The sequence below is a fragment of the Nicotiana tabacum genome, chromosome 14, assembly GCF_000715075.1.
Source record: "Nicotiana tabacum cultivar K326 chromosome 14, ASM71507v2, whole genome shotgun sequence".
Taxonomy (NCBI): Eukaryota; Viridiplantae; Streptophyta; class Magnoliopsida; order Solanales; family Solanaceae; genus Nicotiana; species Nicotiana tabacum.
Genome location: NC_134093.1, coordinates 60,494,962 through 60,567,050, shown reverse-complemented (window position 1 = coordinate 60,567,050; position 72,089 = coordinate 60,494,962). Strand labels below are relative to the sequence as shown.

General features: G+C 38.9%; 1 protein-coding gene and 1 long non-coding RNA gene across 3 annotated transcripts; one reads left to right on the top strand and one right to left on the bottom strand.

Annotated features, from left to right (window-relative positions):
• Nucleotides 1-23,833: 23,833 nt before the first annotated feature.
• Nucleotides 23,834-40,652, bottom strand: LOC107819768 (uncharacterized). Its single transcript, XM_075230142.1, has 2 exons — nucleotides 40,035-40,652; nucleotides 23,834-24,949 (listed from the first exon to the last, which is right to left on the bottom strand). Exons 1-2 carry the CDS (start codon nucleotides 40,650-40,652, stop codon nucleotides 23,834-23,836), a joined length of 1,734 nt encoding a protein of 577 aa, XP_075086243.1.
• Nucleotides 40,653-44,659: 4,007 nt separating this feature from the next.
• Nucleotides 44,660-52,765, top strand: LOC107779455 (uncharacterized). 2 transcript variants are annotated; one of them, XR_012698676.1, is made up of 4 exons: nucleotides 44,682-45,107; nucleotides 49,580-50,518; nucleotides 51,200-51,715; nucleotides 52,205-52,765. It is a non-coding gene; the product is annotated as an uncharacterized LOC107779455 (long non-coding RNA). The 2 variants fall into 2 exon arrangements; XR_001646617.2 differs by having other exon boundaries at nucleotides 44,660-45,107; nucleotides 49,580-51,715.
• Nucleotides 52,766-72,089: the final 19,324 nt, after the last annotated feature.

Genomic DNA, 72,089 nt, shown 5'->3' with positions numbered 1-72,089 from the left:
AATCATTGTGAAGATCGGGATTGAGGAACAATTAATTGAAGTTTGGTGAAAAATTTGACATTAATGGATGGAAAGTGTCTTTTGACCACGACACACCAAGAAGGCAGACATGTTCATCAATGTTGTGATCACGAAAGGATACTATGTTTGGCATTCTCGAGGCTGGAAAACCCTTTTTGTGCTATCCAAACACTTTATACGCTTCGTTATCCCTTTAGAGCATGTATTATTTTCTTTGACCACCCTCTTTTGGAATCAAGTTTAGAGTCAAAAGTTAAAAAAATGAAAAGAAAAGTCCATGCTCCCAGAGTACAAACTGGGGCAGCTCTTAGAAAGTTTAAGTGAAAAAAAAAAGAACAGTCAAAGGTCCATGCCCCCAGAAAATAAAGGCTAGGGCAGCTTGTTTTGAAAAGAAAAAAAAGACAAAAGAAAAGAAAAGAAAAAAAAGAAAAAGAAAAAGGAGCAACAAAAAACAAAATAAATTTTAGGTTTGAACTACGTTCGACCTGATTCCTTAAAAAAGGATACGTAGGCAGCCTTACACAGTTCGGTCCAACCAAATAAGAAGAAGAAAAAGAAAAAGAAAATCCCAGTATCTGAAACTGGGGCAAATATTTTATTTCACTTTTGAAAGATTCGATTCTAAGAGTTGTAAGTCTACAACCCCTCATTTTGAGTATTTTGAGCTTTCATGCCGTCCTTTCTTTCTAACCATACCCAAAAGCCTTCCAAACAAGACCTCCTGATTAGTTTTGAGAATGCCACAGAAAATCCGCAATAAGCAATGGTTGTCATATGAGGGACATGGTCATGGGTTCTCACTCAAGGAATCAAGAAAAGAAAAAAAAGAAAAAAAGAAAAGAAAAATGAGAGAGTCCTACTAGTGAAAACCCTCACGGGCACTGTAAGACGACGGTAAGTAGAGATGAAGAAATGAGAGAGACTTGTTGGTGAAAATCCCTCGGGGCACCACTAGTCAAAAGTGAGTCGTGAGGCTGATGCAAAGAATTGGCACAAACAAGCCCGATTTTAAAGGTCATAGGAATAATAAAAGGAAAGATTAGATCGGTTTGATAGATCGAGTCCAAAATGCATGTCATGATCCTTAAGGTTAGTTATTGAAAAAAAAACTTTTCCTTCTATCCTTCCCGACGGGGGCATTTCTTGTTAATATTGTTTCTTTGCATCATTGTGTCCTTCACTCTGGGTCAGTCCTTGTCAAAACAAGCAAGAAAAATTTTTAAAATCTGCTACCAGCTTTTCAGTTGCACAAAGTAAATTTGGCCAGCACACTCAGTTATTACAGTCAACATGCCTTGAAGATTCATGAAAATGCTTCCTCTCCAAAAGACTCTTGTCAACCTACTTGGCTAAAGCTAGTAAAGACAACCTCAAGGTTAATCAAAGAGTCTCTGTAGTACTGAACAAGGAGTATGAAGTGTGCACGTCATGCAAAAGACACTTACCAGTTGTGATTCTATTTGACAAACAAATTGCTCAAAAAGCAAGAAGCCATTCAAGATATCAGAAAAGGTCACCTAAGCAAAGATCTCCAGTTGGGTCAAGGTTGATTGAGCCACAAAACACCAATGGTATTGGGAGCGAAACAATTAGGGTTGATACAGAAAGTAAAAGTCCCTTGAAAGCCACAAAAAGTCTTCCAGTAGTGCAACCAACTACCAATGCAGTCGGTCTTCCAAAGGCTGCATGGTCACAAAGCCAAGCTGCCCAAGACTCAAGGTCACAAACCGACCATCACTTTTAAAACTGATAAAATTTCTTTGTTTGAAACAGGAACACAACAATGCAAGGAAAGTGGTTCAACAAAAAAAAAGGAGGGGGGGGGGAGGAAAAAAGAAAGTAAAATAGGATGAAAAATTAAAAAAATGAAAAAAAAAGAAAAAAAAGAGAAAAAGAAGAGAAGAGCCGACAAAGGGAAGTTTCTCAAATCTTTGCCTTTATTTGTCTTGCTAGCGTGCATAAAATCTTGCCATTTCTCTTCAAATATTTCCTCCTAGGGTAATATATTCTAGTCTAATGGATTTCCTCCCAATAAAAAAATCTTAGTCTGATAAATCATTCTCCTAAGATAACAAAAAAAAAAGAAAAAAAGAAAAAAAAAGAACCTAGTCTGATGAACTTTCTCCTAGGATCGAAATCTTAGTCTGATGAATCTTTCCCCTAAGATAACAAAAAAAAAACCTAGTCTGATGAATCTTTCTCCTAGGATAGAAGTCTTAGTCTGATGAATTTTTCTCCTAAGATAAGAAAACCTAGTCTGATGAATTTTCTCCTAGGATAGAAATCTTAGTCTGATGAATCTTTCTCCTAAGTTATTAAATTAGAAAAACAAAAAAAAAATGAAAATGATTTTTCTCAACAAAAATCCTTCTTGGTTCGTTTTGGACATAGGGTCTCCATTCCCTAAGTCGCCTTTCCAACATAGGGTCCTCACTCCCTAGTTGATTTTATTTTTAGACATAGGGTCTCCATTCCCTAGTCGTGTTTCCAACATAGGGTCTCCACTCCCTAGTTATTTTTATTTTAGACATAGGGTCTCCACTCCCTAGTCGCTTTTCCAACATAGGGTCTCTACTCCCTAGTTGATTGATATTTTTAGACACATGGTTTCGATTCTCTAGTTGATTTAATCTTAAATGTAGGGTACACCACTCCCTGATATCTGTGCCAATATAGGGTATACCATTCCATGGCCGTATTTTCCCAACATAAGGTACACTAATCCTTAGTTGAGACATCTTTTGACAATAAAGAAACACCATCAAAAAAACAAACATCATCATGATCTTTTCAGGGCACACTAATCGCGACCTTTTATTCCTTTCAATAATCAAGTAGTATAGAATTTTGTTACCAATAACTCACGAAATTTTCCTAGTGAAGGGCAGAAAATTTCGTTCGTTTGTTTCTCTTGGTGCCTGAGCAGGTTATACCTCGAGGCACAGGGTTCGAGAAGACCAAAAAAGAAGTCTCAATCCAAAATAAAGAAAAGAAAAGGAAAAGAGGTGAATCTGAAATGCCGAAGCGGAGAAAAGATGTGGACTGCTGAAGACATGATTGAATTTACGAGCTATGCATGTCCCGCCTTGATTCGAAAAGCTGAAGAAGAATGAACTAGCACCTGCAGCTAGCAAGCATCAAGTTTCGGATCAGAGCCTACATGGAGAACCAGCCAAGACTCGCAATCAAGCTTCAGACGACTTATAGATAAGAAATCTAGTAACTCGTAGCTGATAGGCTTAGTTAGTCTTTTTCATTTTTGATTTTTGGTGTAATAAGGAGCTCAACAAGCAGCCACAATAGCAACAACAGTAAAATCACAGCTTTCCGGTAGTCCCAGCTACCAAAACTTTCAGAACTACACTAACCTGATTCCTTTATAGCCAAGGATATGTAGGCAACCTCCAAAGCAAGGTTCAGTCAAACTTTTTCAAAATGCTTCCCATGGAGTATCAAACAGGCAAACATTGTTCATGATTTCTCACTTTATCTTTTCCCGAAAACTCTTCATGTTTCCGACCATAGAGGGGCAACTGTGAGCACCTAATTTTTGCCCCACAAGGAAATTACTCCAAAAAATAAGTCCAAAAAATAATTTTTTATTGTTTTGATGAATTTTAGAGTTATTTATTTATTTGTTTTGCACTTATTCGCATTATTATGCATGTTAGAAATATCATAAATTAAGAAAATCATAAAAATGTTCAAATCTTAATTTTATATCTTTTTAGATTTTTAAACTGCATTTTTAGGATTTAATTACATTGTAAAATGCATCATTTAAATAACTAAATGATGCATTTTAGTTAAAAAAAAATGAAAAAAAAAGAAAAAAAGAGAAAAAGAAGAGAAGAGCCGACAAAGGGAAGTTTCTCAAATCTTTGCCTTTATTTGTCTTGCTAGTGTGCATAAAATCTTGCCATTTCTCTTCAAATATTTCCTCCTAGGGTAATATATTCTAGTCTAATGGATTTTCCTCCCAATAAAAAAATCTTAGTCTGATAAATCATTCTCCTAAGATAACAAAAAAAAAAAGAAAAAAAGAAAAAAAAAGACCTAGTCTGATGAACTTTCTCCTAGGATCGAAATCTTAGTCTGATGAATCTTTCCCCTAAGATAACAAAAAAAAAGACCTAGTCTGATGAATCTTTCTCCTAGGATAGAAGTCTTAGTCTGATGAATTTTTCTCCTAAGATAAGAAAACCTAGTCTGATGAATTTTCTCCTAGGATAGAAATCTTAGTCTGATGAATCTTTCTCCTAAGTTATTAAATTAGAAAACCAAAAAAAAAAATGATAATGATTTTTCTCAACAAAAAAAAAACAAAAAACAAAAACAAAAATCCTTCTTGGTTCGTTTTGGACATAGGGTCTCCATTCCCTAAGTCGCCTTTCCAACATAGGGTCCTCACTCCCTAGTTGATTTTATTTTTAGACATAGGGTCTCCATTCCATAGTCGCGTTTCCAACATAGGGTCTCCACTCCCTAGTTATTTTTATTTTAGACATAGGGTCTCCACTCCCTAGTCGCTTTTCCAACATAGGGTCTCTACTCCCTAGTTGATTGTTATTTTTAGACACATGGTTTCAATTCCCTAGTTGATTTAATCTTAAATGTAGGGTACACCACTCCCTGATATCTTTGCCAATATAGGGTATACCATTCCATGGCCGTATTTTCCCAACATAAGGTACACTAATCCTTAGTTGAGACATCTTTTGACAATAAAGAAATACCATAAAAAAAAACATCATCATGATCTTTTCAGGGTACACCAATCGCGACCTTTTATTCCTTTCAATAATCAAGTAGTATAGAATTTTGTTACCAATAACTCACGAAATTTTCCTACTGAAGGGCAGAAAATTTCGTTCGTTTGTTTCTCTTGGTGCCTGAGCAGGTTATACCTCGAGGCACAGGGTTCGAGATGACCAAAAAAGAAGTCTCAATCCAAAATAAAGAAAAGAAAAGGAAAAGAGGTGAATCTAAAATGCAGAAGCGGAGAAAAGATGTGGACTGCTGAAGACATGATTGAATTTACGAGCTATGCATGTCCCGCCTTGATTCGAAAAGCTGAAGAAGAATGAACTAGCACCTGCAGCTAGCAAGCATCAAGTTTCGGATCAGAGCCTACATGAAGAACCAGCCAAGACTCGCAATCAAGCTTCAGACGACTTATAGATAAGAAATCTAGTAACTCGTAACTGATAGGCTTAGTTAGTCTTTTTCATTTTTGATTTTTGGTGTAATAAGGAGCTCACCAAGCAGCTACAATAGCAACAACAGTAAAATCACGGCTTCTCGGTAGTCCCAGCTACCAAAACTTTCAGAACTACGCTAACCTGATTCCTTTATAGCCAAGGATATGTAGGCAACCTCCAAAGCAAGGTTCAGTCAAACTTTTTCAAAATGCTTCCCATGGAATATCAAACAGGCAAACATTGTTCATGATTTCTCACTTTATCTTTTCCCGAAAACTCTTCATGTTTCCGACCATAGAGGGGCAACTGTGAGCACCTAATTTTTGCCCCACAAGGAAATTACTCCTAAAAATAAGTCCAAAAAATAATTTTTTTATTGTTTTGATGAATTTTAGAGTTATTTATTTATTTGTTTTGCACTTATTCGCGTTATTATGCATGTTAGAAATATCGTAAATCAAGAAAATCATAAAAATGTTCAAATCTTAATTTTATATCTTTTTAGATTTTTAAACTGCATTTTTAGGATTTAATTACATTGTAAAATGCATCATTTAAATAAGTAAAAAAAATCAAAAAAACACATTCTTAGGTTAGTTAATTAATTAGGTCATTAGTCAATCACTAGGTAAAATAGATAAATAATTTGGCCATACAATTGAATTAAATTAGAGTGGCCAACATTGCGAAAAATATAAAGAAGGAAAAGAGAAGAGGCTATGGCTTCACGTCAGCCCAATTACTCCACAAGCCCATCCCTTTAGAAGCCCAATCTGCCCATAGCCTGGTACAGATCCCTCTCTTAAAACACCCATTTCCCCGCTCTCCTAACCCTAGACCTAATTTGATTCCCTTTCCCCTCTAGAGACAGAGAATGGGCGCACCCCCCTTTTTCTTCTCCATTCCCTCTTCTTCTCAGACTCACACTCTCGCCTTACCATACACAAAAAAAATATCGGACCCCTCCCCCTTAGAAAATCCTAGCCACCAAAATCTCCTCTCTAATCTCACTTATCTGTTCATGTACATACTCATCTCACTCTCATTGGGTCTCACTTTTATAAACGATTCACACGCTAGTAGCACAAAATCTGGAATCAAAATCCAGATTTGAGAACTCAAAAACACCTAAAAAAAACACAAAGCAAAAAAAAAAAAAGAAGCAAAAGGAGACCTCATGGCCATTTTCAACTTTGCTTCTTTGCTGTCTCAACTTCTGTTTCTTTGCTTCGTAATTTCTGGGAATCTGAAGTGATGGAATTGCTATTCGCTACTGTTCTACTGTCCCTAATCCATTGATTCACTTTTTCAGCCTTTATCTGGTTATTTTGGGATCTTCACTTGGTTGTTGAGGTATGACATTGATTTCAGTCATGTAACTTGTTCGATTAGATGCTATAATGCTATGAATTTGCAATAATAATCTATGTTTCATGTGTTCAAATCCTTTTCTAGTCTAAGTTCGATTGTCTTTTATGAAAATTAGTGGATTGTATGTTATTGATTTTAAGATGAGGTCTGATTTGCACTTTGTTTTAATTTAAATTATGGGCATCTTATGATTGAGATGATTTAGCACTTTTTGGTTTCTTTGAGTTTCTGGAAAAAATGGGAATCTTATATTGAAGAGAATATTAACTTATGAGTAGCATACAAGTCTGAGCCTTACCTGTTTTATGGCCATGGGTTGAACTATTTCTTGAATTGGTTTTTAGTTAATTTGAACTTTCTTCTAGTTATGGACGTTGGGTAGTACTGTTTTCCCAAGAACTTTAATTCTAATTCTTTAGTAGATTTTTATAATTTTGTGTTAATTAATTCACATTACCTCTCCCACAACAATCTTCCATAATCCATGGCCTCACAATAATCTCAAAGTTTTGGAAGAATAATGAACACCGTTAGAGTGTTTTAGGCGCGCTTTTAATTAATTTATCATTATTATGTACACGTTCGCGTGACATAATTATGATTCCTAAAATAAACCAAGGTACGCGTTTGCACGACTTTGGCCAAGTTTTTTTTCTTTAATAATTAAGTGTTATAAATTATGTACACGTACGCGTGATATAATTTTTGACACGCCAAACAAAAAGAGTACACGTACGCGTGACTCATTTCAAGATAATTCCATAATCACGAATAATCGAGTAATTAAAAGCGGTTAAAGGTAAAATGCACATAGATTGTAAAATACGTAATTAAAATAATTAATTAAGCCAGGTATGATTAAAGCGACCGTGCTAAAATCATGAAATCCGGAAATGCCTAACACCTTCTCCCGGGTTAACAAAATTCCTTACCCGGTCTTCTGGTTTCGCAGACTTTAAAATAGTGTAAAATTTCCTCGATTTGGGATTTAAAATAAACCGGTGACTTAGGACACCATAAAATTATTCCAAGTGGTGACTCTGAAATAAATAAATAATCCCATTTCGAATTATGTCACTTTAATTGAAAAAACTCCATATCTCCCATTCCCTCGGAAAAATGGAGGTGTGATAAGTAACGCGTTCCACTACTCTTAGCAATTCATTCTACATTAACATAGTTCAATTTAAACATTATTAGAAGGAATCTCATGATATAGGTCTTTAAGCATTCATCAAATAAATAATATGCGAATTCGACTACAAGGTTCGACAATGGAATTCCTACACCCCCACAACCCATTTCCAAGAAAATAATCAATCTACAGTAGTCCTACAACACCCAACAAGTGTTAGATTTCAGCTTGGTACAATTGTCAAGGATTTGACTTATGTTGAGAAACCGCTGGCCATTTTGGACAGGCATGTTCGAAAGTCGAGGTCGAAGAAAATTGCATCAGTGAAGGTCCAGTGGAGAGGTCAACCAGTCCAGGAGGCGATTTGGGAGACCGAGCATAATACACATAGTAGATAGCCTCATCTTTTTGGCACTTCAGATATGTTTCTAAACTCGTTCGAGGATGAACGTTTGTTTAAGAGGGGGAGAATGCAACGACTCGGTCGGTCGTATTGTGTATTTGAGCCCCATTCCCTATTTGATGCTTCTCGTGTGCTTATTTGTGATTATGTGACTTGCGGGGATGATTGGTTTAGTTTCAGGGAGGTTTTGGATTGAATTAGAATATTTAGTTTCTTAAAAGCTTAAGTTGAAAGTGTTGATCAACTTTGACTTTTGTGTATTTAATGTCAGATCGGAGTTTTGGCAGTTCCTTGTGCAGTTGATTTAGAATTTTGCTTATGAAGAGCATCCGGTGACCATTTTGGATCGGTAGGTTTGGAAGTTAAGGTCTAAAGATATTGCATCAGTGAAGGTTCAGTGGAGAAGTCAACCGGTCGAGAAGGTAACTTGGGAGACCGAGCATGATATACTGAGCAGATATTCTCATCTTTTTGACATTCAAAGTATGATTCTAAACCCGTTCAAGGATGAAGGTTTGCTTAAGAGGGGGAGAATATAATTACCCGGTCGGTCGTTTTGTGTATTTGACCCTCATTCCCTATTTGATACTTCTCGTATGTTTATTCATTGATTTGTGACTTGCGAGAATAGTTGGTTTAGTTTCACAAATGTTTGGGAATGTATTTGAACACTTAGTTCTATTGTTGGAAGCTTAAGTTGTAAGAGTTGACTAAGGATTGACTTTTGAATAGATGACCCCGGATCAGAGTTTTGATAGTTCCAGTAAGTCAGGATGGTGATTTTTGTCTTGGGTGTATGCCCGAAATTTATTTCTAATGTTTCTAGATGATTTTGATGGTCTGAAAGTTGATGATTTGAAGGTTTAGAAAATTTATAAGTTTGACTCATAGTTGGCTATGTTGTTATCGAGATCCATTTGGGATTCTGAGCCTTGAGATAGGTTTGTATGGTGATTTACGACTTGTGAGCAATATTTGAGGTCATTCCAAGTTGGCTAGACATGGTTCGGCGGGAGTTTGGAAGTTGGAAGTTTTGATAGTTCATTAAGTTTGAATTGAGGTGCGATTTATGATTTGGATGTTACATTGTGTGATTAGAGACCTCGAGTAGGTATGTGTCATGTTTTGGGACTTGTGATATGCTCGGGCGGGTCCCGAGGGGCTCGGGTGGGTTTCGAACTACCCAGTAGGAGATTAGAGTTGGCTGGCAACTGCTGGTTATGGTGTTGGGCACATGCGAATGCATAGGTTCGAGGTTGTAGAAGCGACCCAGATTGCGCTTTTATGATGCCGCAAAAGTGTGGATGGTAGCACAAAAAGGAGGTTTTGGCTGAGTCTGGGTGTCCACAGATGCGGAATTGTGAGCGCAGATGTGCGCTTAGGTCGACGGAGCGGATCCGCATAAGCGGAGAGGTTTCCTGCAGGTTCGAGTGGTAGAGAGTTTTAGTAAAGTTTGCAAATGCGGAGCTTGGGTTGCAAATGCAACATTGCAGAAGCAGAAGCGGGGACCGCAGATGCGAGATCCCTTACAGAATGTTATATTCAAGGGTTTGGCTGCATTTTAGCGTATTTTGAGATTGGGAGCTCAGATTGGAGCGAGTTTTGAAGTAATTTTCACCCACATGGATTGGGTATGTGTTCTTAACTCAGATTTGGTTATTATTCATGATTCTATCCTTAATTTTGGCATTTGATTGATGACTTTAAGGAAGAAAATGTAGGGGGTTTTTGTAAGAAATTTTAGAAAATGAATAAATGAGATTTGAACCCCTATTCGAAGTCGGATTTGGATGAAACTTGCATGTTTGGACTCGTATTCGAATGGGTAGTAAAGACTAGTGAGGTTTGTCGGGTTCTGAGAAACAGGTTCAGATTTACATTTTGGTTGACCTTTTGGGAATTGAATAAAGATCGAATCTTTATTGTTTTGAAGTTATTCCTATAGCCTTGTTTGATGTTATTAAGTTGTTTTTGGCTAAATTTGACCCATTCAGAGGCATACTTTAGAGGCAAGGAATTTTTGGAGTATGATTCTAAAGCTTTAAGGAAAGTATCTTGATTAGGCTTGGATTGATGACGAGCTCGAAACACACACTTAATTATTGCTCGCTAGTCAAAGATAATATAGATTTATTATCATCTCCACAGGGATTGGATTTAAACAGTGTTCGAATAATCTCTAGTTGATTACTATCCGGGAAAATTAACACTTGATTTGATGACTATTACTACGATTAACTACTAAACATTAAGCAAGTAACAGTTGATCACAAAAGACAGCAGATGAGCAACGAAGAAATATCAATAAGAGAAATAAGGGTATTTGACTAGATAGGTGAAAGATAACCGACTCGGGATCCAATTCTTAAGTTAATTCACTCTATAATATGGTTGATCCTCACGAATTCAACCGATAATCAGATTGCATTTTAAATTAATGTTCCTCTTTCGATTAAACATTAATTAAGTAATTAATCCAATTAAAGCATGGTGAACAATTTTAACAATCAAATGATGGTTATGATCTAAAGGGTAACTTCTCTCGAATATTTCCCTATTTTCTAGTTCGATTAACAATTCAGGAGGCTCTTTTGATTACCTATTTGAATCACGAATTTAAACTAGTGCATAAGAGGTGACAAAATTTAATATCAAACTCCTCTTTCGATTAAGCAAAACAACAAATAACTCACAATAACAATCAAAGCTCCATCAATTAATTCTAAGAATTATCAAGAATCGAATCCCTAATCAAATTATCAAAACACCGTATCTGTCAACACCCTAGTGGAAATTACTCCATAACAATGGAGTAATACATCTCAAATAAGTTTAAGAACAAAGAAAACATCAAAGCTACTGATTTCGATACAAACTCCCGTATTGAACCGATTGCAGGTTGTATTAGTGATGAATTCTTGAGTCTTCTTGCCTTGGTTGGTTCTCCGATCTTTCGTAGGTCAAAAGTCCCTTCTAAATCGTATTTTTGGTGTAGTTATACCGTGTAGCAACAAGCCCGGACGAAACTACCCTTTCCTAGCCGAACTTGGAGATCACTTTGACAATTTTGCACAGCTGTGCCGCCCCATGCGGCGCGCTAGTGAGGATATCCAGAGAGCTCGTAGTTTTTTCTTGTCAGGCTACTTTGCACTACCGCACCGCGCCCCATGCGGCGCGGTAGTGGCTTTTTTTCAGAGTAAATTCATGTATTCACTTTTTGATATACGGACGTGGTCTTCGACCCCCGAACATGATCCCAGCCTAATTTCATGGGCTTCTACTAAGACTTCAAAGCTCCAACTTGTTCGATTTCACTCCAAATTACCTAAATAGCCTAGAATCATTTCCTACAAGGCATAAACCATGTAATAAGTATAATTCACTATCATTTAAGCTCAAACATACGTAAATGTAATAATTAGAGTGCAATACTGTGGCTAAAACACGGGTTTCTAGCCTACCATCAACACCCCACACTTAGACTATTGCTCGTCCTCGAGTAATCAAACTGCACTTCACCTAGGGACGACCTGTTCATTAAACAACATCCCTAGCACATCATGCCAAGAATGTTTAAAATCAACTAAGCACCCTATCATAACATCCTGACCTCAGGACTCGACTCAAAAGCACCATGCATTTTTCACAACCTCTTCATTTACTCTAACATAGAGGTCAAAGACATTACCTTACCTTAACAAGTCATGTGCCCTCACACAAACAATAGAGAGTAGTTCCATATACAATAAAGTTCAAGAGCAGTTACGACTCAAGATAGAAAGAATTCACTCACTCTCAGAAATAAAATTCATGCGCCACAGAAGATGTACCATATGCTTGCCCGTAGTGTAATACTCTACTAATTTAGCTCATTCAGTCAAGGATTAAGTATGACTTTAATTAGTTGTAATGTAGGCTGCGGGTCGGGTAGGATACATTTGGATATAGTGACTACACCTCCCTATACACTTTAATACATATATATTAACAATTTCACCCAACACTTGTGTGGAACCAAACCCCAACCTTCACACATAATAACATCAAGCTCCCAATTTCTTTAAGCACAAACACGATGAGAACTACCACTAGCAAGGAATCATTTTTTTATAATATATACAAAAACCAATATTTTTTTTCCTTTTTCTTGATTCTGATATTATCTTCTTCTTTTTTTCAATTCCCTACAAGTGGTTCTCATAATCTTTTTTTTCAATAGTGCACCTTTCCCTTTTCTATAGTTCCACTCAAAAACCTAACCATACCTCCACCTAGCTTTTACAAGCTCATAACAAACTCAAGTGCTCAAGAGAGGTCGACGGTTCAAACAAATAGTCAATTCAAACAAAGGGGTCAGGCTTGTATTGTGGTTATCAAAGAAATAGGATTACAGGCTCAAAGGGCTAACTAAGATAAACATTAATTAGGTGGGCAAAAACATATATTAGCTCAACAAAGAAATGTCTATATCACTTCCTAGACTGAACAAGACTGTTATTTCACTTTGCAAACACACATGGCAAGTTCTAGACATCAACTGACATGCATATAATATCAACGAAAACCTCACTCACACATTGGCACATAACTCACTCAGGATCGGGTCTTTCCCGACTCTCTAGTCAAAGCAGTTAAGTAGAGTTACGATCTAGCAATTTAAGGCACTTATCTAAAAGTCAAGAATTGAGCCTAGGCGTTATGACTAAGGCACTCACCATTCTCAAGGCATATGCAGTCAAGGGAAATTGCTTCAAATTAGCACTATGACTCAAGATTTTTTACACCTATAAAACAAAAAACCAACTATATCCGGTTCAAGTAAAACCCTTGGAAAAGAACCACGGCACAAAGAAAAACCAAGGGAGAATTACTACACTACCTAAAAAAGTAAAATAAAATAAAACAAAGGACATATTTTTGGATTTCCAATTTTTTTAATTTTCTTTTTCGTTCGACTTCAAATCCCTCAAGAAGCCAGTTGACGAAATCTATCGTCGAGAAGAGTCGAAATTAAATAGTTAATTACTAACTATTACAGGCCGATAGAATTCAGAGTTATGATTACAAACCATATTATCTAAGAAAGCAAGAAACAAATCAAATAAAACCAACTGGAAAATAGAAAACAAGTACAAATACAATCAAATAGAAGCACCCCACACTTAAAAAATATCGCATTGTCCCCAATCAAACGGAGAACGACTCTAGCAAGACGCTGGAAATGACACTTCTTCATGTCCTTGTGGAACTCATTAGCATCTCGCGTCCATGTGGCAAGAGACCCCGCGCCACACAGCTGGCATCTAATATCAGGATAGGGGGGCCGACGCAGCAACCTCAAGAACAACTTATGCGAATGCTCCGTGAATCCCATGATTTGATTTATTACCCGGGAAGAAAATGGAATCATTTTGCCAAACACCTCCACTTCATACATTGCATCTAAACTGGCCTCGCGTTGCCAGTTAGCATAAAACTCCTTAACCATGTTCACATTCACCGACTCACCGGGACGGAACAAGCTTTCAAAACCTATGTATCTGATGTTGCTGTAAATCCCCGAGTATTTCCTGGCTAGCTTACCATCATCAATTCCAACTTCCGGGTCGGGACTCACCGCCGGAACAAAGGTCCGGTACCATATCCTAGCTTGAGCTGGCATAACCCGAATGCCATACTTGCAGCTTGGCACTACATCCGCATCAGGATTAATGCGCTCCTCTTCCTCCTCCACTGGCTCGGGGGGAGGTGCCCGCCTTCCTCCTTGACGGCTATTAGAGGCAACCTCTGAGGTGTACCTGTGTTAGAACGTTTGCTAGGATGGCGAGACATTGTACCTGCACAAGACGAACAACATTAGCCACAACACTTAAAACATAAACAGGACCAAACATGGTAACCACCCCACACTTATGTTATTGGCATGTTCACAAGTACAATGTATATCGGGGACTCAGACTACCCAATTGAAAGCACACCATGAGTAATGAACAACCCTCCCGACCACCAACACAGCCTTACAACAACATAACCACAGACTACACTAGTGTAAAAGAAAAAATTAAGAAGCTAAACTAGTAATTAAGAAAAGAATCATAAGAAGTTAGTCTAATCCGCTACTAACAAAATTTACGATACAATACAACACTACACAATTTTATGTCACTAAGACATTTTAACAAATAAATTGTGGGCATACCTTTCAATTTCTCATTTCAATTCAAAGTGGGTTAGAATCATCATACAACCACATCAAAAACACTACTCACCACAACCACAACATCACCACATGTTCCCAATAGCACAAAGTGCATAATTTTACACAAAACTTCACCAATTTTTGGCCACTTGGGAACCTCCACCAAGCTTCAATACAAAGTAATTCCAACCCATCAAAACACACCAATAATCACCCATAATCATAAGAACAATGAATACCCCACAATTTTATGCAATAAATTCAGCCAAGGGTTAGAGAACTTAAACTCAAATTAACTAAATACTAAAAGAAAGAGAAGGAGAACTTACCTTGAAATTGGAGTGGTAAAGGTGGGGAGTTGGAGTGGAAGTAAATTAAAGAAGAAGAAAGGGATTTGGGGTGAGAGAGAGGGAATAGTTGGGAAGCAGTAAAATGAAAGAATGGGAAAATAATAAAGGGGGTCGGGGTGTTAGAGTTTCATGTTAAAAAATTTTAATTACATTTTTTTAAAATTTGTACTGTAGCGTCGCTGGGTGCGGCGCCCTATGCGGTGTGGTAGGCCATTTTTCTCAGAGTCCTGATTTATTTTCACTTTTTAGCCTACGGGGCGCACCCCGAATCTATTTTGTACTTATTATGTGTTCAATTCATGCTCATACTTGTTCAAACAATTATCAAAACTCCTAAACTCTAATAATCCTAAACTACCATCATCTAACTAGTCTACAAAAGAAATAAAGAGGGTTAGACGTAGTTCTGAGTTATAGTCGTCAGCTTGAATCCGTTACTTAGGCTCATTTGATCACGACGCTAGAGGATTGCTTGTCAAATCCTCAAGCAAGGTACTGTTTCAACCTGTGCCCATTCGCCTTAAAACTTTCATTTAGTTCTTTATCCTGTATTTCAATGGCGCCATACGGTGAGACGTATTTTACTACATACGGACCTGTCCATCTTGATTTGAATTTTCGGGGGAACAACCTTAGTCTACTATTGTATAGTAAGACTCCGTCCCCATCATGAAACTCTTTTGGCTTAATCAAACGATCATGCCACCTTTTTGTCTTTTCCTTAAAGATTCGCACATTTTCATAAGGGTCTAGTCTAAACTCCTCCAATTTGTTCATCTGCGCCAACATGTGTTTACCTGCAAGAGTAAGATCAAGATTAAGCATCTTAATTGCCCAATAAGCTTTATGTTCTTCTCAACAGGTAGATGACGCGATTTTCCATACACTAATTTGAATGGTGAAGTCCCTATGGTTGTTTTGAACGCAGTTCTATACGCCCATAGAGCTTCATCCAACTTTACAGATCAATCCTTACAAGAAGAACTGACCGTCTTTTCAAGAATTCGTTTAAGTTCATGGTTAGTCACTTTAACTTGCCCACTAGTTCAGGCACACACCTTCGAATCACACCATCTTTACACAGTTTAAATAAGAAAGGGTCATTCCAAAAAATAACTTTTTACCTCACCTTGAAGATTCCTTCTTTTATCACGAGAGAGGTCACGCGGCAACCATCCACTAGTCAAAAGGTTGGCTACATCAGCATACCAAGGCGGTCTTTCAGAGACCGCAACAATGGAGAAAATATGCTCATCAGGGAACTCTTCTCTTACGTCAACTGTTTCAACCAGAGGTCTCTCAAGTCGATATAGATGATCGGCGACTTGATTTTCTGTGCCCTTCCTATCTTTGATCTCCAAGTCAAACTCTTGGAGCAACAACACTCACCGCATCAGATGCATTTAAAGATTCACGTATTTTCATACGCGTCCAGTCTAAACTCCTCCAATTCGTTCATCTGCGCCAACCTGTGTCTACCTGTAAGACTAAGATCAAGATTAAGCATCTTAATTGCCCAATAAGCTTTATGTTCTATCTCAACAGGTTAGATGACACGATTTTCCATATACTAATTTAAATGGTGACGTCCCTATGGTTTTTTTGAATGCAGTTCTATACGCCAATAAAGCTTCATCCAACTTTGCCGACCAATCCTTACGAGAAGCACTAACCATCTTTTCAAGAATTCGTTTAAGTTCACGGTTAGCCACTGCACGTTACCCACAAGTTTGGGCATGGTACGGGGTTCCTATTTTGTGTGTGACCCCAAACTTAGATAACAATGCAACGAACTGTTTGTTCACAAAGTGCGACCCATTGTCACTGATAATCACTCGAGGTGTCCCAAAGCAGGTAAAGATGTTCTTCCGTAGGAACTCACACACCACTCGAGCATCATTGGTCCTAGTAGGGATTGCTTAGATCCATTTAGAGACGTAGTCAATGGCTACTAGGATATACTCATATGAATAGGACGATGGGAACAGACCCATGAAGTGAATGCCCCAAACGTAAAAAATTTCACATACTAAAATGGAGTTTAGTGGCATCTCATCCCTCTTGCTAATGTTACCTTCACTTCGAAATTTGTCACATGTAGCTACATATGCCCGTGTGTCTTTGTACAAAGTAGGCCAATAGAAATCGGCTTCCATTACCTTTGCTGCAATACGATTTCCACCATAGTGTCCTCTAGCTGCTCCATCATGGCAATGAGAAAGAATGCTTGATATCTCTCTTTCAGGCACACACCTTCGAATCATACCATCTGCACACAATTTACACAAGAAAGGGTCATTCCAAAAATAACTTTTTACCTCACCTTGAAGATTCCTTCTTTCATCACGAGAGAGGTCACGTGGCAACCATCCACTAGCTAAAAGGTTGGCTACATCAGCATACCAAGGTGGTCTTTCAGAGACCGTAGCAATGGAGAAAATCTGCTCATCAAGGAACTCTTCTCTTACGTCAACTATTTCAACCGGAGGTCTCTCAAGTCGAGATAGATGATCGATGATTTGATTTTCTGTGCCCTTCCTATCTTTGATCTCTAAATCAAACTCTTGGAGCAACAACACCCACTGCATCAGACGCAGCTTGGACCCCTTCTTACTGAACAGATATTTCAAGGCTGAGTGATCCGTGTGTACAATAACTTTGCTCCCCACCATGTATGATCTAAACTTGTCAAAGAAAAACCCAAAGCAAAGAACACTTTCTCAGTAGTGGCATAGTTTACTCGAGCATCATTCAACTTCTTGCTGGCATAGTAAATGGGCCTAAACATTTTCTCTTTTCTTTGCCCCAGAACTGCTCCCACAGCTACATCACTGGCATCATACATTATCTCAAATGGATGGCTCCAATCAAGTGTCACTATAATAGGAGCACTTACAAGCTTTTCCTTTATCAATTCGAATGCTCTTAAGCACTCCACGTTGAAAACAAACATGACATCTTTCGCTAGAAATGCAGTCAACGATTTGGTAATGCTGGAGAAGTTTTTGATGAACCTCTTATAGAACCCAGCATGTCCCAAGAAACTCCTTATGCTCTTCACCGACGTTGGTAGAGGGAGCCTAGCAATTACATCCACCTTGGCTCTGTCAACTTCAATTCCATGTGCAGTTACTTTGTGGCCCAAGACAATTCCCTCTTTCGCCATGAAGTGACACTTCTCCCAGTTAAGAACCAAATGCGTGGCTTCGAAACCCACAAGCACAATCTCCAAATTCTTCAAGCAGCCCTCAAAGTCATCACCAAAGGGTGAAATAATCTATGAATACTTCTAGACACTTCCCATTTAAATCAGAGAATATAGACATCATGCACCTCTGAAAAGTGGCAGGTGCATTACACAACACAAAGAGCATCCTCCTGTAAGCAAAACTTCCTGACGGGCAAGTGAATGTGGTCTTCTCAACATCTTCTAGTAATGGATATCTGATTGTATCCTGAGTACCTATCCAAGAAACAGTAGCATCCATGTCCAGCCACTTTCTTGAGCATTTGATCAATAAAGGGGAGTGGGAAGTGGTCCTTCCATCTTGCATCATTCAGCCTTCTGTAATCAATGTCCTTCCATCTTGCATCATTCAGCCTTCTGTAATCAATGCACATTCTCCACCCAGTGACTGTTCTTGTGGGTATCAATTCATTATCTTCATTTTTCACCACTGTCATGCCTCCCTTCTTAGGTAAAACTTGTACTGGACTAATCCATTGGCTATCAGAGATGGGAAAAATCACTCCCGCATCTAGCAATTTGATGATCTCCTTGTGCACTACCTTCTCTAACACAATGCTAGAGGATTGCTTGTCAAATCCTCCAGCAAGGTACTATTTCAACCTGTGCCCATTTACCTTAAAAGTTCCATTCCATTCTTCATCTTGTATTTCAAAGGCGCCATACGGTGAGACGTATTTCACCACATACAGACCTTTCCATCTTGATTTGAATTTTTCAGGGAAAAACCTAAGTCTACTGTTGTATAGTAAGACTCTGTCCTCTTCATGAAACTCTTTTGTCTTAATGAGACGATCATGCCACCTCTTTGTCTTTTCCTTAAAGATTCACGTATTTTCATACGCGTCCAGTCTAAACTCCTCCAATTCGTTCATCTGCGCCAACCTGTGTTTACCTGCAAGACTAAGATCAAGATTAAGCATCTTAATTGCCCAATAAGCTTTATGTTCTATCTCAACAGGTTAGATGACACGATTTTCCATATACTAATTTAAATGGTGACGTCCCTATGGTTTTTTTGAATGCAGTTCTATACGCCAATAAAGCTTCATCCAACTTTGCCGACCAATCCTTACGAGAAGCACTAACCATCTTTTCAAGAATTCGTTTAAGTTCACGGTTAGCCACTGCACGTTACCCACAAGTTTGGGCATGGTACGGGGTTCCTATTTTGTGTGTGACCCCAAACTTAGATAACAATGCAACGAACTGTTTGTTCACAAAGTGCGACCCATTGTCACTGATAATCACTCGAGGTGTCCCAAAGCGGTTAAAGATGTTCTTCCGTAGGAACTCACACACCACTCGAGCATCATTGGTCCTAGTAGGGATTGCTTAGATCCATTTAGAGACGTAGTCAATGGCTACTAGGATATACTCATATGAATAGGACGATGGGAACAGACCCATGAAGTGAATGCCCCAAACGTAAAAAATTTCACATACTAAAATGGAGTTTAGTGGCATCTCATCCCTCTTGCTAATGTTACCTTTCCTTCGAAATTTGTCACATGTAGCTACATATGCCCGTGTGTCTTTGTACAAAGTAGGCCAATAGAAATTGGCTTCCATTACCTTTGCTGCAGTACGATTTCCACCATAGTGTCCTCCAGCTGCTCCATCATGGCAATGAGAAAGAATGCTTGATATCTCTCCTTCAAGCACACACCTTCGAATCACACCATCTGCACACAATTTACACAAGAAAGGGTCATTCCAAAAATAACTTTTTACCTCACCTTGAAGATTCCTTCTTTCATCACGAGAGAGGTCACGTGGCAACCATCCACTAGCTAAAAGGTTGGCTACATCAGCATACCAAGGCGGTCTTTCAGAGACCGTAGCAATGGAGAAAATCTGCTCATCAAGGAACTCTTCTCTTACGTCAATTGTTTCAATCGGAGGTCTCTCAAGTCGAGATAGATGATCGGTGATTTGATTTTCTGTGCCCTTCCTATCTTTGATCTCTAAATCAAACTCTTGGAGCAACAACACCCACCGCATCAGACGCAGCTTGGGACCCTTCTTACTGAACAGATATTTCAAGCCTGAGTGATCCGTGTGTACAATAACTTTGCTCCCCACCATGTATGATCTAAACTTGTCAAAAGAAAAACCCAAAGCAAAGAACTCTTTCTCAGTAGTGGCATAGTTTACTCGAGCATCATTCAACGTCTTGCTGGCATAGTAAATGGGCCTAAACATTTTCTCTTTTCTTTGCCCCAGAACTGCACCCACAGCTACATCACCGGCATCATACATTATCTCAAATGGATGGCTCCAATCAAGTGTCACTATAATAGGAGCACTTACAAGCTTTTCCTTTATCAATTCGAATGCTCTTAAGCACTCCACGTTGAAAACAAACTTGACATCTTTCGCTAGAAATGCAGTCAACGATTTGGTAATGTTGGAGAAGTTTTTGATGAACCTCTTATAGAACCCAGCATGTCCCAAGAAACTCCTTATGCTCTTCACCGACGTTAATAGAGGGAGCCTAGCAATTACATCCACCTTGGCTCTATCAACTACAATTCCATGTGCAGTTACTTTGTGGCCCAAGACAATTCCCTCTTTCACCATGAAGTGACACTTCTCCCAGTTAAGAACCAAGAGCGTGGCTTCGCAACCCACAAGCACGATCTCCAAATTCTTCAAGCAGCCCTCAAAGTCATCACCAAAGGGTGAAATCATCCATGAATACTTCTAGACACTTCCCATTTAAATCAGAGAATATAGACATCATGCACCTCTGAAAAGTGGCAGGTGCATTACACAACCCAAACAACATCCTCCTGTAAGCAAAACTTCCTGACGGGTAAGTGAATGTGGTCTTCTCAACATCTTCTGGTAATGGATATCTGATTGTATCCTGAGTACCTATCTAAGAAACAGTAGCATCCATGTCCAGCCACTTTCTTGAGCATTTGATCAATAAAGGGGAGTGGGAAGTGGTCCTTCCATCTTGCATCATTCAGCCTTCTGTAATCAATGCACATTCTCCACCCAGTGACTGTTCTTGTGGGTATCAATTCATTATCTTCATTTTTCACCACTGTCATGCCCCCTTCTTAGGTACAAATTGTACTGGACTAATCCATTGGCTATCAGAGATGGGAAAAATCACTCCCGCATCTAGCAATTTGATGATCTCCTTGTGCACTACCTTCTCCAACGCAATGCTATTGGATTGCTTGTCAAATCCTCCAGAAAGGTACTATTTCAACCTGTGCCCATTTACCTTAAAAGTTTCATTCCATTCTTCATCCTGTATTTCAAAGGCGCCATACGGTGAGACGTATTTCACCACATACAGACCTTTCCATCTTGATTTGAAATTTTCAGGGAAAACCTAAGTCTACTGTTGTATAGTAAGACTCTGTCCTCTTCATGAAACTCTTTTGTCTTAATCAGACGATCATGCCACCTCTTTGTCTTTTCCTTAAAGATTCACGTATTTTCATACGCGTCCAGTCTAAACTCCTCCAATTCGTTCATCTGCGCCAACCTGTGTTTACCTGCAAGACTAAGATCAAGATTAAGCATCTTAATTGCCCAATAAGCTTTATGTTCTATCTCAACAGGTTAGATGACACGATTTTCCATATACTAATTTAAATGGTGACGTCCCTATGGTTTTTTTGAATGCAGTTCTATACGCCAATAAAGCTTCATCCAACTTTGCCGACCAATCCTTACGAGAAGCACTAACCATCTTTTCAAGAATTCGTTTAAGTTCACGGTTAGCCACTACAAGTTGCCCACAAGTTTGGGCATGGTACGGGGTTCCTGTTTTGTGTGTGACCCCAAACTTAGATAACAATGCAACGAACTGTTTGTTCACAAAGTGCGACCCATTGTCACTGATAATCACTCGAGGTGTCCCAAAGCGGTTAAAGATGTTCTTCCGTAGGAACTCACACACCACTCGAGCATCTTGGTCCTAGTAGGGATTGCTTAGATCCATTTAGAGACGTAGTCAATGGCTACTAGGATATACTCATATGAATAGGACGATGGGAACAGACCCATGAAGTGAATGCCCCAAACGTAAAAAATTTCACATACTAAAATGGAGTTTAGTGGCATCTCATCCCTCTTGCTAATGTTACCTTCCCTTCGAAATTTGTCACATGTAGCTACATATGCCCGTGTGTCTTTGTACAAAGTAGGCCAATAGAAATCGGCCATCTGCACACAATTTACACAAGAAAGGGTCATTCCAAAAATAACTTTTTACCTTACCTTGAAGATTCCTTCTTTCATCACGAGAGAGGTCACGTGGCAACCATCCACTAGATAAAAGGTTGGCTACATCAGCATACCAAGTCGGTCTTTCAGAGACCGTAGCAATGGAGAAAATCTACTCATCAAGGAACTCTTCTCTTACGCCAACTATTTCAACCGGAGGTCTCTCAAGTCGAGATAGATGATCGGCGATTTGATTTTCTGTGCCCTTCCTATCTTTGATATCTAAATCAAACTCTTGGAGCAACAACACCCACCGCATCAGATGTAGCTTGGACCCCTTCTTACTGAACAGATATTTCAAGGCTGAGTGATCCGTGTGTACAATAACTTTGCTCCCCACCATGTATGATCTAAACTTGTCAAAAGAAAAACCCAAAGCAAAGAACTCTTTCTCAGTAGTGGCATAGTTTACTCGAGCATCATTCAACGTCTTGCTGGCATAGTAAATGGGCCTAAACATTTTCTCTTTTCTTTGCCCCAGAACTGCACCCACAGCTACATCACCGGCATCATACATTATCTCAAATGGATGGCTCCAATCAAGTGTCACTATAGTAGGAGCACTTACAAGCTTTTCCTTTATCAATTCGAATGCTCTTAAGCACTCCACGTTGAAAACAAACTTGACATCTTTCGCTAGAAATACAGTCAACGATTTGGTAATGCTGGAGAAGTTTTTGATGAACCTCTTATAGAACCCAGCATGTCCTAAGAAACTCCTTATGCTCTTCACCGACGTTGGTAGAGGGAGCCTAGCAATTACATCCACTTTGGCACTGTCAACTTCAATTCCATGTGCAGTTACTTTGTGTCCCAAGACAATTCCCTCTTTCACCATGAAATGACACTTCTACCAGTTAAGAACCAAGTGCGTGGCTTCGCAACACACAAGCACGATCTCCAAATTCTTCAAGCAGCCCTCAAAGTCATCACCAAAGGGTGAAATCATCTATGAATACTTCTAGACACTTCCCATTTAAGTCAGAGAATATAGACATCATGAACCTCTGAAAAGTGGCAGGTGCATTACACAACCCAAACGACATCCTCTTATAAGCAAAAATACCTGACGGGCAAGTGAATGTGGTCTTCTCAACATCTTTTGGAATGGGTATTTGATTGTAGCCTGAGTACCCATCCAAGAAGCAGTAGCATCCATGTCCAGCCACTTTCTCGAGCATTTGATCAATAAAGGGGAGTGGGAAGTGGTCCTTCCTTGTTGCATCATTCAGCCTTCTATAATCAATGTACGTTCTCCACCCAGTGACTGTTCTTGTGGGGATCGATTCATTATCTTCATATTTCACACTGTCATGCCCCCCTTCTTAGGTATAACTTGTGCTGGACTAATCCACTAGCTATCAGAGATAGAAAAAATTACACCCGCATCTAGCAATTTGATGATCTCCTTATGCACTACCTCATCCAAAATTTTGTTCAGCTTGCGTTGGGGTTGCACCACTGGCTTGCTCTTTTCTTCCAATAGAATTTTGTGCATGCAAATGGCTGGACTGATTCCTTGAATATAAGCTATACTCCAGCCAATGGCCTTCTTGTATTTTTTTCAGCAGCTCCACAAGCTTTTGCTCTTGTGTACTTGTCAAGTCATCAGAAATAATCACAGTAAAATTGTTAGTTTCAAGAAAAGCGTATTTTTAGTGAGTGCGGATGACTTTCAATTCCACATTAGGCTTAGAAGCCTCTTTTTTTAGTTCCTCCTCATCAACCAGTTGATCTTCAGTTTCAATAGCTTCAGCCTCTTTCTTTACTTCATGATCTTCATCCTCCATTGTGCTAAACTGAGTAATACACCTCTCTAGAGTATCCCCCATAAGCTTGTCAAACTTGTATTTTTCAGCCAATTCTCCAACAACATCCAACTTGAAACATGAGTAGGCAGATGCCTCATCACTGGGGTATTTTATCATCCTCTTCATCTGAAACACCACTTTTTCATTGCCCACTCTAAGCATAAGCTGCCCTTCATAGATATCAAGGATAACTCTGCCTGTAAATAAGAATGGTCTCCCTAGAATTAGAGGCACCTCCTTCTTCACCTCCATATCCACTACAATAAAGTCTATAGGGAACATAAACTTATCCACCCGCACTAGAATATCCTCAATGATTTCCTCAGGTAGAATGGTGGTTTGGTCAACAAGTTGTAGGGACACTGGTATTGATTTGATCACTCCGAGCTCACCATCTAGTCTCCTGAATAAAGACAGAGGCATTAGATTTATCGACACACCAGAATCACAGAGGGACTTGTCGAATGTTTCACTCCCCAACGAGCATGGTATGATGAAGCTACCTGGGTCCCCACACTTTTGGGGAATTTTATTTTGCAATATGGCACTGCAATGGGCATTTAGCATGACCATTGTTGTTTCCTTTAATTTTCTCTTGCTAGACAGGATTTTCTTCAAGAACTTTGCATAGGCCGCCATCTGAGTGAGTACCTCTATGAAGGGAATGTTCACATAAAGTTGCTTGAGAATCTCCAACAATCGCCCAAAACATTTGTCAAGTTTCTCCCGCTTCATCTTTTGGGGGAATGGTAGAGTTGGCATATGTCTACTTTCTTCAATCTCCTTTTGTACTCCACTACTATGGCCTTGCTGCTCTTCACCTTTTGTTTTTGCTCGTATCTCTACCTGCTTGTTCACCACCTCGGGTCTAGCTTTCACCACTGGATCAGCCAATGTTTTGCCACTTCTCAAAGATACAACTTTGATTGTTTCCTTTGGGTTCTTTTCAGTGTTCAAGGGCTAAGTCCCAGGAGACTTCTCAGATAACAAATTTGCAATCTGTCCCAATTGTCTTTCTAAATTTCGAATGGTCGTGCCCTGCTCTCTGATGGCTTTGCCCTGAGTCTCAAAGTTTTCATCAGATTTGTTGATGAATGCCTTCATGAGGTCTTCCATACTAGACTGATTTGACTGTTGTGGCTGGTATTGCTTCCTCTGCTAGTTTTGAAAACCTGGTGGTCCTTGACCCTAGGGTCTGAGATTATTTTGCTGCCATGAATTCAAGCTCCCACTAGGTGAACTCCACGATCAACCTTGGTGTCTTTGACCCATAGAATTATAGTTGTTACCACCTTGGTAGTTTCCTCTATTAAAATTTTCCACTGCGTTGAATTCCTCAGCTTGATGCTTGACACTCATGTGTATGGTGTCCCAATCCACAAAAGTCACATGCTGTTTGCGGCTCATTCTATACCTTGGCCAATGTCAGCTTTTTATCTCCTTGGCCATGGTGTCTAGCTGGGCTTGCATGGATGTGTTAGAGTCCACCTGGTGAACCCCAACTATATTTCTTCTGTTATTAATCTCAGTTGGCCACTGATTAGCATCCTCAGATAATTCATCAAGGATTAAGATAACCTACTCTGGCATTTTCTTCATTAGTGGACCTCCACATGCAATATTCAGAGTTCGTCGTGAGGATGGTTTCAGTCTGTTATGCCCCGAAGTATTACGTCGATGTTACGCACTGCAGTATTATATTACGACGATGTTATACCCTATAGTATTGTACGTTGAATTTGTCGTAAGATAATTAACATCAGTTCAAGGAGAAGATTATTTGGAGATTATAAGTATTATGCTATTTCAAATATGTGACGAGTAAATTCGTGAAGGTGAGAGGGTAAGCAAATCGAAGAAAATGAATTTCGTTGAAGTTTGACATTTTGAGATAAAATACGGTCCAAGTTACAATACCCCATATTTATGGATTAGTGCCATACAAGGTACTACATGACCATGATAGTATGATGTATAAGGTGTATTAAAAATGAGTAGTATTTTAAGTAGTTTGAGATAATTCTTAATTATGTGGATAATCGGGTAATTATTGGTTAATGGGGGATTAACAAATTAATTAAGGAATTAAGTGAATAATTGTTGAGTGGGAAATTTCCCCCAACGTGGCAGCCATGTAAGAGCCATTAGGTGACTCTTAAATAAATTTGCAGGATGGAAACCTTTAAAGAGATAAGCACTTTATCTCATTTAGTTAAAAAATGTTATCAAGAAAGCCAAAAATGTTACGGCCATAATCATTTCCTTGATTGTTGTAAGGAAACATTCCATTATTACTTAATAATATTATTCATAAGCTTTAAAGAGGAATGCTTATATTTGCTAAGTTATGGATGAAGCTACAACAAATTCATACGAGATTTCATAAGGTAATAGCAACGGGATTTTGCGATTTTAAGGGAGTACGGTGCAATCTTTCTCAAGAATATCATATGGATTTTTCCCTACTTTGATCCGCCGTTACATGTTGCCGCAATTGACGTGTGTTGGAAGGATTGTCAAGAGAATCAGCTCATGTATGTTAAGGCTAGGAACTTCCTTCATTTTGGCATGATCTCGTAACTACATATGTTAAATAACGAGGCATAAAGAGAAGTTTATACTCCCGAATTTATCTACATTATCATAGTCTCATAAGTTACAGTATTCTCCCTTATCGGGACTTTATATTCAATTGAGTATTGTCTTATTCCAGTCAAGAGAGCAGAGGTCTCTCTATATATATATATATATATATATATATATATATATATATATATATATATATATATATATATATATATATATATATATATATATCTCTATATATACAGTATTACAGTATTTTCACCACCATCGAGATATAATCGGTGGGCAGGCCCCTATTAAGCAACCTCTGATTAGATGGTAAGTTATATACCGAGCCTACTGTGGCCGAGCGCCTATGAGTGAGCCCAGAATGGCCGAGATACAGAGCCTAGTATGGCCGAGTGCCTATGAGCGAGCCTACTACGGCAGAGCAGTTATATATACCGAGCCCTACATACTATATTGAGAGAGTTGAGTCAGTATCAGCAGGTAAGCATATCTTTAGATTATCTTTGACTCCCAGTTACTTTCAATTATTATATTATCAGTTCAGTTTCAGCTTTCAGTTATTCTGTTGCCTTACATACTCAGTACATTATTTCGTACTGGCGTCCCTTTTTCCGGGGATGCTGCATTTCATGCGTGCAGGTTCAGATAGACAGACGAGTAGACCTTCTCAATAGGTGTTGCCCGAGTTCAACTTGATCGATAAGCTTTGCGTCCTTCGGAGTTGGTGTGTGTGTGTGTGTGTGTGTGTGTGTGTGTGTGTATATATATATATATATATATATATATATATATATATATATATATATATATATATATATATGTTATGGATAGGTCGGGGCCCTGTTCCGATCACAGTACATCTATCAGTAGAGGCTTGTGAAGTATGTTGGGCTTGTAAGCCTTGTATGTATATTTTGTTGGTTTGTCAGTTGTAGTAGTTATGACGGCCTTGTTGGCCCAGCTTTATATTAATGTTTTGTTAGCATTCGCAAATTGTCTTGCAATGTGGCCCATGGCCAAAGTATGACATTTTATGTTCAGAGTCCCTTAGTCGCAAGTTGGTACGCAAGGATAGGTGAGGCACCGGGTGCCGGTCTTTCCCCCCAGGTTCGGGGCATGACAGAAGTGGTATCAGAGTAGTTCTGTCCAAGGGAGTCTACAAGCCGTGTCTAGTAGAGTCTTGTTTATGGGTGTGTTGTGCACCACACTTATAAGCAGGAGGTTACGGGGCATTTAGGACTATCACTCTTTCTTCTTACTCTAGATCGTGTGGTAGAGCTCAGCTGTAAGGACTCAATTTCCTAAACTCTATCTTATTCGTAATACGATGATGCCTACATCTAGAAAGACGATTGGTAAGAGATTGTAGGTGTCTGTGAAAGAGTTGAGTCAGAGGAACTCGATTTTGCATGATGCTTATGATGAGTAAATGTAAGGTCTTCAGCAGAACATGTACGTACCTTACGTGTAAGCTTCTTGATAAGGAGCCTTAAGGTAAGAATATCTATCCACCTCTATGGTGAAAGGCAATGAGAGATTCAGAAGATAGATACAAGCTTCAACAAGTAAAAGGAGCAAGATGAGAAGGGTACGAGGTACCCAGTTAATGAAGATTATCGGTATTTTCAACTCCGGCAGAAAAATATAAGCATTGTGACTTACCTTCAACAGTAAAAGAGGTATGTAGAATTGGCCACACCCATCTCAGTTATACCCAATTGGAGGCTAACAAGTGTAGTTTAAGAAAAGGACGGGATATTAGGATCCGGCTGGGGTTAGAGTAACCCAAAATGGTGAATGGATTAGTTGTGTTAGTTGACATTTTCGAAGGATATTACAAAGGTGCTAATAGATCTCCTTGTGAGGCACCCAGATGGTGCACTCTAGAATATTACAATTAGATGTGAATATTAGCATGATCAAAAAAAAATTCAGAAGATAGGCACTGAAAGCCTGGAAGGGATAAATATTACCTTAGTGTGGCTCGCGTCCCTAGTAGAGCGAGAACATTAAGCAACCCGAAGAGCCACTGGATGGAGCAAAGGGGAGCTAAAAGCAAAAGAATGTCTTGTTCGAGTTTTCAGAATAAAGCGATAGACATAAATGTTAGCGGGAAATAAAAAAAGAGTTAATAAAGCATTATGAGTAAGATATGATACATGGATGACAATGGTAGATCAAAAGATGACAGTATTACAGAGTCTATAGTCAAGTGAAGGAAAAGACGAGAGGTGACAGGCCTTGAGACAACAAAAGAGTATAGGCCATAAAGTCATATCCTCATTTCGAGAAATAAGTTTGTGACTCTAACGCGACTACTAGAAGGAAAAGTTAGACCCCAGAGTAATAGAAGTCAGTATTAAGCTCCCACCGGATTGTGTATGCACCAAAGGTGCAAGTATTATAATAGAGCTTCAAGTTGTGGATGTGAATTATACGTATGTGGAAGGAAGGTTATGAAAGAGATAAAAGATGTGATAATAGTCCATACTTCAGATAGAAGGCTAGAAACGCTGGGATTCAGTAGCCATGAATGATAGCAGCATCGTCAGTGGCATACCTTCCAGCCTATGGTTTCTAGGTATCGAGAGGTCTAGTTAAGAGAATAAAGAAAAGTTTCAAATGATGTGATGTCCCGCTTGATATTCTAGAATGACACAAGGAAATTTATGGTGCAAGCAAGTTGAAGGAGGGTTGCGAGCAGTATAAATGAATATGTATAAGTCGCAAGCTAAAGTATGGTAGAGCGACAAGGTTTTAGGAAGACAGGAGTAAGGATAAGAAAAGGCAAGTGAGAAGGTGACGAAAATGGATAAGTCCTCGGGATTAAGCCCAAGAAAACAAAAAGAGCTGATGGCTTCTCTAATGTTACACCCCATGTTTTCGTACGTAAAAGTAAGCCATGAGTAAATTGATGAAAGCTCGGAAATGAGATGTTATATCCCATATTTTCGTACGTTAAAGTTTCGTCGTAAGTTAATCGTTGTAAGTTTGGGAATGGGATTATTTTGAGATTATAAGTAGTACGCTATTTCAAACAAGCGATGAGTAAATTTGTGAAGATGAGAGGGTAAGCAAATCGAAGAAAATGAATTTTGTCGAAGTTTGACATTTTGGGATAAAATACAGCCCGAGCTAAAATACCTGGTATTTATGGACTAGTACCATACAAGGTACCATATGGCCATGATAGTAAGGTGTATAAAGTGTATTAAAAATGAATAGTATTTTATTTCATTTGAGATAATTCTTAATTATGTGGGTAATTAGTTAATCATTGGATTAGTGGGGGATTAATAAATTAATTAAGCAAAGGGTGAATTATTTGGATAATTAAGGGCACCAACGTGGCAGCCCGTGAAGTGGATAACAAAGCCAATAAGTGACTCTTACTTCATGAAGCAAGATGTCACATTAAGGAAGTTTTGGGGCTTAGTCATCACATATGTGGGGCCCACCCACCAATATTAAAAAGCCCTCTCTACATCACTTAAGAGATACATATATCTCTATAATTAAGAAAGAAGCTTCAGCAAGTTCTTAAGAATTATATGATGTGATAGCAACGTACAAGATTCATACAAGACCACATAATACAATACTAACGTGAGTTACTTCAGAAATTCATGCGAGATTGTGTATTAACAACGTGAGATAACATATACATTTAACAAAGGAAAGCCACTGAAAGTCTTCGGAACGTGAGGGTCATATATCAAAACGTGAGATTTGGCAATTATAAGGGAGTATGATGCAGTCTTTCTCAAGAATATCATACGGATATTTCCCTACTTTGATCCGACGTTACGCATTGTCGCAATTAATGGTGTTAAAGGGATTGTCAAGAGAATCGGTTCAGGTATGTTAAGGCTATCCCATCTTTCTTTTGGGCATGATCTATTCGACACAAATGAAACGAGCAAATGCACAACTTCCATAAATGACTCTATTCATAAAAATACTAGGGGTGTCTATATTCTTGATTTCCCATATAAATTATTATTATATCTTTTGTTCATGGGTCTCAGAAAAATACGTATTTGATAAAGTTTATCCAAAAGGCATATTGATTTTATGATATTCCGAGAAATCTTGTAACGTATTTCATATGCATTTCATTCATTTATACATGTACATTGACCCATGACCAGATGGAGTTATATACACGTATATTATATGTATATGGGATATGGGAAAAGGTTATGGCGTTATATACGCACCACCACCTGATCAGCTGGTATACGTCGATGATTTGCCCACAGTGGCCGAGATGATATGATGGGATGCCCTCAGAACCTTGATGAGGTTATGAATGCATATACATATGCATGGTATGACATTTATATACATATGCATGACATTATAATAATAAATGATTCACAGAGCTATTCAGACTTACATGTCGGGTCTTTTACTCCATGTTTCTCTCATGTCTATTATTTACTGATTTGTATTCCTTACATACTCGGTACATTATTTGTACTGACATCCCTTTTTCCTGGGGACGCTGCGTTTCATGCCCGTAGGTCCCGTTAGATAGGATGGGAGTCCTCCAAGTAGGCTATCAGCTCAGCGGAAGGTGTTGGTGCGCTCCATTTGCTCCGGAGTTGCTATTTGGTCAGTATGATTAGAACATGTCTTGATTGGTATGGAGGGGCTCTGTCCTGAACTTTATGATGTTTATGTACTCTTAGAGGCTTATAGAAAAATGTCATGTATATGAAAGATTGTATGGCTTTGTCAGCCTATATTTAGTGTAAGAGTGCTCATTTTGGCCTTATAGGCCCGTATGTCTTAAGTATAAGTTGGTATTTCATATTGTATTTTACTTGTCTCACGGCAACCTCTCCAGCTTAGTTATCTATGATAGTATGATACGAAAAGATACATTATGTTGGTACTCGGTTGAGTAAGGTATCAAGTGCCCGTTGCGGCCCATCGGTTTGGGTCATGACAAAAGTGGTATCAAAGCAGTTCTGTCCTAAGGAGTCTACAAGCCGTGTCTAGTAGAGTCTTGTTTATGGGTGTGTTGTGCACCACACTTACAAGCAGGAGGCTACAGGGCATCTAGGACTGTCACTCTTTCTTCTTACTCTAGATCGTGTGGTAGAGCTCAGTTGTAAGAACTCAATTTCCTAAACTCTATCATATTCATAATACGATGATGCCTACATCCAGAAAGACGGTTGGTTAGAGATATAGCTGTGGAAGAGTTGAGTTAGAGGAAGTCGAGTTTGCATCATTCCTATGATGGATAAATATGAGGTCTTCAGCAGAACATGTGTGTACTAAGACGTGTAAGCTTCTTGATAAGGAGCCTTAAGGAAAGAATATCTATCCACCCATATGGTAAAGAGCAACGAGAGATCCAAAAGGTAGATACAAGCTTCAACAAGTAAAAGAAGCAAGGTGAAGAAGGGTACGAGACGCCCAGTTAATGAAGATTATTAGTATTTACAATTCGGGCAGAGAAATATAAGCCTTTTGAGTCACCTTCAACAATAACAAATGTATGTATAATTGGCCACATCCATCTTATTTATGCCCTATGGGGGCTAACAGAAGTAGTATAAGAGAAGACAGGATATCTAGCTGGGGTTAGGGTAACCCAAAACGGTGGATGGATTGTTAGCGTTAGCTGATATTTCCGAAGGATATTGCAAATGTGCTAATAGATCTCCTTGTGAGATGCCCAGATAGTGCATTCTAAAATAGTACAACTAGATATGAGTACTCCAAAGATAGGCACTGGAAGCCTGGAAGAGATAAATATTATCTTAGTGTGACTCCCGTCCCTAGTAGAGAGAAAATATTAGGCAACCCGAAGAGCCAGTGGATGGAGCAAGGGTAGCTAAAAGCAAAAGAATGTCTTGCTCGAGTTTTCAGAATAAAGTGATGGGCATAAATGTTAGCGGGAAATAAGAAGAGAGTTAATGAAGCATTATGGGTAGGATGTGATACATGGATGACAACGATAGATCAAAAAGATGACAGTATTACAGAGTCTATAGTTAAGTGAAGGAAAGGATGATAGGTGATAGGCTTTGAGTCAACAAAAGAGTATAAGCCATAAAAATCATATCCTCATTTCGAGAAATAAGTTCGTGACTCCAACGTGATTACCAAAAGGAAAAATTAGACCCCAGAGTAATAAGAAATCAGCATGGACTGGTGAACAAGATAAACTAAACATGAACTAGGGACTGAATAATAGTCGGCATCATGAGAATTTCAAAGATTACGTCCCGGCAATAATAGAATGGATGACAGAAGAATATCCTTTAAAGGTCATTCAGGAAGACACTTCCCTAAAGCAAGCAAGATGAGTAAAGTTAAGCTTAAGGGACTGTATGTGCGAGTTACACTAAGTGTCACCCTCGTAAGTGAGGAATTTTCTTATCCTTGGTACAGAAGGATTACCGCGAGGCGAGTAAGGATCATCGATGATGTGAAAAGATGCCAAAGATGAGAAGGTAAAACATCTATACGTAGATCATCGTAGCACTAAATCTTAGTGCTCTCCTAAAGGGGGGAATATGGAGTGATGTGGCATTATGTTAGAACTAAGTGGTTCTAGTAACTATGGAACAGTAAAGGAAGAATGCAATAAATGTGAGAAAGGGATGAGATTGCACTTATTTAAATCCTATAGATATGCTGCAATTCCAGAACATTATGCAAGCACGACGTTAAGGAAAGAAAGTAAGGGTTCCTGCCTGGGATATTATTGATAAATAAGGAGCCAGTGCGAGAGGTAAGTTAAGAAGTCAGTATGAAGCTCTCACCAGATTGTGTATGCACCAGAGGCGCAAGTATTATAATAGAGCTTCAAGTTGTGGATATGAATTATACCTATGTGAAAGGGAGGTCATGAAAGAGATAGAAAATGTGATGCGAGATTTTAAGGTAAGTAAGGTAAAAGTGAACAACGTACGAGATACTTAAATGCAGAAGGTTGTGAATAGTCCGTACTGCGGATATAAGGCTAGAAGCACGGGGATTCAATATCTAGGAATGATAGCGGCATCGTCAGTGACATATCTTCCAGTCGATGATTTTTTGGCATCGAGAGGTCCAGTTAAGAGAGTAAAGAATAGTTAGAGATGATGTGATTTCTCGCTTGATGTTCCAGGATGACATAAGGAAATCTATGGTGCAAGCAAGTTGAAGGAAGGTTGCGAGTAGTATAAATAGATACGTATAGGTCATAAGCTAAAGTATAGTAAAGCGACAAGATTTTTTGACAGGAATAAGGATAAGAAATGGCGAGTGAGAAGGTGACGAGAATGGATAAGTCGTCAAGATTAAGCCCATGAAAACAAGAGAGCTGATGATTTCTCTAAGTTATAGAAAGCTCAGTATAGACTGAATGAACTCAAAGAAGTCTAAGACTAATGGAATTTAGAAGAGATGGAATGCCTCCCTGATAGTACAATGAGGGTGTAATTGTGATAGATAAAGGATAATGATTGGGCCTTCGATTGAGTAATGATTTGATGAATTTTACAGGATTAAAATACCCATGTAAGGAGAATCATAATGGGATGCTATGAAATATGATTATGGAAGTATAGTATCGTATCGCCCCCAGGTAGATCAGGAAAATCACTTCAAATGTTCCACGATGCAACGTGAGACCTAGTGATTACGTAAGAGGTTTCAAGTTATCAGTTGTAGATTGTAGATCAATATTGAGGTGAATCAACAATGGATGGACAAAAGTCACAAAGTATGAGATGAGATTAGGCCGTCATTCTTAAGATGAACAGTAATGAGGAAACACTAAAGGACTTAGATTTATACATATGAGATAAGCAACGAAAGTAACCTGGAGTTCGGTAGCAGACCTCAGTAACGATAAATCGAAGTAAGAGTTATGGTATAGTATGACCTACCTAGATGCAGTAAAGTCATACGAATGGATAACTGGGTCTATGAAATAAGATATAGCAATATTCGTAAGTTCAACAAAGTACCGAGCAGAGAACTTCAGTGTACTTATAGATGCCTAGAGGGACATCTTATCAAGCTCTGTATATGTTTACAAAGTGAGGCCTAGAGATTGGCAAAAAACTGGAGGAAAGAGGAGAAAAGAGTCGCATAGGCGCACATACAAGGAAAAAGTCATACAGGCTGCATGACAGAAGGTAGAAAGAGTTACGAGATTGGAAAATTTTTGACCACAGACCGTGGTGTGAGAAAGAGGCCTAAAGGGGGGAATGCCCTGGCCTTTGGCTTTATTCAAAGAACAGTTGCCTAAATGGCAAGAAGGGTATTAAAATATTCGCAAGAGCTATGGGTTATGAGAATGATAAGTGCATCAATCAACATTTGAGAATGAATGTTCCAAAGGGGAGAATGATGTTGCACCCCATGTTTTCGTACGTAAAAGTATGCCATGAGTAAATTGATAAAAGCTCGGAAATGAGATATTACATCCCGCATTTTCGTACGTTAACGTTTCGTCGTAAGTTAATCGTTGTAAGTTCGGGAATGGGATTATTTTGAGATTATAAGCAGTATGATATTTCAAACAAGTGATTAGTAAATTCATGAAGATGATAGGGTAAGCAAATCGAAGAAAATGAATTTCGTCAAAGTTTGACATTTTGGGATAAAATACGGCCTGAGCTAAAATACACGGTATTTATGGACTAGTACCATACAAGGTACCACATGGCCATGATAGTAAGGTGTATAAAGTGTATTAAAAGTGAGTAGTATTTTATGTAATTTGAGATAATTCTTAATTATGTGGATAATTGGTTAATCATTAGATTAGTGGGGGATTAATAAGTTAGTTAAGCAAAGGGTGAATTATTTGGATAATTAAGGGCACCAACGAGGCAGCCCATGAAGTGGATAACAAAGCCAATAAGTGACTCTTACTTCATGAAGCAAGATGTCACATTAAGGAAGTTTTGGGGCTTAGTCATCACACATGTGGAGCTCACCCACTAAGATTAAAAAGATCTCTCTACATTACTTAAGAGATAGATATATCTCTACAATTAAGAAAGAAGCTTCAGCAAGTTCTTAATAATTATATGATGTGATAGCAACGTATAAGATTCATACAAGACCACATAATACAATAGTAATGTGAGTTACTTCAACAATTCATGCGAGATTGTGTCTTAACAACGTGAGATCACATATACATTTACCAAAGGAAAGCCACTGTAAGTCTTAGGAACGTGAGGGTCATATATCAAAACGTGAGATTTGACAATTATAAGGGAGTACAGTGCAATCTTTCTCAAGAATATCATACGGATATTTCCCTACTTCGATCCGCCGTTACGCGTTGTCGCAATCAACGGTGTTAAAGGGATTGTCAAGAGAATTGGTTCAGGTATGTTAAGGCTTTCCCTTCTTTCTTTTGGGCATGATCTATACGACACGAACGAAACGAGCAAATGCACAACTTTCATAAATGACTCTATTCATAGAAATACTAGGGGTGTCTATATTCTTGATTCCCCATGTGAATTATTATTATATCTTTTATTTACGGGTCTCAGAAAAATACGTATTTGATAAAGTTTATCCGAAAGGCATATTGATTTTATGATATTCCGAGAAATCTTGTAACGTATTTCATATGCATTTTATGCATTTATACATATACATTGACCCATGACCAGATGGTGTTATATACACGTATATTATATGTATATAGGATATGGGAAAATGTTATGGCGTTATATACGCACCACCACCTGATCAGCTGGTATACGTTGATGATTTGCCCACAGTGGCCGAGATAATATGATGGGATGCCCTCAGAGGCTTGATGATGTTATGAATGCATATACCTATGCATGGTATGACATTTATACGCATATGCATGACATTATAATATTAAATGATTCACAGAGCTATTCAGACTTACATGTCGAGTCTTTTACTCCATGTTTCTCTCATGTCTATTATTTATTGATTTTTATTCCTTACATACTCAATACATTATCTGTACTAACGTCCTTTTTGCCTGGGGACACTGTGTTTCATGCCCACAGGTCCTGTTAGACAGGATGAGAGTCCTCCAAGTAGGCTATCAGCTTTGCGGAAGGTGTTGGTGCGCTCTATTTGCTCCGGAGTTGCTATTTGGTCAGTATGATTAGAACATGTGTTGATTGGTATGGCGGGGCTCTGTCCCGACCTTTATGATGTTTATGTACTCTTAGAATCTTGTAGACAAATGTCATGTATATGAAATATTGTATGGCCTTGTCGGCCTATGTTCAGTGTAAGAGTGCTCATTTTGGCCTTATAGGCCTGTATGTCTTAAGTATAAGTTGGTATTTCATGTTGTATTCTACTTGTCTTACGGCAACCTCTCCAGCTCAATTATCTATGATAGTATGATACGAAAAGATACGTTATGTTGGTACTCGGTTGAGTAAGGTACCGGGTACCCGTCACGGCCCATCGGTTTGGGTCGTGACATCTAAGTTATAGAAAACTCAGTATATCCTAAATAAACTCAAAGGAGTCTAAGACTAGTAGCATTTAGAAGAGATGGAATGCTGCCCTGGTAGTAGAATAAGGGTGTGATTGTGATAGATAAAGGATGACGTTTGGGCCTTCAATTGAGTAATGACTTGAAGAGGATTTCATGAATTGTACGGGATTAAAATACCCATGTAAGGTGAGTCACATTGGGATGCTATAAAATATGGTTATGGAAGTATAGTATCGCCCCTAGGTGGTTCAATCTAATCATTTCAGATGTTCCCCGATGAGACGTAAGCCCTAGCGGCAGTGTTACATAAAATGTTAAGTTATCAATGGTAGATTATAGATCAATATTGAGGTGAATAAAAAATGGATGGATGAGAGTTACAAAGTATGAGATGAGAGTAGGTTGTCATTCTTAAGATAAACAGTAACGAGGAAGCATTAAAGGACTTAGATTTATACATCTATGATAAATAGCAAGAGAGTAACCTGGAATTGGGTAGCGGACCTCGATAATAATAAAACCAAGGTAAGAGTTATGGTATAGTATGACCTACCTAGATGCAGTAAAGTCATACGAATGAATAATCAGGTCTATGAAATAAGATATAACAATATTCGTAAGTTCGACAAAGTACCGCGCGAAGAACTTCAGTATACCTATAGATGCCTAGAGGAACATCTTATTAAGCTCTGTATATGTTTACAAAGTGAGGCTAAAAACTGGAGGAAAAAAAGGAGAGAATAGTCGCATATGCGCACTTACAAAGTCAGAGTCGTACAGGCTACATGATAAAAGATACCAACAGTTACAAGATTAGAAGGATTCCAACCACGAGTCGTGGTATGAGAAAGAGGCCTAAAGGGGGGAATGCCCTGGCCTTTGGATTTATTCACAGAACAGTTGCCTAAATGGCAAGGACAGTATTAAAACCATTCGTAAGAGCCATCCGGTTATGAGATCGATAAATGCATTAGTCAACATTCGAGGACGTATGTTCCAAAGGGTGGAATGATATTATGCCCCGCAGTATTACGTCGATGTTACGCTCCGTAGTATTATATTACGACGATGTTATACCATGTAGTATTGTACGTTGAATTTTTCGTAAGATAATTGACATCAGTTCAAGGACAAGATTATTTGGATATTATAAGTATTATGCTGTTTCAAACAAGTGACGATTAAATTCGTGAAGGTGAGAGGGTAAGCAAATCGAAGAAAATGAATTTCGTCGAAGTTTGACATTTTGAGATCAAATACGGTACAAGCTACAATACCCCGTATTTATGGATTAGTGACATACAAGGTACTACATGACCATGATAGTATGATGTATAAGGTGTATTAAAAATGAGTAGTATTTTAAGTAGTTTGAGATAATTCTTAATTATGTGGATAATCGGGTAATTATTGGGTAATGGGGAATTAACAAATTAATTAAGGAATTAAGTGGATAATTGTTGAGTGGGAAATTTTCCCCAACATGGCAGCCATGTAAGAGCCATTAGGTGACTCTTAAATAAATTTGCAAGATGGCAACCTTTAAAGAGATAAGCACTTTATCTCATTTGGTTAAAAAATGTTATTAAGAAAGCCAAAATTGTTACGGCCATAATTATTTCCTTGCTTGTTGTAAGCAAACATTCCATTCCTACTTAATAATATTATTAATAAGCTTTAAAGAGGAATGCTTATATTTTCTAAGTTATGTATGAAGCTACAACAAATTCATACGAGATTTCATAAGGTAATAGCAACTGGATTTTGCGATTCTAAGGGAGTACGGTGTAATCTTTCTCAAGAATATCATATGGATTTTACCCTACTTTGATCCGCCATTACATGTTGCTGCAATTGACATATGTTGGAACGAGGCATAAAGAGAAGTTCATACTCCCGAATTTATATACATTATCCTAGTCTCATAAGTTACAGTATTCTCCCTTATCGGGACTTTATATTCAATTGAGTATTGTCTTCTTCCAGTCAAGAGAGAAGAGGTTCTATATATATATATATACAGTATTACAGTATTTTCACCACCATCAAGCTATAATCTGTGGGCAGGCCCTTATTGGGCAGGCCCCTATTAAGCAACCTCTGATTAGATGGTAAGTTATATACCGAGCCTACTGTGGCCGAGCGCCTATGAGTGAGCCCAGAATGGCCGAGATACAGAGCCTAGTATGGCCGAGCGCCTATGAGCGAGCCTACTACGGCAGAGCAGTTATATATACCGAGCCCTATAAGGCCGGACAACTATTTTACTTACTATATTGAGAGAGTTGAGTCAATATTAGCAGGTAAGCATATCTTCAGATTATCTTTGACTCCCAGTTACTTTCAGTTATTACATTATCAGTTCAGTTTCAACTTTCAGTTATTCTGTTGTTGTACATACTCGGTACATTATTTCGTATTGACGTCCCTTTTGCCGGGGATGCTGCATTACATGCGTGCAGGTTCAGATAGACAGACGAGTAGACCTCTTCAGTAGGTGTTGCCCGAGTTCAGCTTGATCGGTAAGCTTCGCATCCTTCGGAGTTGTCGGGTCTAGAGTTTTATGTACATCTTGTGTATTATGTATATATATGTTATGGATAGGTCGGGGCCCTGTTCCAATCACAGTACATCCATCAGTAGAGGCTTGTAGACATATCCTATCAGTTAGTGCAGTATGTTGGGCTTGTAAGCCTTGTATGTATATTTTGTTAGTTTGCCAGCTGTAGTAGTTATGACCGGCTTGCCGGCCCAACTTTATGTTGATGTTTAGTCAGCGTTCACAAATTGTCTTTCAATGTGGCCCATGGCCAAAGTATGACATTATATGTTCAGAGTCCCTTAGTCGAGAGTTGGTATGCAAGGATAGGTGAGGCACTGGGTGCCGATCTCGCCCTCCAGGTTCGGGGCGTGACACAGTCCATCCCAACAATCTTAGAGTTGCATCCACAAATCAATTCCATTGTGCTGACACTTTCTGACTATCTCCTTGAATCGTTCCCAAGCTTCAAATATCGTTTCTGTCTCCTTTTGGCAGTAGTTGTAGATTTCCCTTATGAACTTCCGTGTTTTTGAAGCTGAGAAGTACTTGTCAAGAAACTTCTTGGTCATATCTTCCCATGTCCTGATAGAACCTGCGGGTAAGCTATGAAGCCATTGCTTCACGTCATCTTTCAATGAAAAGGAGAATACCCTTAAGTAGACTACATCCTTTGACACTCCATTGTATTGAAAGGTGTTCATGATATCTTCAAAGTCCATCAAGTGAGTATTAGGATCTTCGTTCACCTTCCCTCTAAATGTGTTGTTGTTTTGGATGGTTTGAAGCAAGCCTTGCTTCAATTCGAAGTTATTTGCTGCTATGGGTGGGGGTTTGACACTTGACAGTCCTTGATTATAGACTGGCCTAGCATAGTCACCCAATGATCTTTCAGGTCTGGGTGCTGCATTCTCGAACTCGTCTTCAACCAAAGGTCGGTTTAGATTAAATCTTTGACCCCCATCATCGTTGACGGTCTCATCAGCAATTCTCCGTGCAACTTCTAGTTGTGCTGCCTCTCTTGCAGCTAAATCCAGTCCATCATTCTCTTCGTTTGCCATGGTATCTTGAGTCGAAGTTTGACCCAAGAATTTTTCTGTTAAGTCTCTTTCTTTTCTCAGTTGTCGCAGGTGCTTCTCCAACTCTGGTTCGTAGGGTATCACTTCCTTTGAAAACGATCGAGTCATACACCAGAGAAATCAAACCTGTATCCTACAACAAGTAAGAAACATGAATAACTAAAGTAAAAATTAGTTCCTGAATTAGTACTAAAAACTATTTTAAACACTATTGATTGCCAATCCCCGGCAACGGTGCCAAAACTTTACGAGCTCAAAACATCTCATTTAATTATTGCTCGTTAGTCAAAGATACTATAGATTTATTATCGTCTCCACAGGGATTGAATTTAAACAGTATTCAAATAATCTCCAGTTGATTACTATCCGGAAAAATTAACACTTGATTTGATGACTATTACTACGATTAACTACAAAAAATTAAGCAAGTAACAGTTGATCAAAAAAGACAGCAGATGAGCAACGAAGAAATATCAATGAGAGAAATAAGGGTATTTGACTAGATAGGTGAAAGATAACCGACTCGAGATCCAATTCTTGAGTTAATTCACTCTATAATACGGTTGATACTCACGAATTCACCCGATAATCAGATTGCACTTGAAGTTAATGATCCTCTTTCGATTAAGCATTAATTCAGTAATTAATCCAATTGAAGCACGGCGAACAATTGCAACAATCAAATGATGGTTATGATCTAAAGGGTAACTTCTCTCGAATATTTCCCTATTTTCTAGTTCGATTAACAATTCAAGAGGCTCTTTCGATTACCTATTTGAATCACGAATTTAAATTAGAGCATAAGAGGTGACGAAATTCAATATCAAACTCCTCTTTCGATTAAGCAAAACAATAAATAACTCACAATACCAATTAAAGCTCCATCAATTAATTCTAATAATTATCAAGAATTGAATCCCTAATCAAACTATCAAAACACTGTATCTGTCAACACCCTATTGGAAATTACTCCATAACAATAGAGTAATACATCTCAAATAAGTTAAAGAACAAAGAAAACATCAAAGCTACTGATTTCGATACAAACTCCCGTATTGCACCGATTGCAGGTTTGTATTAGTGATGAATTCTTGAGTCTTCTTGCCTTGGTTGGTTCTCCAATCTTTCATAGGTCAAAAGTCCCTTCTAAATCGTGTTTTTGGTGTATTTATATAGTGTAGAAACAAGTCCGGACGAAACTACCCTTTCCTAGCTGAACTTGGAGATCACTCTGACAATTTTGCACAGTCACGCCGCACCGCCCCATGCAGTGCACTAGTGAGGAAATCCAGAGAGCTCGCAGTTTTTTCTTGTCAGGCTACTTTGCACTTCCGCACCGCACCTCGTGGCACCCCATGCCGTTCGGTAGTGGCTTTTTCTCAAAAGTAAATTCATGTGTTCACTTTTTGATATCCAGACTTGGTCCTCGACCTCTCGAACATGATCCCGACCTATTTTTTGGGCTTCTACTCAGACTTCAAAGCTCCAACTTGTTCGATTTCACTCAAAATTTCTTAAATAGCCTAGAATCATTTCCTACAAGGCATAAAATACGTAATAAGTATAATTCACTATCATTTAAGCTCAAACACACGTATGATGAAATAATTAGAATGCAATACTATGGCTAAAATACGGGTTTCTAGCCTACCATCAATTGATGATATTTTCCCATAGGCTATGATGTTTGCTATATGTTCGGGGTGACGCACATGTGAGGTGACGAGCGCATATGCGTGCATCGTGATTATTCATGATCCGGGTAGATTCTAGGCTATTATATGCCTTGTTTGCTATTATGCTTCTTTGATATCATATTTTCTTCGCTTGTTTGACTACGTGAGCTATTATTCATGCTAGAAATCATCTTTAGGTTGTTACTCATCTGTTTGAGACATGATAGGGAAATATTTTGATATATTGAGCTATTTGCTTTAGCCATAGTCACATTTTTCATTCATGTTATTATATATGCGTGTTATATCTCTGTATCTGGGCCTTCTTTATATATTATCTCATAAGTTGTTAGTGTCCTTGTGTAAGTGACATGTGGTTCAGCTGAGTTGTGGCACACTAGCTTATTTCGTACGGTGTTTTGATCATAGCACTGTAAGATATAAGTATGTTGAGATTTGAGCAGACTGATGACTGATGCTGGGCCATAGAGCGGTGTTGTTATTGATTGTGAGGTGATGTTTGCATCCAGGTCCCATATTGGGCTTAAGTGGAAATGATTGCTGAATGTTGATATTGATTATGAGGGGATGATACGACATGCCCCAAATTGGCCTGAATAATACTGATCGTTGACTTTTGATCTGATTAGCACTTGGACTAGGGTCTGCCCCTTAGGTATAATCCTATGAGTGTAGGCACTTGATATGTGCTTAGTGAGAGGGTTATGCCAGGCACCCGTACAATGTTGAGTGTGTGTGTATGTGTGATGATTCAGGGGCTTCGAGCCAGGCATCCATACAATGTTGAGTGTGTGTGTATGTGTGATGATTCAAGGACTTTCGAGCCAAGCACCGAGAGCATGCTGAGAATATGATTGAGGGGTATTTGTGCTTGGCACTATGTATGCGCTAAGATTGTGATTACTTGATGATTAAACTATGAAGTTATTGATTTTGGCATGTATACTTGTAATGTAGGCATATAGTTGTATTTTCTTCATGCTAATTGATATTTGATGTCTTTATAGTCGATGCTATAAAAGATATTTGGAAAGCATGCTTATTTTTCTTATATTGTGATAAAGATGAATCTGATATAATTGAGTTGTTTTTCCTCTATTATTATGCTGTTATTGTTGTTGTTGGCTGTTGAAAAAGAGTATTGGATTATATCAATCTCGTCATTGCTTTCAGACTAAGGATATGCTTGTTACTTATTGAGTACAAAGGGTCGGTTGTACTCATACTATACTTTACACGTTATGTGCAGATCCAGGCGTTGTTGATTGTGGTAGTTGCTAATGAGCTGTATCCGGGGTAGTTGGAGATTTCGAGGTACCACTGTTGTTCCGTTCGCAGGCCTTGAAGTCCCTTTCCTTATTTTATGTTATTACTGTTTAGTATTTTGGACATTATTGTATTCTACTCAGACCTTATAATTACTTATTCTATAGAGCTCATATACTCGGTGACGCCAGAATTTTGGGTGGTTCTCAGTTGTATCGATATTTTGACTCAGTTATTTATATTATTCCTCATTTAAGATTATTTAATGTTGTTGTTGAAGATTATTTATGCATATTGGTTGTTTGATTGGGTAGCAAGCAGTGTTAGGCATCATTATGGCGCCGGTGGTATTTTGGGTCGTGACATGTTATAGATAGTCGGGATCTACCGCTTGACTCGGTTTTTGAGCATGTGGGCCCTATTGATAACCAATTTTGACCCTCCCCTTTTAAATTATATTTTTACGCTTATTGATCAGTAATAAATGTAGTAGAGTATTTTTAGAAAATTATTAGTATCCAATTTTTACAAATATATATAATATAATAAGTAATAATAAGTTAATAATATTAATTCTATTTTTAGTAAGAATTTAGTCTTAAATATTTATAATTATATTACCTCTATTACTTTAATTAATTAACAAATATTATAGTCTTTGGAATTAATTAATTATAGTAATTAATAATACAGGCGTTAATTATATTTTATTATATTTTATTGGGATTAAATAAGTCTAATAATTTAGTTATAAAGGGGGTTAAAACTTAAAATAGGCTACACTTGCAATCAATTGGTTTTAATTCAATGTGGCTATTGTTTAAATTCTGATCCAGCCTAATATCCAAAATTTAGCCCAAAACATTGGCCCAACACCCATGACCCAGTTCAGCGGCCCCATTACCTTTCCTACTTAGTGATCCATGCCATTCACCCTCAACCAATAGCAAAGCACCACATCGCACCCTCCCAAATGCAAACAACATACACAACCAATTCGGATCGTTGATCAAACTCATCAACGGTCTATAACTAACTGAGGTAACCCCAAACCCTAGAGACCATTTTGGTCTCACCAGCCGCCCTTATTTCCCCTTTTTCTATCTTTTCTCTCCTCCGCTCATAATCTGCTATCTCTCAAACCTTGCACAAAAATTTTCAAGGTCATTCAAGAGATCCAAAGCTTCATCATTCTTCCTCTGTCAACCGTGAATCCCGCTAAGATTTCCTTTTTCCTCACCCGATTTCGAATTCCATCCCTTGAAAGCCTAGACCAAAATGTGAAAAACAAGAATATAATCATTTCATCTTCTGATCGTTCGAATTGGTTGCATGCAAACTATAGATCTATGAGATCTCAGACATCACAATGACAATTCTTAGTCCAGAGTTCAAACACAATGACCTCTAGACATTGGTTTTAACCAGCGGTCTGTTAGGCCTCAATGGATAATTTCTTCATCATTTCGAATAGGTAATCTCTCCTTCTGATTTTCCCTTCTTTTTTCCTCATGTTTCCCCCCTCTTGCTCTCATCAACATTCATCATCGTTCACTATGTCTTTAAAATTCAAACGGCACCCTAAAGGCTCCAATGGCCACTATAAATAGAGGGCATTAATGCTCTCACCAAACAGAGGAATTACCTAAAAAATCCAGTAAATGCTATCTACTTAAATACTCAAAAATTCTTCTATAATTTCTTTTCCTTCATTTCTACTCGAACTAGACTGTTACAAATTGATTGTGTGGTTGGGTCTCTAAAAGTCTAGTAATTACCTCTACTTGGTTTGCTGCTCCGAAGAATGTCAGTAAACCACTGACCCCCTCTTTATTATCCAGTTGTTCATGTATTATCATGTAGTTATGTTTTTTTGATGTTTTCTGTTAATTACTTTCCCATTCTTCTTCAAGATGTTCATCAGCAGACATGTGGCTTTTTATTGTGTTCTGCTGCTTGTTTTGATCTTTATTGATACTTCATGTTCATTGTTATGTTTATCCTTATGTTGTTGTTTACATCAATATCTTATAGTGATCATTGATTTTTGTGTCTTATACTGATATTATCATTAGGTGTATGTCTTATTTAATTGAATTGATATTATTATGATCCTCATCCTGTTAACCCTTTATGTTAATCTGCTTGTTTGGCCTATACTATTGCTTTATTGATTAAGTGATATTTATGCTCGTATTATTATGTGGATTAAGCTGATTGAGTGATTTTCCTAAACCTTTCATGCCATCCTATTTAATCAACTAAAAGAACCTTATGTTTATATCATTATGTTGTCTTGCTTGAATGACCCTCATGTCTATAGTATCCTGTTCTTTAGTAATTAACAGGATCCCCCCAATAGTTATGCCTACATTACCATGCTAATTTGTTTGTTTAATCAAGGAACTTTAGTTAATAGTCTTGTTCCTAGTATTATGTTATTATGTTCAGCTAATGTAGAATGGTGTATGTGTGTTTATCATGGTAACATGAATAAAAAGGAAGTACATGACAAACTTTGATTTAGAGTGTAACAGTGATCCTGCTTGCTTGCCTAAAATGATAACTGTTGCACCCTATTTTGCACAAGTCAAAAAAAAAATACAACTAGTGGTTCTTCTGAAGTTGATAAAAGAAAAGAGTCGCCACCTAATATTTAAGGTATATTAGGGTACCTATAAGTCTGTGAAAATTAGTATCCTAAAAGTTTGATAACCGGTGAGATTTGGGTAAGGGTTCTAGTTATTCTAAGGGGAAGGTGTTAGGCATCCCTTGAAATCTACCTGAGGTAGCTCCTTAAACTTAGGCTAAGTTTGGGTAAAGGAATATCTATATTCTGTTTGAAATTACTAAGGGAGATTTTGCAAAAATACTTCAAATCTTGTTTGAAAACTTATTTTGAGAAAGAGATTGTGTACTTTATTTGAAAAGAGTGATACTTATTTGTAATTCTTTATAACGTATAGAACAGGAGACTACTAAAATATAATTTGGTTGAGGAAGGGTATACCTTTTTTGTTTCATGAAAATGGTCCTAATGAAATGCCTTATGTTTTCGAATTCCTTTGTTGTTTCTTGTTAGCACTGCTTTGTATGGTTGCTCTTATCTTTTGAAACAGTTCCTTTTATTATGTGCGATCCATTTGATGATTTTCCAAAGGGGGTTTGCTTTTTGTTTTCGAATCTGCCAAAGAGCTTAAAGCTGAAAGTCATTAGTGGTAATGAAACTTCTTATTTATTAGAAAGGTTAGTTTTAAATGTTAATTCTCGAAACATTAGAATAACAGAAACATTGAGTTCAGTAATAAACTTTTTTACCTATAGGTCTTGGTTTGCCTATTAAGATATTAAAAGTATGCAATAATAAAGTTAGTTCTTCCAAAGATATGCACGTAGAATAGAAAATGACAAACAACTATCATTTAAGATAATGGAATGGAGAGCTGGACTCTTTAATAATTGGGCTGGTAAGCAAACTAGGACCAACGGGATTTAAATCAACAGAAGTAGACTCAACAGGTACAGGGGAAGTATCCCAAGTTTTGATGTTGGGCCTGAGCTCCAAATGGACTCAGCAGGCCCAGATCGAACATACATACAAAAGGAACAAAGAAGATAATTAGCGGATATCAATAAGATAAAATCATGACAAGTAAATAATAACAAAGGGGACTGAAATACAATAGAGCCAATTTTATTTGTGTTAACCTAATGAGGATTAATTAAATATGTGATCAAAGGCTTAGGATAAACCTCATTTTATGGATAAAGTTCCCCTGTGGGACCCTTGATATTTTAGAGTTTATGAGGGTCTCATGGGCCCCGAACAGTACTTAGGGAGGGGTATCTCAACCACAAACCAACCTCACACCTAAACACCCTTGATCATTAACTCGTATTCCTCCTTAATGGTTTGAATACAAATAAAGTGTCAACTTTAGCAGTTTCACATTGCCATAATTAAATACAAAGGTTCATGATAAACCTTTCAGAGATTCAGACACACAGAAGTTCAACAAACTGAGAACACATAGCCACATTAGACTTTGCAACCATCATTAGAGCACAATCAGCCAAGAACCATCATAATTTCAACTTTGGAATACTCTTTACCAGAGCACTGAGTATAAAGATAGGTCATCCCATATTGACTGTTAAAATACTAATAATATCAAGGGTCTTAAGGTGTAGAATACCTAAGAGTATTATTACTATGATACAATTGTAAGGGGCAGATGGCTGATTACATGTTGCCAATTAACTAAGTTCCATTTATAATTTTAAGGTCAGATATGCTAGGTTAAGAAGTCTAAGGTATCAGTGGTTGTCAAAGATAAACATGCATACTCATTCTGTTATCCTCCTTAAAGATCAAAAATTTTAGAATCTTTCCTAAGCATGATTCAAATCACTAGAGCTGGTCACAGAATAAGATAATAGCTTTTAAAGTAGTTCTAACAGGTTGGTACACAAACATGACTTTTTGTTAAACACTCATGCCAATAACATCAATAGGAGTCCCCAAAGATCACACTAAACAGCTAGGTCAACATGGACAACAACATGAATATGAGAGGCTAGCTTTTAGTTTTTATGTAGCCTAATGATCATGACATCTAGTAGTGACAACATGTAGCCTATCAGATTATCAAGTCGCTTGATCCAAACAACTTCAGATTCCTAATTAAGTTCTCTATAAACAGTGGTATCAACAGGCATGAGATAGAAAATAATGATATTCCCTTTTAATTAGATCACAATAAGTTGTCATTTTGGATATGTAGATAGGTTCACTAGCAGGGTATGCCAACAAGGTTCAATACATGATTTATATACAAGTTGTCATGATAGGCACTCATGAATCAGAATAACATGGTATCATGATCAACTTTACCAGCTAGAGTTATTTAGGCAAGAACAGATCAACACGAGCATTATGAAGAGGTATCTTAATGAGAATTACTCACTGAACTCAAGCCAATACAATATCATAGAAAGGTCAAGATTACTGCAGGTATAAAGTCTTAGTAGGTTAACACAGTGATTCAAGTATAATCAGACTAAGGTCATATAATTGTCCCTGAACACAATTTGTTTAATAGGGTCAACATGACATATGCGAGCATAAGTATATGGGTCAATAAGAGTCATTCAACCAACACAATAACAAAGGTTTCAAGTAGCCACTACTAAAAAGCTCAAACAGTCATGAGGTAGCAAATATTAACACTCATTATAGGGCTAATCCCAAATTATATCAATATATATATGAGCAGTCCAACAAGATTTATTATGTGATCCCTTTATCATAAGAAACACACAGAAAACATTTCATCATAGTGGCATGAACAAGCTGTCAACTAGAGTCAAACAGGTCAACATGAAAGTACAAAATTGTGGCGAGACTCATTCTATTGAACTGAAACAATGTAGCATAATGTCACAGACATAAGGATCAAAATAGCACAGTACAACAGGTGTGAGATTTAAATAGGACATCAGGAGAAGCTTAAGAACATGACTTAATCGATTAGCTAACATGGTAGTATGACTATCATTTAACTAATACTGGTGTAATATACATAATGTCAACATAAGGTTTAGCTCAGCTAATCATAAAGTCTCAACATGATTTTTCATCAAGAGTAACCACAATACATACGCATTTTACTAACTAAATCATGATAGGTAAAGTTCAATAGCCATTGAAGACAAATTATAGGGAAATTATTGTAACGACCTGACCGGTCGTTTTGAGCATTTGCACTTTGCTCGGTAGTTTGATAGCATGAGTAGCTCCATATGATATATTATAACTTGTATGTATCTTCGATTTCGATTTTCAAGTGATTCGGAATTAGTTTGGAAGAATGAATTTCATGTTTGAAGCTTAAAGTTGCAAGAGTTGATCAAGTTTGACTTTTATGTATTTGATGGTTTCATTAGGTCCGGATGGTGATTTTAAACTTCGGTGTATGCCTGGATTTGCATTTGGGTTTTTCTAGAAGGTTTCGGTACTATTTGGCGAAAGCTGGTAATTTGAAGACTTGAAATATTCATAAGTTTGACCGGGAGTTGACTTTAATGTTATTGGGTTTGGATCGTTGTTCCAGGAGTGAGACTAGGTTCGATATGTCATTTGGAAGTTTTATAAAGAATTTGGATTCATTCCGCATTGGTTAAGCTTGAATCGGACGCTTGGTTCGAACTTTGAAGTTTATGAACTTAAGTGATTGATCTTGATCGACGATTCATGATTTTGATGTCATAATGTGTGATTTGGGTCCTCGAGTAGGTCTGTAATATATTTCGGGACTTGTTGGTATGTTCGAACGGGATCCCGAGGGGCTCGGGTGAGTTTCGGGGTGATTTTCTAGACCATTTTTAGTTGCTGATTTTTTGCCACAGGGGTGTGCATCGCGATCACGGCCTTTTGGTCGCGGTCGCAAAGAGAAAATTGCTCTTTGAGGCACTGTGAATCACCATCGCGGAAGCCTATTCGCGATCACGTAGAAGAAAATTCTGCAATCACTGACCCGACTTTGGAAACTTATATCTTACAATCTATAAGGAATTTGGAGATCATCTAAAAATGAAAGTTGTGGACCTTTTTGTCTAGTTTTCAGAAAATTAAAACATTTGTCATTTGGAGTTATGTACAAAAATTTATGGCTGATGCACTATAGGATGTCTAAGAAGAGTTTGGGAAGGGTAATGGAAATTTGTTCATCACGAATGTGAAGAAATGGCCGCGATCGCAAAGGGTACCTCTGGAGCAGTGTTTAAAGTACATTATTTTGAAGGTCTTGGTGATTTTATCATATTTTGAGCTATGGAGCTCAGATTTGGGCGATATTGGAGGCGATCTTCACCACATGGATTGAGGTAAGTATTTTCTACTCGGTATTGATTTTATTCCGTGATTCCATCTTCGATTTTGGTATTAATTGGTGATTTTAAAAGTGAAATTGGAGTTTTTGTCTAAACTTTTCTAAAGTAAATTTTTGAGTTTTGAACATCAATTCAGAGTATTTGAGTGAAATTAGTATGGTTGGACTCATAATTAAATGGGAATTCAGATTTTGTAAGTTTTGTTGGTTTTCGAGGTGCGGGCTCGAGTTTGACTTTTTAGTTGATTAGTCATGAGCTCTAGTTTCATAGGTTCCCGAAGAGCAAATTGCTGTTTGGGGAACTTTGAATCGCGATCGCGGAAGCCTGTTCGCAATCGCGTAGAAGAAAATTCTGCTGTCACTGACCCGATTTTGGAAGCGTATATCTTGCAATCTATAAGGAATTTGGAGATAATCCAAAAACAAAAGTTATAGAACTTTGTGTGTAGTTTTCATAAAATCAAATCATCTTTCATTTAGAGTTATGTATGAAAAGTTAAGGCTGATGCACTACAGGCTATATGAGAAGGGTTTGGGAAGGGTAATAGAAATTTGTTCATTGCGATCGCGGGGAAATGGCCGCGATCGTGAAGGGTAAAATGTGTGCTGGAAAATTTTTGAATAGCGACCGCGAAGAGTACCTCTAGAGCAGTGTTTAAAGTACACTATTTTGAAGGTCTTTGTCATTTTATCATATTTTGAGCTATGGAGCTCGGATTTGGGCGATTTTGGAGGCGATCTTCACCACATGGATTGGGGTAAGTATTTTTTTACTCGGTATTAATTTTATTCCGTGATTCCATCTTCAATTTCGGTAATTAATTGGTGATTTTAAAAGAGAAATTAGGGGGTTTTGTCTAAACTTTCCTAAAGTGAATTTTTGAGTTTTAAACATCAATTCGGAGTCAGATTTGAGTGAAATTAGTATGGTCAGACTCATAATTGAATGAGTTATCAGATTTTGTAAGTTTTGTTGGGTTCCGAGGTGCGGGCCCGTATTTGAATTTTTGGTTGACTTTGAGTAAATGTGTAAAGATTTAACCTTTATCATTTAGGATTGTTTCCTTAGGCATTATTTGATGTATTTGAGTTGCTTTTAGTTAGTTTCGAGCCGTTCGGAGGTCGATACGCGCAGGATGGCATTTCTAGAGTATTGTTTGGCTTGCTCGGTATTGGATTTGGCTTGTTCAAGGTAAGTATCTTATCTAAACTTAATTGAGGCACTAGTTGCCTGAATTTTTTGTGATACCTACGTGCTATGGGTGCACACATGTGCGGGGTTTGAGCCCATGTGCTAACACTGGGGGGTATTTATCCATGCTCGGGTTGTGCTTAGGTTATGATAAGCCTAGAATTGACTGTTAAGCTTTAAGCTATGATGTTTCTCATATTTGTAATATTGTATGAACGTTTTGAGCCATGTTTGAGGCTACTAGAGGTTTAATCCCTGAATGAACTTCATAAAAGCTATTCTGTGATGAAATTATCGATTTGAGCTATAATAGACACTTTCCACATGCTACACTTTAGCATGTCATTTATACTAGTCCAGGAGCATGCGATTTGTTATTCATTCATCTCATACATGTATTCTTATATATTTGCTCCTGTGTGATATTATTGGATTGGATGCCTGTGATCACACCGAGCGGATTATGTTGTTATGCATGTGACTACGCAGGGTGAATTGTGTTGTTATGCATGTGACCACGCCGCGCAGATTGTCTTGTTATGCCAGTGACCACTCCGGGTGGATTGTGATGATATGCGTATGACCACGCCAGGCAGATTGTTAGCATATGACCACACCGGGCAGATCCATCACATTGAGCCTGTGATCACACCGGGCGAATTATGATATTGAGCTTGTGACCACGCCGGGCTGGTAGCACGTTAAATTGGTCGTGCTTGCGTGTGGATAAGGATCCATCTCCCTAGGGTCACCCTCTCATGTTTCTCTCTTGATAGTGTACATGCAGATTTTGAGAGACCGACGGGTTTCTGGTTGATGTGAGCTCTGGGAGAGCTGTTTACTGTATTTGGATCAGGTTGCATGCCGCAACATACCTTATTGGCTTATTGTTATTGGATCGGCTTGAGCGCCGTAACAGACTGATATTTGGTTATTGCATTTCATCCTTACTTGTAAGTTTCTTGACTGTTTACCTAATTTACTTGTATATCTTCCTTATATGCTGGATTGTTGACTAAGCAAAACATTTTAAACAAAGAATTGTGAGCATCAAAGTGGTTCTACCTGAGATTCCCTAATTTGATCATATATTTTGTTACATCCCGCATTTTCGCATGTTAAAATTTCGACGTAAGATAATCGACGTAAGTCCGGGAATTAGATTATTTTGGGATTATAAGCATTATGCTATTTCAAACACGTGATGAGTAAATTCGTAAAGGAGAGAAGGTAAGCAAATAGAAGAAAATGAGTTTCGTCGAAGTTTGGTAATTTGGGATAAAATACGGTCCAAGCTATAATACCCCGTATTTATGGACTAGTGCCATACAAGGTACCATATGACCATAATAGTATGATGTATAAGGGTTTATTAAAAGTAAGTACTATTTTAAGTAATTTGAGATAATTCTTTATTATATGGGAAATTGGTTAATTATTGAGTAATGGGAGATTACCTAGTTAATTAAGGAATTATTGGGTGATTAATTAAGCACATTTGGATAAGTATTACACTTCAAGGTGGCAGCAAATTAAGGTCAAGTTGATGATTCAGTAGTCCTTAGGATAGGTGGCATTAAGGGGTCGTTGGGCAATCTATCAAGATAACACATGGAAACTACACTTTGCCATAAAAAAACGTAGAAGGAATTTCAAGTTAGTCATCTTTACAAATGATATTCAATTGATATCAAATTCATTTTTGGAGGAGATGTTGGAAGCTCACATAAGACTTCATGTTACAGTAGCAACGGCTATTCTTAGATTAGTAAAGCAATTCATACGGAATTACACTGCGTAATAACAACGGAATATTTGCGATTCTAAGGGAGTATGGTGCAACCTTTTACAAGAATATCGTACGAATTTGTCCCTACTCCAGGTATGTTAAGGCTAAGATTTTCCTTCATTTTGGCATGATCTCGTAATTACACGAGTTTGATAACGAAGCATAAAGAAGAATTCATATCCCGGAATTTACGTATATTTTTCTAGTTTTGTAAGTTACAATATTCTCCTTATCGGGACTTCATATTCAATTGAGTATTTCCTTTTTCCTGTCAAGAGAGCATAAAGTCTCTATATACAGTATTACAGTACTTTCATTACCATCGAGCTATAATCGATGGGTAGGCCCCTATTGGGCAACCTCTGATCAGATGGTAAGTTATATACCGAGCCTACTGTGGCCGAGCACCTATGAGCGAGCCCAGTTGGCCGAGATACAGAGCCTAGTATGGCCGAGTGCCTATGAGCGAGCCTACTACGGCAGAGAAACTATATATATACCGAGCCTTATAAGTCCGGACAACTATTTTACTTACTATATTGAGAGAGTTGAGTCAGTATCAGCAGGTAAGCATATCTTCAGATTATCAGTGACCCCCAGTTGCTTTCAGTTATTATATTATCAGTTCAGTTTTAGCTTTCAGTATAGTGCCTTACATACTCGGTACATTATTTTGTATTGACGTCCTATTTTCCTGGGGACGCTGCGTTTCATGCCCGCAGGTCTCGATAGACAGGTCGGGAGTCCTCCAAGTAGGTGATCAGCTCAACAGAAGATATTAGTGCACTTCATTTGCTGCGGAGTTGCTTGTTTGGTCAGTATGATTTAGATGTGCTCTGTCCTGACCTTTATGACAATTATGTACTCTTAGAGGCTTGTAGACATATGTCGTGTACGTGAAAGATTGTACGGCCTTGTCGGCCTATGTTTTGAGTTTATAAATGATCATATTGGCCTATTACACCCGTATGTCACGTGTATATGATGAAGTAATAAGAAAGATACGTTACGTTGGTACTCGATCGAGTAAGGTATCGGGTGCCCGTCACGGCCCATCGATTTGGGTCGTGACAAAAGTGGTATCAGAGCAGTTCTGTCCTAGGAAGGCTACAAGTCATGTCTAGTAGAGTCTTGTTTATGGGTGTGTCATGCACCAGACTTATAAGAAGGAGGCTACAGGGCATTCAGGACTGTCACTCTTTCTTCTTATTCTAGATCGTGTGGTAGAACTCAGTTGTAAGAACTCAATTTCCTAAACTCTATCTTATTCGTAATACAATGATGCCCACATCCAAAAAGACGTTTGGTAAGAGATATAGATGTGGAAGAGTTAAGTCAGAGGAACTCAATTTTTGCATCATGCTTATGATGGATAAATATGAGGTATTCAGCAGATCATGTGTATACTAAGACGTGTAAGCCTCTTGATAAGGAACCTTGAGGCAAGAATATTTATCCACCTTTATGGTGAAAGATAATGAGAGATTCAGAAGATAAATACAAGTTTCAAAAAGTCAAAGAAGCAAGATGAAGATGGATACGAGGTACCCAGTTAATAAAGATTATCATTATTTACCATTCAGGGAAGGAGATATAAGCATTTTGAGTTATCTGCAACACTGACAGATGTATGTACAATCGGCCACACCGATCTCAGTTATGCCCTATGAGAGCTAACAGACATAGTTTAAGAGAAGGACGAGTTATCCAAATCCGGCTGGGGATAGAGTAAACCAAAATAGTGGATGGATTGGTAGAGTTAGTTGACATTTCTGAAGGAAATTGCAAACTTGGTAGTGTATCTCTTTGTGAGACACCTCGATGGTGCACCCCAAAAATAGTACAGCTAGATATGAGTACTACAATGATAAGCACTAGAAGCCTGGAAGGGATAAATATTACCTTAGTATGGCTCCCGTGCCTAGTAGAGAAAGAATGTTAGGCAACCCGAAGGGCCAGTAGATGGAGCAAGGGGAGCTAAAAGCAAAAGAATGTCCTGTTGAAATTTTCAAAATAAAGTGTTAGACAGAAATGTTAGTAAGAAATGAGAGGAGAGTTAATGAAGCATTATGAGTAAGATGTGATACATGGATGACATCGGTAGATAAAAAAGATGACAGTATTACATTGTCTATAGTCAAGTGAAGGAAAGGACGACCGGCGAGCAAGGTACCATATGACCATAATAGTATGATGTATAAGGGTGTATTAAAAATAAGTAGTATTTTAAGTAATTTGAGATAATTCTTTATTATATGGGAAATTGGTTAATTATTGAGTAATGGGAGATTACCTAGTTAATTAAGGAATTATTGGGTGATTAATTAAGCACATTTGGATAAGCATTACACTTCAAGGTCAAGTTGATGACTCATTAATCCTTCGGATAGGTGGCATTAAGGGGTCGTTGGGCAATCTATCAAGATAACACATGGAAACTACACTTTGCCATAAAGAAAACGTAGAAGGATTTTCAAGTTAGTCATCTTTACAAATGATATTCAATTGATATCAAATTCATTTTTGGAGGAGATGTTGGAAGCTCACATAAGACTTCATGTTACAGTAGCAACGGCTATTCTTAGATTAGTAAAGCAATTCATACGGGATTACTCTGCGTAATAACAACGGAATATTTGCGATTCTAAGGGAGTATGGTGCAACCTTTTACAAGAATATCGTACGAATTTTTCCCTACTCCAGGTATGTTAATTTTCCTTCATTTTGGCATGATCTCGTAATTACACGAGTTTGATAACGAAGCATAAAGAAGAATTCATATCCCGGAATTTACATATATTTTTCTAGTTTTGTAAGTTACAATATTCTCCTTATCGGGACTTCATATTCAATTGAGTATTTCCTTTTTCCAGTCAAGAGAGCAGAAAGTCTATATATACAGTATTATAGTATTTTCATTACCATCGAGATATAATCGATAGGCAGGCCCTTATTGGACAACCTCTGATCAGATGGTAAGTTATATACCGAGCCTACTATGGCCGAGCGCCTATAAGCGAGCCCAATTGGCCGAGATACAGAGCCTAGTATGGCCGAGCGCATATGAGCGAGCCTACTACGACAGAGCAGTTATATATATACCGAGCCTTATAGGGTCGGACAACTATTTTACTTACTATATTAAGAGCCGGACAACTATTTTACTCACTATATTGATAGAGTTGAGTCAGTATCAGCAGGTAGCATATCTTCATATTATCTTTGACTCCCAGTTACTTTCAGTTATTATATTATCAGTTCAGTTTCAGCTTTCAGTATATTGCCTTACATACTCGGTACATTATTTATACTGATGTCCCTTTTGCCTGGGGACGCTGCGTTTCATGCTCGCATGTCTCGATAGACAGGTCGAGAGTCCTCCAAGTAGGCGATCAGCTCAACAGAAGATATTAGTGCACTTCATTTGCTGCGTAGTTGCTTGTTTGGTCAGTATGATTTAGATGTGCTCTGTCCTGACCTTTTATGACAATTATGTACTCTTAGAGGCTTGTAGACATATGTCGTGTACGTGAAATATTGTACGGCCTTGTCGGCCTATGTTTTGAGTTTATAAATGATTATGTTGGCCTATTAGGCCCGTATGTCACGTGTATATGATAAAGTAATAAGAAAGATACGTTATGTTGGTACTCGGTCGAGTAAGGTATCGGGTGCCCGTCACAGCCCATCGATTTGGGTCGTGACAAAAGTGGTATCAGAGCAGTTCTGTCCTAGGGAGTCTACAAGCCATGTCTAGTAGAGTCTTATTTATGGGTGTGTCGTACACCACACTTATAAGCAGGAGGCTACAGCGCATTCAGGACTGTCACTATTTCTTCTTATTCTAGATCGTGTGGTAGAACTCAGCTTCCTAAATTCTATCTTATTCGTAATACAACGATGCCCACATCCAGAAAGACGGTTGGTAAGAGATATAGATGTGGAAGAGTTGAGTCAGAGGAACTCAATTGCATCATGCTTATGATGGATAAATATGAGGTATTCAGTAGATCATATGTATACTAAGACGTGTAAGCCTCTTGATAAGGAACCTTGAGGCAAGAATATTTATCCACCTTTATGGTGAAAGATAATGAGAGATTCAGAAGATAAATTCAAGTTTCAAGAAGTAAAAGAAGAAAGATGAAGATGGATACGAGGTACCCAGTTAATAAAGATTATCATTATTTACCATTCAGGGAAGGAGATATAAGCATTTTGAGTTATCTTCAACAGTGACAGATGTATGTACAATCGGCCACACCGATCTCAGTTATGCCCTATGGGAGCTAACAGACATAGTTTAAGAGAAGGACGAGTTATCCAAATCCGGCTGGGGATAGAGTAACCCAAAATAGTGGATGGATTGGTAGAGTTAGTTGACATTTCTGAAGGACAGTGCAAACTTGGTAGTGGATCTCTTTGTAAGACACCTCGATGGTGCACCCCAAAAATAGTACAGCTAGATATGAGTACTACAATGATAAGCACTAGAAGCCTGGAAGGGATAAATATTACCTTAGTATGGCTCCCGTCCCTAGTAGAGAAAGAATGTTAGGCAACCCGAAGAGCCAGTAGATGGAGCAAGGGGAGCTAAAAGCAAAAGAATGTCCTGTTGAAATTTTCAAAATAAAGTGTTAGACAGAAATGTTAGCGGGAAATGAGAAGAGAGTTAATGAAGCATTATGAGTAAGATGTGATACATGGAGGACATCGGTAGATCAAAAAGATGACAGTATTACATAGTCTATAGTCAAGCGAAGGAAAGGACGACATGTGACAGGCCTTAAGACAACAAAAGAGTATAGGCCATACATTCACATCCTCATTTCGAGAGATAAGTTCGCAACTCTAACATGGTTAACAGAAGGAAAAGTTAGACCTCGGAGTAATAAAAATCAGTATGGACTGGTGAACAAGATAAACTAAACATGAATTAGGGACTGAATGATCAACATCATGAGAATTTCATATTTCGTTCCGGCAATAATAGAATGGACAATAGAAGAAGATTCATGAGAAATTCAGAGAATGGTTATTCAGGGAGACGCTTCCCTAAAGCAAGAAATATGAGCAAAATTAAGCTTAAGGGACTGTATGTGCCAGTTACACTAAGTGTCACCATCGCGAGTGAGGAACTTTGTTATCCTTGGTACAGAAGGATTACCACAAGGCGAGTAAGGGTCATTGATGATGTGAAAGGACGCCAAAGATGAAGAGGAGTAACATCTATAGGCAGGTCGTCATAGCTCCAAGTCTTACTACTCCCCTAAAGGGGGGAATATGAAATGATAAAGGAAGAATGCGATGAAAATGAGAAAGGGATGAGATTTCACTTATCCAAATCCTACAGATATGCTACGATTCCAGAACATTATGCAAGCACGACGTCAATAAAAGAAAGTAAGGGTTCCAACCCGGGATGTTTTTGATAAATAAGGAGCCAATGCGAGAGGTAAGCTAAGACAAAAAATAAATAACCCAAGAAAGATTACTCGGAATATTGGTATGAGAATGGGACAACGAGTAGTTAGTAGTTGATTCAGGAAGAGCCCAATTATGGCTAGACAAAAGGATAAAGACAAATCAGCAGATCATGCAAAATAAATATAGTAAACCCCAACATGGAGAATTCAACCTCGCAGTAATGTCATTATAATACTTGAGATATATTCAAATAGGAGTCGGGGTAGTTAAAGGTACCGTATGAGTATTACGGGGTTAAAAGAAAGTGCCACTGGGAAGGCAGTCAAAATATCAGTTCAGAAGCAACCCTACAAGCACAAGGGCACGGAAGTAATAAACTATGGATGATTATAGGCAAGGAAGGACATCAAAAAGTCCATAATAAGCTCACAGCTTTACAAGAGTCAAGGGTTCTCCCTAAGTACTACAACGAAAGACTAGCTGAGGAAATAAGGAAGAAGGCTTCAACCTAAGCACAACGACCTAAAGAGGAAATGGTCGTGTAACAACAGTCTCACAACAACATTGTAAGCACTCCAAAGGAAAGTGGCACCTACCGTGGCTAATGAACGGGAAGTAAAATTAAAAGTAATATTCAAGATTATATGAGTTGTATGGAATTCCAATATGTGTGGGCACTAAGACAAGCTAAGTATGCACGCAACAAGGAGGCAAAAAGACCAGGAAAAGTAATAGTTTATGTTTAAAAAAAGTTGAGAAGGAACGAAAGGAATTCTTCGATCAATGATCCAGAGTTAGTTACGTTATGAACACACTTGCGATTTCGGAGTATACATATATGTTGATAATCATACAGCCGTAGAAGACTCCAGTATAAGTTAAAAGAAAGAATTGAGTCCAGGTCATAGACAAAGGATTGAATTGCTAGAAGATTGTATCATGGATATTCCATAGCACCCATGAAAGGCTAAAGTAATAACTAATACCATGAGCTGAAGATCGGAAGATAGCTTAATCCTACACAAAGGTTGATCAGAGGGAAGAGGAAACTAAAGAGTTACATCAACGAAGTAAATCAGGAATCCGATTATTGGACCCAGAATTTATAGGAATCATGATTGTGAACATAGCAAAATCACTTTTAATATTAAAGGTGAAAGAGGGATAGCACAACAACCATATTCTATAACGGCTCTATGATAAAGCCAGTTAAAAAAATACCAGCCTCATAAGAATTCAGTATTAAGCTCCCATCGGATTGTATAGGCACCGGAGGTGCAAGTATTATAATAGAGCTTCAAATGGTGGATGTGATTTATACCTATCTGGGAGGGAGGTTATGAAAGAGAGATAGAAGAATGTAAGGTGGTATTTTAAAAGTATGAAAGGTAAAGGTGAACAACGTACGAAATACTCAAGTATAGAAAGATGAGAGTGGTCCACACTTTAGGTAAAAGACTAGAAGCACTAGGATTCAATATACAGGAAGATAGCAGCGTCGTCAGTGGCATATCTTCCAGCCTATGGTTTCTAGGGACAAAGAGGTCTATTTAAGAGAATAAAGAAGAGTTAGAGATGACGTGATGTCTCGCTTGATGTTCCGGAATAGCACAAGGGAATCTATGGTGCAAACAAGTTGAATGAAGGTTGCGAGTAGTATAAATAGATATGTGTAAGTCCCGAGCTAAAGTATGGTAAAGCGACAGAGTTCTAGGAAGACCGGAGTAAGCATAAGAAAGGGCGAATAAGAAGGTGACGAGAATAGATAAGTCATCGGGATTAAGCCCATGAGAATAATAGAGCTAATGGTTTCTCTAAGTTATAGAAAGTTCAGTATAGCCTGAATGAACTCAAAGGAGTCTAATAATAATAGCATTTAGAAAGAAATGAAATGCTGCCCTGATAGTGGAAAATACCCACGTAAGGTGAATCACATTGGGATGCTATGAAATACGATTAAGGAAGCATGGTATCGCCCCAAGTGGATCAGTCTAGTTACTTCAGATGTACCCCAATGAGACGTGAGCCCTAGCGGCAGTGTTACATAAGAGGTCAAGTTATCAGTGGTAGATGATAGATCAACATTAGGGTGAATCAACAATAGATGGATAAAAGTTCAACAGTATGAGATGAGATCAGGCTGTCATTCTTAAAATGACTTAGACTTATACATATGGGATGAGCAATGGGAGTAACCTGGAGTGGAAGCAAACCTAAGTAACGATACATCAAAGTAAGAGTTCTGGCACAGTATGACCTATCTAGATGCAGTAAAATCATGTAGATGGATAACCAGGTCTATGAAACAAGATATGGCAACATTCATAAGTTCAACAAAGTGCCAAGCAAAGAACTTCAGTAATGGCTAAATATCGGAGGAAAAAGGAAAGAAGAGTCACATAGGTGCACTTACAAGGTTAGAGTTGTACAAACTGCATGATAAAAGGTAGTAACAGTTCCGAGATTGGGAGGATTCCGACCACAAGTCGTGGTATGGGAAAGAGGCCTAAAGGGGGGAATGCCTTGGCCTTTGGATTTATTCACAGAACAGTTGCCCAGATGGCAAAGAGAGTACTAAAGTATTCGGAGAATATAGGTTATGAGAAGCATAAGTGCATCAGTCAACATTTGAGGACGAATGTTCCTGTAAGGATCCATAAAAAATTTTAACCAAAAACTCGGGGTTTTGAGGTGCCAAGATAGATTCCTGCGTTATTATAGTAGAAATTCTTCGCGGAGAGCAAGCTCATCGCGATTAGGACTTTTTGGATTAAACAGTACCCTACGGACTTAGAGGAAAATATTTCACAGAAGAACGCATTTCTGCGGCCCATTATGCGGCCGCAATATCACTCTGCGGACCGCATAATGGCCGCAGAGTGAAGTAGAAAGTTTGGCCAATTTGAGGTCAGCTTTGTGGTCAATTATGCGACTGCATAATCGATATGTGGATTGCATATTGGTTGCATAATTCCTCTTAGGTTTTTTGCTGAGGGAGTTCTGCGGTTCATTATGCGACCGCAGAACAAGTATGCGGACCGCATACTGGTCGCATACCTGAGTCAAAAGTTCAGGCCCCTGAGGGCCATTTCTGCGGTCACTTTGTGGAACGCATAACCATCATGCGGTCACTTTGTTGACCGCATAACCATCAGACCTGTGTCGGGGCACCTTTTTTCTTAATTTAAAACCCGACCCCCATTCCATTAAAACACCCCTTTAGTCTATTTTGAAGCTCATTTCTGATATTTTTAGAGTGAGAGAGAGAGGGTTCTAGAGGGAGGGACTAATTTTCATCAATTAATCTTCAACCATCACTCAAAGCTTGGAAATATTCAAGTAGAGCACCAAATTCTTCATCCAAAAAGGTAAGACTTCATCACCCCAGCTCTTAATTTCAAACATAGCAATAATGGGATATTAGTTTGATACTTCATGGGTATGAGGGCGGTTCATCTTGCATGCATGTGATAAAGAGTGAGGGAAAAATAAAAAGTGAACTAGAACCATGAACGTTTTCCTAATTTTGGGTTCAATTTGTATATCGCTAAAATAGATTGAGGTTGCTAAGGGTTCTGGATAATTGTAGAGTCTAAGAAAGCACAATTGAGGTATGTATGGCTAACTCTCTTCTTCTTAGAATCGAACTCCTGGTGTTCGAATAATTGGTGTAAGTTCCGACTTGATCATACTAGAATTGTTTGCCTTAGTGTGTTGGGTTGAAAGATTCATGTTCCCTAATTATTTTAGATGTTAATCATGTCATCATGCTACTGGAGAACGTTATTATGATTTTCCTAGTTCCTTCCCTTATATGTGCAATGCCTTATGTGATGGTACTTATCGACATGAATGAGGATGTTATTTGAATGGATAAAAAGGGAAAGACTTGAATTGTAAAATGTTCCCAAGTGCCAAGAATTACTTATTAAATGAGGCTGTTTGTTCCATGTAACAAAAGATGGGAAAGAAATGTGAATTGAGTGAACAATTGAAAGAGGTTATGTCTCATGTGAGATGGCTTAGCCGATCGGGCCGAGATCGGACGCTATGCTGTACACATGGTGGCATTTGTATTGGAATTATTGATTTACATTGTGGATATGGATATGTATCACCTGAGATGGCTTAGCCGGTCGGGCCGAGACCAGACTCCGTGTAAAAACACGGTGGCATTGTGAGTTGTGGCATTGGGCACTAAAGATTATTAACCTAAAAAGATGGAAAGATTGAATCAAAAACTATGTGAGCCTTAATTGGTGTTTCTGTGCATTTCTATGAAGCACTTATTGATTATTATGACTGCCTTCTCCTTGTTTCACTGTTCATTCTACTAAGATTGGTGTTTGCCCTACATACTAGTACTATTCAACAGTACTAACGTCCCTTTTGCCGGGGGTGCTACATCTTTGAATGGATGTAGGTGGTTCCATCGTAGATAGCACTGATCGCAGTTAGTGGTGCTCTCCCTCACACTCATCACAGCAGTCTTGGTGAGTCCCATTTCCTCCTGGGGTCATGTAGTCCTTTTTTTGTAGAAGTTTTCATATTTTGAGGTAAGGCCGGGGCCTTGTTGCCGGCATTGTCATGTTGGTCTTTTGTATCATTAGAGGCTCCGTAGACGTTTATGTGGGTCGTGTATGGGAATCGAAGTAGTCACTGGACTAAGTTGTATTTTGAAAACATAACTATGGTATAATGTATATAATGAAAAATGGACTAGCAACATTTATATATTTATATAACTGATCCCTCCCCTATTTTACAAATGGTGATGCTTTCCCTTTTTGGACTATGAATGAGTCAGGTAGGAAAGGTTTAATAGGCTTGCTCGACCGGGTTCACTCGGTTGAGCGCCGATCGCGCTCCCCGAGGTTGGGGCGTGACAAACTTGGTATCAGAGCCTAAGGTTTTAAAGTGTCCTAGGATATCTCGGAGCCGTGTCTAGTAGAGCCCTTCTTATCGGTGTGTTGTTGACCACATCTATAATTAGGGGGCTACTTGGGCATTTAAGAATGAAACCCTTCATTGTTGTTCTATATCGTGCGATAGAGCGGAACATGAGGTTGTTTTCCCCTAACTCGTGCATTTTCCTAACTTTCAGTAAATGGCACCTAAGAAGAGAGCGAGAATTGGCCAAGAAGACAATGCCACCCCAGGAGTGGCTGTTGATCCCCTACTTGATAATGAGGGTGAGGATAATCCCCCTACTATCACACTGCCTGATTCGTCTACTCCAGAATAGACTACTCTAGTTCCTACACCAGCAGAGGGTGCCACAATCCCTCCCACTGATATTCATGTTCCACCTCCAGCCCCAGCTCCTGGTCTCGGTATTTCCGATAGGGATCTTAGAGGAGCTATTCAGATGCTAACTCAGTTAGTAGCTTCTCAGGCTCAGAGGTCAAATGTTGAACCCACCTCATTTAGCTTGCAAGGAGATTCTTCTGGTTCCAAGGTAAACAGGTTCCTTCAGTTAGACGCTCCAGTGTTCCCAGGTACTGATTCCGGGGGAGACCCTCAGGATTTCATTGATGAGATACATAAGACTCTCCGAATTAGGCGTGCTACTGAGACGGAGGGAGTAGAGTTGGCCTCCTATCATTTGAAAGGGGTGGCATATTCCTGGTTTGAGATGTGGGAGGATTCCCGTGAGGAGGGGAGCCCTCCGGCGAGATGGAGTGAGTTCGCGGATGCCTTCATAGACCATTTCTTGCTTGCCGAGACTAAGGCAGACCGTGCTGTGGAGTTTGAGACCCTTAAACAGGGTAGTAGGAATGTGTGGGAGTATCACATGGAGTTCGTGTGCCTGTCGAAGTATGTTGTTCATATGATTCCGACTATGGAGGCAAGAGTGCATCAATTTGTGTTGGGCCTTAACCCTTTGGTTATTAATGAGGCTGCCACAGCTGCTCTAAACTATGACATGAACTATGGAAAGATGGTGGCATTTTCCCAAGCTACGGAAGATCGAAAGTTAAAGCTCAGGATGGAACGGGAAAGTAGTAGTAGGGCCCGATCAGTGGGCAACCTTGGGGATTCATTTGGAGGAGGGAGATCAGCTTTACGGGGAGGATCATCAGGGCCATCCTAGTCGTATGCTCAGTCTTCAGCTAGTGCCCCACCATTAGGGCATGGTTAGCAGTAGGGGAGTCGCTTTAGGCCCGGTCAGGGCAGCAGGGGGTCCCACCATCAGGGCCGATCAGGAGGGAGATTCCAGTAGCAACAGAGGCCCTCATGCCCTAAGTGTGGGAGGATACATTCGGGAGTCTGCTACCTGGACATGCCAGTATGTTACAGATGCGGAATGAGAGGCCATATTCAGAGGGAGTGTCATGCATCCTATCAGGGTACAGGTAGGGGTACAGCTCAGTCATCCAGTCCTATAACTACTACATCTTCAGCACCCCCTCCAGCTCGAGGCTCTCCAGCACCCACAGGGCGTGGTGCAGCTAGGGGTGCTGCACAGAGTTCGGGAGGACCCAGCCGATTCTATGCTATGAGTGGTCGACAGAGTGTAGAGGCTTCCCCAGATGTCGTCACAGGTATATTGACTGTTCAATCTCATGATGTGTATGCCCTTATTGATCCCGGATCTTCTTTGTCCTATGTTACTCCTTATGTTGCTACGAGCTTCAGGATACAACCGGAATAGCTTCATGAGTCATTCTCTGTACCTACTCCGGTTGGCAAGTCTATTATGGCCGCACGGGTTTGTAGGGATTGTGTTGTCACGGTGCGTGGTCGGGATACCATGGCCGATCTTATTGAACTAGGGATGATTGATTTTGATGTAATAATGGGAATGGACTGGCTTTATTCATGTTTTGCCAAACTCGACTGCCGAACCAGAATTTTGAGGCTTGAGTTTCCTAACGAGCCAACTGTTGAGTGGGAGGGAAATAATGATACGCCAAAAGGTAGGTTTATTTCTTACCTTAAGGCCACAAAGATGATCAGGAAGGGGTATATTTATCATTTGGTCCGAGTTACGGACACCACTACTGAGGTGCCTACCCTTGAATCTGTACCAATTGTGAATGAATTCCCCGATGTCTTTCCGGATGAGCTCCCTGGAATTCCTCCAGACAGGGAGATTGATTTTGGGATTGATGTGATGATGTGCACGTAGCCTATATACATTCCACCTTATAGAATGGCGCCGGTAGAATTAAAAGAGCTAAAGGAACAACTAAGGGATTTTCTAGAGAAAGGTTTCATTCGATCGAGTGTCTCGCCTTGGGGCGCACCTGTTCTCTTTTTCAGAAAGAAAGATGGATCGCTGCGGATGTGTATTGATTACCGGCAACTCAACAAAGTCAAAATCAAAAACAAATACCCATTGCCTAGAATAGATGATTTGTTTGATCAATTACAAGGTGCTAATTTCTTCTACAAAATTGATTTGCGGTCCGGGTACCATCAATTGAAGGTAAGGGAAGAGAATATTCTGAAAACAGCTTTCAGAACCCGGTATGGGCACTTTGAATTTTTGGTAATGTCTTTCGGGCTAAAAAATGCCCCGGCAGCTTTCATGGATCTTATGAATCGAGTCTTTAAGCCATTTCTTGACTCCTTTATGATAGTACTCATTGACGACATCCTCGTACATTCACGAAGTCGAGACGATCACGCCGACCACCTCAGGGCAGTTCTGCAGACTCTTCATCAACACCAATTGTATACAAAGTTCTCAAAATGTGAATTTTCGCTTGAATCTGTTACATTACGGGGTCATGTCGTCTCCGGAGAAGGAATTAAGGTTGATCCTCAAAATATTGCAGTGATGAAGGATTGTCCTAGACCTACTACTCTAATAGAGATTCACAGTTTCTTGGGTTTGGCCGGGTATTATAGGAGGTTCGTGGAAGGGTTCTCCACTCTTGCCTCTCCATTGACTAAATTGACGCAGAAGGCGGTTAAGTTCCAGTGGTCCGATGCTTGTGAAAGGAGCTTCCAGGAATTGAAATCAAGGTTGACTTCGGCGCCGGTATTGACCCTGCCAGAGGGTATCGAGGGGTTTGTGGTGTATTGCGATGCTTCAAGGATCGGTCTTGGGTTTGTATTAATGCAACATGGTAAGGTCATAGCATATGCTTCAAGGTAGCTTAAGAATCATGAAAAGAACTATTCAACTCATGACTTAGAGCTTGCGGCGGTGGTTTTTGCATTAAAACTTTGGCGTCATTATTTGTATGGAGTCCATGTAGATATATTCACGGACCACAAAAGTCTTCAGTACATTTTCAAGTAGAAGGAATTGAACTTAAGGCAGCGAAGGTGGCTTGAGTTGTTCAAAGATTATGACATCGATATTTTGTATCATCTAGGGAAAGCTAATGTGGTGGCGGATGCTCTTATTCGGAAATCTATGGGTAGTTTGGCTCACTTGAAGGCATGTCAAAGGCCCTTGGCCCGAGAGGTTCACCAGTTGGCCGGTTTTGGAGTTCGTCTTGCAGACTCTAATAAAGGGGGAGTGATTGTGCAAAATAGGGCAGAATCATCGCTTGTGGCAGAAGTCAAGGAGAAACAATATAATGATCCAGTGTTGGTGCAGGACATTACGGTACCAAGGGCGACTATGTGTTCCAAACGTAGAGGGTCTTCGGGAAAGAATCATGGCAGAAGCTCATACTTCTAGATATTCCGTGCACCAAGGTTCTACGAAAATGTATCATGACCTCAAGGAAGTTTACTGGTGGAATGACATGAAGAGGGGTGTGGCAGACTTTGTGGCAAAATGTTCAAACTGTCAACAAGTGAAGGCCGAGCATCAAAGGCCCGGTGGGTTAGCTCAGAGTGTAGAAATTCCAATATGGAAATGGGAAATGATCAACATGGATTTTGTGGTACGGTTACCGCTCACTCCGTGTAAGTTTGTCTCAATTTGGGTGATCGTGGATCGACTCACGAAATCAGCACACTTCTTACCAGTTAAATCCACCGACACTGCGGAAAAATATGCTCAATTGTATATCAAGGAGTTAGTCAGGCTTCACGGCATTCCAGTTACCATCATTTCCGATCGAGGGGCCCAGTTCACAGCTAATTTCTGGAAGAAATTTCAGCAAGGTTTGGGTATGCAGGTGAATATTAGCACATCTTTTCATCCACCGACTGACGGGCAAGTCGAGCAGACTATTCAGACGTTGAGGACATGTTGCGTGCGTGTGTGCTTGACTTCAAGGGTATCTGGGATGATCATTTGTCGCTCATAGAATTTACTTATAACAACAGCTTCTATGCCAGTATTCAGATGGTGCCGTTTGAGGCCTTGTATGGTAGAAGATGTAGATCGCTGATTGGGTGGTTTGAGGTTGGAGAAGCTGAACTAATAGGACCAGACCTTGTGCATTAGGCTATGGAAAAGGTTAAGATCATAAAGGAGCGGTTGAAAACTGCTCAGAGTCATCAAAAATCCTACTCGGATGTTTGTCGCAGAGACTTAGAGTTCAAGGAAGATGATTGGGTGTTCTTGAAGGTATCTCCCATGAAGGGGATCATGCGGTTTGGAAAGAAAGGGAAATTAAGTTCGAGGTATGTCGGGTCGTATAGAATCATTCAAAGGATAGGTTAGGTGGCGTGCAAGCTTGATCTACCACCTGAGATGTCATTAGTGCACCCGGTATTCCATGTGTCCATGTTGAAGAAGGTAGTTGGAGACCCGTCCTCTATCGTGCCGGTTGAGACCATCGAGATTAGTGAAGAATTGTCATATGAAGAGATTCCGATTGCTATCCTTGATAGACAGGTCCGGAAGTTGAGGAATAAAGAAATTGTATCCGTAAAGGTATTATGGTGAAACCAACAAGTCGAAGAAGCTACTTGGGAAGCCGAGAATGAAATGAAAAAGAAGTATCCTCATTTGTTTGAATAGCCATGTAATAGCTCTATAAAGTTGTCCCCCCCTAAATTTTTGTATTACTTGTTCGGCTTATATAAAGACACTCCGTTCTAGTTATATGTCCCCCATGAGGCTTCGGTTGGTGTTATTTTGCATTCTGTTGTGTCATTTAATTCTATATATGTTGTAAAAGTGTGTTTCGGGGGCTCTCTGACAGGTGGATAGGCCTAAACACAAAGGAAACTCTGGCAAATTTTTCAGGAAGTTAGGAAGTAAGGCAAATTTAGGGCTGATCGTATGTGGCATAATTGAAACCGTGTTAAGTGAACCTTGATCCTCATTCGAGGACGAATGATCTTAAGTGGGGGAGGATTTAAGGACCCGTAAAAAAATTTAACCAAAAACTCGGGGTTTCGTGGTGCCAAGATAGATTCCTGCATTATTATAGTAGAAATTCTTCGGACTTTTTAGATTGAACAGTACCCTACGGACTTAGAGGAAAATTTTTCGTAGAAGAACGCATTTCTGCGGCCATTATGCGGCCGCATAATCACTCTACGGACCGCATAATAGCCGTAGAGTGAAGCAGAAAGTTTGGCAAATTTGAGGTCAGCTTTGCGGTCGATTATGAGACCTTATAATCGATATGCGGCCCGCATATTGGTCGCATAATTCCTCTTGGATTTTTTGCGGAGGGAGTTCTACGGTGCATTATGCGACCGCAGAACAAGTATGCGGACCGCATACTGGTCGCATACCTGAGCCGAAAGTTCAGGCCCCTGAGGGCCATTTCTGCGGTCACTTTGCGGACTGCATAACCATTATGCGGTCGCATATGTGATCGTAGACCTGTGTCGGGGCACCTTTTTTCTTAATTTTAAACTCGACCCCCATTCCGTTAAAATACCCCTTTAGTCTATTTTGAAGCTACTTTCTGATATTTCTAGAGTGAGAGAGAGAAGGTTCTTGAGGGAGGGCCTAATTTTCATCAATTAATCTTCAACTATCACTCAAAGCTTGAAAATATTCAAGTAGAGCACCAAATTCTTCTTCCAAAAAGGTACAACTTCATCACCCCAGCTCTTAATTTCAAACATAGCAATAATGGAGTATTAGTGTGATACTTCATGGGTGTGAGGGTGGTTCATCTTGCATGCATGTAATAAAGAGTGAGGGAAAAATAAAAAGTGAACTAGAACCATGAACGTTTTCCTAATTTTGGGTTCAATTTGTATATTGCTAAAATAGATTGAGGTTGCTAAGTGTCACGCCCCAAAACCGAGGAGCGCGACCGGCACTCAACCGAGTGAACCCGACCGAGCAAGCCTGTTAGATTTTATTCTACCCAAATTCACTCGTGAATAAAGAGGAGGTGTACTCCGTTAATCAAATACTGAGGAGATTTCATTAACCGCTTCCATTTCATTCCCATTAACAACATCATTCAATATTTCCAAAATAGTACAATTTTATAGATTTAATGAAAAACATGTTGTCAAATACCAACAGTTCTAATCCAATTCCCAACATCAAATACTACCCACAACCTGTCTACGGAGCCTCTAAGTACAACTGAAGAGTAATATGGAAATGCCGGCAATAAGGCCCGGGCTATACCTCAACCATAATACGTAAAGAAGAAAAGATACATGACCCCGGGATGAAGTGGGGCTCACCAAGTCAGCTGGGAAGAAGGTGTACTGCTATCACTGATCAATGTCTCCTGTTGTGGAACCACCTGTATCCATTTAAAGATACAGCGCCCCCGGCAAAAGGGACGTTAGTACCGTCGAATAGTACTAGTATGAAAACTAAACATCAATTTAAGAATTTAGCAATACAAGATAATTATGATGAACCAGTGCGGCAATAGAATAATATAGATAACCGTCTCAACCATAGAAAGTTTATTAAAAGCTATCAATAACATTTATAGGATTTAAGATGAGATCCTCTATAACCATCTTCACACAAAGCGGCCCCGCCGCCTCACCCGATGTGATGTATGCAGGTGGAGGTGTACGTATAATACCACAACTCAAATCAAGCGGCCCTGCCGCCTCACCTCAATGTATGTGGGTGGATGTATAACCACAGTACCACGAACCTACACAAAGCGGCTATGCCGTCTCACCCCAATGTATGCGGGTGGAAATGCATCAACGATACCAATACCAACACAAAGCGTCTATGCCGCCACACCCCAATGTATGCTGGTGGTGGTGCCACAATAATACCAAAACCATACACAAAGCGGTCGTACCTCCTCACCCCAATGTAAGCGGGTGGAGGTGTAGTCCCACAAAGCGGTCGTACCGCCTCACCCCAATGTAAGCGGGTGGAGGTGCAGTCCCACAATATCATAATCCCTACACAAAGCGGTCATGCCGCCTCACCCCAATATATATATGCGGGTGGAGGTGTATCACAATCACAATCTCTATACCATAATCCCCACACAAAGCGTTCATGCCGCCTCACCCCAATGTATGCGGGCGGAGGTGTATCACAATCACAATCTCTATACAACTGGGCATAATAACTTTCACATAAATCACGACTAGAAATTATAACATGTGGATATGTAATCCATAGTTTGGGACACATCCTCAATTTATAATTCAATATGATAAGAGCATTTGAAATAAGAATTGAACATATATCTTCATCACAAAACTTATCGGAATACTCGATTTATAATCAACATCTCAGAACTTACAAGGATAATGAGAATTCCAATTCTTAAAGAAGAGTTTGGCCAACATACCTTAATTGAGCTTCATTAAACTCTAAAATGTTCCGGAATTCTTAGCAACTTCAATCTATTTTAGAAATATAACAAATTGAACCACAATTAGGAAGATGATTATGGTTCTAGCTTATTTGAGCATTTTATCAAACACTAGGTGTGCATTAAGGTTCAAGGTCCTTTTTATGGAGGATTCCATCATCCCACAACCCAACCTTTATCATTTTTAGCTCAACTATCTTTCTACACCCTTTGATAACACATGCATGTAAAAAAACCAACCCTCTTGCCCAGAAATTATCTTGCTTATTATCCATTTCCACACAAAATTCGAAATTGAGGGTTAGGGTATAGAATCTTACCTCTAGGATGAAGACCTAGTGAGTTTCCCTTCTTAATCTTCCAAATCTTGAGCAAGAATTGAAGAACAATTATTGAAGAATCACCTTCTCACTCTAGGGCACCCTCTCTCACTCTAAAATGTCAGATAATAGCTCAAAAATGACCCAAAGAGTGTATTTAACGAAATAGAGTCGGGTTTTAAAAATCCAAAAATGGAGCTCCG

Coding starts and splice junctions, on each gene's coding strand:
- LOC107819768 (XM_075230142.1), bottom strand. CDS start 40,652: ATGGCAAACGAAGAGAATGATGGACTGGATTTAGCTGCAAGAGAGGCA. Junction 24,950..40,034: donor GGGAACGATTCAAGGAGATA/GTCAGAAAGTGT, acceptor CCTGGGACTTAG/CCCTTGAACACTGAAAAGAA.